Below are 72,089 nucleotides of genomic sequence, written 5' to 3' on the forward strand. Positions count from 1 at the left end.
GAGTAATCGGAACAAGCATAACCTAAACAGGCTATCATATCGCTGACTAATCAGTACTAGCATGCAAGTCTACAAGCTCATACAGTAGGCATATAAAGGCATCTCTCCCAGCATTCTATCATGCAAATCCTGAGTAGATCCTTAGCCCTAATCTAGCATGCAATTCACAGATTCACAAATCAAAGCATATCATAAAATATGTATGGGTATTTTGGGAAAACTTACTTGAGCTCGGTCGATTACATGCAACACACTCCTTTCTTTTATTAAAAAACTTTTTTTATAAAACATTTCCTTTTGAAAAATCTACCAAATCCTCAGTTTGATTTTAGACACACCTGAGAGTATGCATGAGCCTGAATCCCTCAAACCAAGGCTCTGATACCAACTTGTAATGTCCCAAAATTAAAGACCAAAAATTTCATTTTTATAATAATAAAACCATCATCTAAAATGTTTCATAAAAACCATAATGAAATCATAGTATATCAATAATCATCCAATTACATCAGAGTCAAATAAAATGCGGAACAATGTGGTTTGAGCAATGCGATCATCCCGAGCTCTTCCCCCTTCGATCCGGAAGTACCTGAAACATAAACTGAAAATCGTAAGCACGAAGCTTAGTGAGTTCCTCATAATACCTCATATCATACATATCAAACATACAATGGGCCATGCCTAACAACCATCGAGCCCCGCTTGCAACAGATTCGTCAATAATATGAGATGGGCCTGCCTCCTCACATTCATCAGGCCCCACCCAGTATACATATAGACACATAAACACATGCAATACTCACTAAGACAAATAGCATACAATACACTCATCAGGCCCCGCCCAGTATACATTTCACATTCAGCGCATGCAAGAGTCACACATACAACTAGCATCCTAACCATAATAAATCATGGGTCGCCATTGGTTCCTTCGACCCACCAAGCATAGTGAATAAACTCACTTCAAGCTATTGAATGTCTCAGATAAAAGCTTGGACTGTTGATCCGGAAAAATCCTCGTGCTAACCAATCAAGTAAACCCAATTAATAAATTGGTTCATAAACCAAATTATGAATCTCATTCAATTGTCCAACTCCCAGGGTAAAAGACCATTTTACCATTTCCTCACTTGGCCCAATAACCAAAGCCCAACCTAATAGCTCCAAAAGCCCAATATAGCCCAAAATTCTAAATGGCACCCAAAGCCCATTATGGGCCCAATCCAAGATGGCCTAATGCCAAAAAATACCCCAAAGGTCAAAAGACTATTGGCCCAACAAGTCCCAAACCCTAAAATTCCAAATTTGGCCCAAAACGCGAAAGTCAACAAAAGTGAAGCTGCTGAGTACGCCCAATGTACTCAGACTTACGCCCAGCATACTCCCTCCGGGGCCAATACGTGTAGCGTACGAGATGGGTACGCCCGATGTACTCAGACTTACGCCCAGCGTACTCCCTCTGGGGCCAATACGCGTAGCGTACGAGATGGGTACTCCACAAGCAACCAGCCCCTTCCATTAAGCACTTAATCGATTAAGCCTCTAAGTGAAACTCTAAAATCTGATCCTAAATGGTGTCTTAATACATAAAGTTGGCAACTTTACACTCTTTCATGACTTAATAGGGCCCAAAACTCAAAAAGAACCATAAGAGTAACTCTAACTCATGCATGGGCCAAGATGACTCATCAAGATTGCATTTTTATGAACAAGGGACCTCAAAAATGCCAAGATCTACCATCCTTAGCTTCTGGAGTAGCTCATACTCTCAATCATGGCTTAAAGGACCATAAAAAGCATAAAGACAAGCCCTAAGCTAGATCTGTCATAAGGAACCATCAAGTTAGGATCTTTATACCTCAAATAACTTACAAAGTTGATGAAGAATTATGGATCTTCAAGCTCCAAGTCCACCAAAGCTTCACTTCCTTCAAAGGATCCAAAAACACCTCAAAATCACAATAAAGGCTCACAACACTCAAATAAGGGCTAGGGTTTTGTTCTTAGGGTTTTGAGAGATGGAAGTTGGTCATTAGAAACCCCAAAGGTAACTTAAGGTGTTTAAATAGGGCACAAACCCTAAAAATTAGGGTTTGTCCCTACCAAGTGTACGCCCCGTGTACTCGGCGCCTCCGCGACCTTTTTAAGAGCCAGTACACCCAGCATACTCATAGAGTACGTCCAGCATACTCGGATAGGGACCAATTTTGCAAGGATTTTTATATAATAATGGTTTAAAGGGAAAACCTGGAAATGCAATGTTAAAGTTGTAGGTGATGGTTGTACTTTTTAGTTTTTACAAAGGCTAATATTTTCAAATAAAATGTAATAACGATTTTTTTCTACATAAATTCATGTTGTATATGGGCTCAGTGCAAATAGAGGGGCATTATTAAGTTTATTCAACTGGGACATGAAAAATCTATGGACTAGCTCTGCACATCGACTTAAACAAAAGGGCTCGGTTAAGCCAACAAGCTACTTACCCCAAACCTTACACACCACTTATGCGCCAAATTTCTTTAACTAATCCAAGTCAACTTGTTTTCTTCTAAATCACCCCCACAGAGAATTTGTTATGCAAAGATTCAAGCTTATCTAAAACTCACATTGGAGCCTTATATAAGGACATAAAATAGGTGGGTAAGGAACCCAAAATTGACTTTAACAAGGTCAATCTACCTCCAACTAAAAAAGTTTTGACTTTCCAATTAGAAAGTTTCACCACCAATTTATGAACAACCTAACGCTAATACTCCAACCTAGACATATTACCTCCAACAATAAGGGCCGAAATAAGAAAAGTGTGTCTTCATTGTCACACAACCTATATTTTTTGCCATATTCTCAATCTCCGGATAAGGAACCCCAATATTTAAAAGTTTACTTTTATGTAGGTTTACTTTTAGACCAAAAGACAAATAAAATTGTGTAGCACCCTAACAATATTAGTAATATTCATATCCTTTCGCTCTCCGATAAAGATTGCATCGTCAGCATAAAACAAATATGAAATAAGAAGAGTAGTATCAAGGCCAATATAAATACCAGAAAAAAAATATTTCAATCAATTATCTTTTGAAAATCTACATGCAAGCTTCCATAACCAAGATAAATAAGAAAAAAAATCAAGATATGATCACCCTAACGGAGACCCTTGGAAAACTAGAATTCTTTAGTAGGCAAGTCGTGAATCAAAATCGAGCCCTTAGACGATTGCATACACCCTAGAATCCACCTCTCCACTTGTCACCAAAGCCCACCATACCAACAATATCATCAAGGAAATCCTAATGAACATAATCATTAGCCTTACACCGTGACAACACTTCATTCATTATCATACGGGTCATCTAAGATTTTTCTCCCATTAATAAAGTTAATTGCTTAAAACTCATCAACATGTCCACCATTGAAGCAATTTGATTAGCTAATATTTTATCAACCATTTTGTATTGACACCCTATAGACTAATCAGAAAAAGTCTTTGACACTCTTGGTGTAACCCCCTATTTCCATTCCGGTACGTAATTCTCTTATTGTTTAATAATAATAATAATAATAATGAGTTAATTAAATAAATAAATTATTTTGAATGAATTTTATATATATATATATATATATATATATATATATATATATATATATAAGTCTAGGGTGTAGATTGCAATTTCAGAAACTATTGTTATTAGAAAAAACATTTTTGGGGGAGCTATCGTTTATATGCAGAACCAGAGGGACCAATATTGTCAAAACGTGAAAATTCCTATCTGGGAGCAGCGACACAGCAAGCGAAACTGAGTTCTTTGTCTATTTTGGACCAGATGGAAATGGAATATTGGAAGTTCTTTAAGGCCCCGTTTGATACGCATCTTTCCAGATCCAAACAGATATTTCTGGCTGAATGGACCGGAAAGACTGTTTGATTTGCACAAAAGAAGGGGTCTTTCCCGGTAAGATATGTCTTTCCCAGAAAGCCCCAAAATCATATCTTTCTGGCTGAATTGGCTTATACACCAAACCCCGCCTCTTTCTTTCTTTATTGGATTATTAATTTTTTTTAAATAACTTTTTTTAAATTTATTTTTATTGAATTATTACTTTTTATCATCATTCAGCACAGTCAATCAGATGTACAATCAAACAGCATGGTTTCTTTCTCAGTCAGAAAACTTTCCCAGACAGCACTTTACCAGACAGCACTTTCCCAGACAGAAACTATCAAACGGGACCTAACCCTTATCATTTGAATTTTGAATCGTCCCTCCTCCCTTCCTAGCTTGGAAACCCGAGACAAAAACTTGAAAACGATTTGAGTGTTGGCTAGGATTTTGTGAGGAAGAATGTAGTTAGAGTTGGATTCAAGCCACACCCCAAGGTATGTTTGAGCTCCATTCACCCTTGACTGTTCTCCGACGCTGTGGAGGTCGGAGCTGCCGTTGAGTTCGTTCAATGTCACCAAAAGCCTCGATCCGATCAATGTCACCAAAAGCCTTTAACAAGGAAGCGTTGGCTACCATGTCATTAGAAGTACTAACCCCACAATCCAACTGATTATCCAAATCCCCTAAACCTCGGAGAATGTCGATTTTAAAAGACAATTGAGCCTCCCTTGTTGTATTATTCCACATTCTCAGGTTTTGCTTAAGAACTTGCAGTTTCTTCTTGAGGGACACCAACCTATTTGACTCTATAATCCCATCATTTTTCTAAGAGTCCTCCACAACTTTCTCAAAGCCATCTACAAGAAACCATGTGTCAAATGATATAAAAAGAGATGAACCATAATCAAACATGCACCCCCTCTTTTAACAGAAATGGACGATGATCAGAAAAAATGATGATCTAATATAACACCCAACAAATGAGGAAACAACTCCAAAAGCCCTACCAACAGAAGGAAACTATCAAGCTTACTCATTTTTCCAACAGCTTTGTTAGTCCATGTAAACCAGTATCCCCCAACCCAATAGGTAAATCAAACAACCCAGCATTAGCAATAAAAGTATCAAACATACTTGTAGAATGTGGATGAAAAAATAGCCTCGTATCTTTCACTTTTCACAATGAACCTCATTGACCTCGCCCTACCACCGCACAATGATACCACATAATTGGTCCCACAATCTTTATTCAGTAACTTCCTAAGGAGCATGTATGCACAACCACAACAAATTGATGGAACTCGAATTCCCTCATTTATAAGAAAATGATCAAAATGAACACTATTCTTGCAAAATGAGTTTGTATCCCAAACACACACACACACACACACTCACACAAAAAAAATATGCTACATGCATTTTCGAAAGCAAGATTTCCTCATAATGGTTTATTAGGTATTGTATTTTTAAAAAATCCTACCCTATTGACTCTTCACATTTTAAAAAATAAATAAATAAAATGGTCCACTTGTGTCTTGTATTTGTTTTGTAAATTGGATGATGGTTATAGTTTATAATTTATTGTTTGACATCTCTGTATATATGTCATATAATTTATTTTGTCTTTTTAAGTTTATCGAAACTGTTGTGTTCACAAACCTAATAAGGAAGGTGTAGATTAAAGGATTGTAACTAGTTTTATTATCATGTAATGTATGTATGAAACGGTTGTTGGGGTTGGGGGTCAGGATAATGATAATAAAACTTAAGTCCTTAACACTTGTGACTTGAAATCAATTTTGTTGGCACTCTGGTGAAGTTAGAGCTTACCAACTTGTTGTTGTATAATGTATTAGCCAATCCGCCTCCCAATGCAGTTTCTTAAATCTAAACTTTGACATCACATCACATTGTCACGTATGCTAACGCAATGAAATTTATAAATGGACCGGAAATAGCCGAAAATTAATCACACATAAACGGAAATTAATCTTAGGTGGAGATATCAAATATCTTTCTTTTTTTTTTTTTTCCTATAATTATGATATTTGTCATATTTAATAGTATTAATAAACTTTTATTACATTTATCATCATCTAAAAGTGATAGTGATAGGAGGATATTTAATTTCTATTTGAACAAATATCTAAAAAGAGTTGGACGAGTACAATAGGTAATATTCAGAAATATGTAGTGTGAACCAGAAAGAATACGTCTGGACATAGTAAGGATCACCCATTTCTGAAAAATTGGAGGAAGAAAGAGGATTCTAATAATGAAGAAACAAGATGATGTCTGTATTTGAGAAAAATAATACACTAATGTGTTTTTTTTCAACATGTAAAATAGAGTTGTAATTGGGAGAAAAGGATGAAGAAGACAGAGTGATGATGCATGCATATAATTCAGAATGAAATCTGATTTGGCAATTGGCAGTGGCACAACATGAAGATGAGATCACAGCAAAATATGAATAAGTTGAACTAGGCAGCAGTAGCAGGAAGCGGTTGGAGGGCTTTGAGAGGATTCATAATGACACCGTCTATGAGCCCATATTCTTTAGCTTCTTTGGCACTCATGAAATAATCACGGTCTGTGTCTTGGTTGATTCGGTCAAGACTCTGACCAGTGTGGTACGCCAGATACCCGTTCAAATTCGCCTTGTGGTGCAGCATTTCATTAGCCTAAAAAATGCAACAACACAATTAATTATTCATAACCACAAAACAAAACATATACTGTGTATTATGGAACCAAAATAAAAGAGTAAAACAGCCACCTGGATATCTAAATCGGTCTGTCCACCTTGTGCCCCACCAAGAGGTTGATGTATCATTATCCTTGAATTCGGAAGGCTGTATCTTTTTCCTACAAAACAAACAATCATATCATTCATACCATATACTTACTACTTTAGGCTTATTATTAGCAAAGATTCAAATTTCAAAAGTGGATTATACCTTTGGTCCCAGCACCAAGCAGGAAAGCCCCCATACTGTCATGTCATTGGAATTGGAATTGGAATTGGTCAACAAAAGTCAAACAAATGAACATGAAATTCTATAACTTACCTAGCAGCAAGCCCGACACATACAGTTGAGACATCAGGGCGGATATGCTTCATGGTGTCAAAGATGGCCATACCAGCAGTCACTGATCCTCCAGGAGAGTTCACATACATCACAATATCCTGTCAACATCAACTTCAATGCATCATGTATGTATAATGTATAATGTATTCGCTACAACATTTAATTGGGAAACACATGGATCTCGTCAAACCTTGTTAGGATCAACAGCATCAAGGTACAGAAGCTGAGCAACAATGATGTTTGCCATGTCATCATCAACAGCTCCACCACAACGGATAATTCTCTATAAACACCACAACATACAGGTATATTATGTAAAGAAAGTGAAGTAAGAAGTCACAGGTGTAAGTAAGGCTGCTAAAGATAAAGATGAAGCAACTCACATATTGAAAAAGCTGACTGATAACACTCTGGAACCGTTCTTGCATCATTGGGGGTGGCCCTTGACCTTGTGCATATGCCGGGAAGTAGGGTGATGATGGAACTTGTACATCCTCCCTGTGAATTCAATATTTTTATCATTACTATTTACCAAAACAGACTGAAAAAAAAAAAACCATAATAATCCTATTCCTACCTAATGGACCATACTCCCTGCCTCAAATTCTTGTTCACTGATGATGAATAATCACCAGAATAAACAGCTTTCACTGAAGAAGAAGAACAAGTCCCAACACTTTTCTGATTACTTCTCAATTTACTTGCTTTCCTGCAATGCAATCAGTAAACCTCATCATCACATTTTCTCCATCCCCAAAATTAACCTACCACTTATGAATCTGTTATTATTTTATATAACAAATGCAGATTTTTATTCATTCTATTTCTCACATGTTCAGTTTAACCCAAAAAACCAACCCTGTGTTTTCCTGTGAAATTAGTGTTTTCCAATCAAGATATATCATCTACTTCCAAGAAATCCATTAATAGTCAATATCAACATTTTATAGAATGAATTTAAACCCTTGGAGTAGAAGATTTTTGTTTATTTGGGCATGGTCAGTATCAAACTCCTTGAATTTTAAGGACCGAGAAATTGACTTACTTTGGTGTAGAAGGATATAAAAAGTTAGTCTTTAGTTAAGTGTCAACAGAAAGAAACGATAGGCAAGGAAGGATTTTCTTCGTTTCTATAATTCTATTTTAACGAGCAAGCGCACTTCAGGTTATTAATCATCAAGTTCTTAGCTTCAATAGAGCCCAGCAACCCCAAGTAATAAATCTTCACAATGAGTAATTTATCCAATTGAAAATCACTGAAGAATTTTAACAAGAAACACTCACACGCACAGAGACACTTTTTTATATAAAGAGTAAAATTTGATACCTGGAAGGAAGGGGGTGGAAGTTCTGTTCAGATATGGAACTAGGGCTTTTTGTAGAAGAGAATGCGAGAGAGTTAAATCTGAGAGAGGGGATGCAGGATTGTGCCATTTTTGTTTATCGATATGAGAGGTCGCTGTGTTTTTGTGGAGGAAGAGATGGTTGCTTATCCGTTAAACGACGACGACGATGCGACGGAGTGAGGCAGGCAGTTGGTGAGGTGAGGGGATGAGCCAACGAAGGAAGAAGATAAACAAGATTTTTATTTGGGTTACGTTGTTGCGTGTGGGAATGTAAAACCCAAAATTGAAACAAATCTCATGGCGCTCGGGTTGGGCCTGGGTTTGCTGTATCATTTCCTACCAATCGATTAGGATTTAAGAAGGCCAAAACTAGAATCAATCATGAATATTCATGGTTATCATTTGTTACTAGATTTTACTTATAATAAAAATTTGTCACATCAACATAGATATACATCAGCAACTATAACATCCAAATAATAATAATATTAATTATACATCAGCAATTATAACATCCAAATAATAATAATAATTTGTTGAATAGGGAAAATACTAGAAATGGGTTAAAAAAATATTTAAAAAAAGAAAATCTTAAGAAAGACGTAGAAGGTATGTTTATCAACAACCTAGAAGACATGTCTCTAAAATCAATATATATGATTTTGGGTAGAGCGTAAATTGGTATAAAACGAATTTGTGAGTTTTACATTAATTTTTTTAGCGTAAATCATTTTCTCACATTAATCCATATCCTCCGACTAATCTTTGAAATCTTCTAAGGTATAATGAGAAAAGTGGAAAGTTCCAACGTTGGCTGTGATTTTTGCTTTTTTTTTTGTTTAGATTTGGGTGAACTTGTAATTTCCAATTTCCATAAATTAAACCTATCATAATTTTAACAAGTCTAGTACATGGGTCAATTTTAATTTATTTATTTTTCGCATGTTGATTTTTTTCATAATTTTCACTTATTTTAAATTTTCAAATTCAAATAAACTTTCTATTTAATTGTTTTTATTTAATATTTTGTTTTAATCAACCTGTATAACATACGAGTCTCACAACTAGAATGTAATTATATGCATTAAAACTTTTTTAGTTATATATATTTTAATTCAGTTTAATACCATACTTTCCATAAATAAACTATCTTATGCAATTTAGCGTTTGATAAGACTACAAAAGTAGCTTATTGTAGCTTATAAAATAACTTATAAGCTAGATGTTTTATAAACTATTTTTTAAATAGCTTATGATAAGTTAGCAGCCTAAAACAGAAAACCTAGATCGTGAAATTGGGTGCATCCGTGCATGGTTGATGGAAATATACTATTTAGGCTATGTTTGGAATGTCAAAATAATCTTATTTTCGAGTTTCTTTTAGGATATTATGTTTTGCAATTCAAACTGTAACTTATAAATTATAAATTAGGTTAAAAAAATACTTATAAAACTCACTTTTGGTTGCTAACTAGATAAGATAACTAAATATATTATAATAATATATTCGTATAAAATTAACTACTGAATAAATAAAGACTTACAATACGATTACCACTTTATCGTAGTTTCTTATTTTTTAGTTAAATCCTAAACCTTAAACCCTAAACCTTAAACCCGCCAAAACATAAGACTCAAATAGTTAAATTGATGTGATAATTATGGCATTTACACTTTATAACTATATTTAAAGGATATGCGATACAAAAAAAAAATTGATAAATAAATAAACATATATTATAGTAACTGTTATTTTGTATTTACTCTAATTTTATGAAAAGTATTACATATTTTTCTTATAATATTAAATTAATCTTCTGTATGTTTTTTTATGTCATTTTACATATCTCATACAGATTTTACCACATAAGTTATAGCTATCAGTTTTTTAGCTATCATCCAACTTTTCATCTAATTTGTAAATGTAACCTTAATAAAAGTAATTCCTAAAAATTAAGATATCCACTCATAAACAAATATTTTTCCCTCTAAAAAGTTTATTTTTAAATCTATCGTTTTTTAGATTGATATTATAAAATATAGTTAATTAGACAAAAGACGTTATATTTTATATTGGTTTATGTTTAAAGTTATTTTTATATTTCAAAAACGCCCTTTTTGTTTTTTCATTTCTTCTGACTTGGTTATTTTATCAAGTTTATCGGTAATCTTCCGGTTTTACACAATTATTTTTTTTAAACCCTTAATTTTTATTTTTCAAAAACATCCATCAATTTTTTTTTGTCAAAAACCCCCTCACATTTAACAAATTTTTTCGTTTGAACCAACTTTTTCATTCTGACTCATTACTCCCTTGTTTTTCTAGTTGTAGTTTATGGTGTTCTTGACAATTTTCAATTTTAAAATAGGAAACAATTCTCTAAACAATACAAAATATGACATGCCTATATATTGTTGGCAAATTGCATTTCAACATTTAATTGTATGATACTCAAAGATTATAATACGTGAAGGAAAAAGGTCTAGTCTAATTTGATATCTTAAACTGGTTAATCAAACATAATGAGAACTTCTAAACTCTAATTTATGTCTAGAATATATTTTTTTAGCTTTCATATTTTTCCAGTTATAAACATTTTTCAATATCAAAATTTAGATTCCTTTCAAACTCTAGTTTTTCCAATCTTTCCAATCGGTAGTCATATTCATAATACTATGGTCGACAAATTCCTTAAACATTGCAATATTATTCAATTTAACAAAGCCTTCAATTAGCAAACGTAGAACCTTCATTTTCCAAATTAGTAGATAGTTTGTTTATGCATACAATAGAGACTAAAGGTTATATATATTCTAACCGGAGATTCTACATCATCTAATTTGAATTTGAACAATAAATAATGGCCAAGGAATTTGTTACCCTACTACTATTGATATGACTACTTATCCGAAAACTAGTGTCTCAAATGAATCTAATGAGTTTACTATTAATCAAATCGTTTTTGATATCAAAAATATTTTTAAGAGGAAAACATGAAAGTTGAAAGTATATTCTAAACATAGATTAGTGTCTCGAAGCAAGTTGTCATTATTTTTTTATTCATAAAACAATCTAAGATATCATGACAGATTAGATCGTTGATATTCACATGCTACAATCTTTGAACATTCTGCGAAAAAAAATACATTTTGCTAACAACAAATAGACACGTCATCTTTTGTATTTGTTTTGAAAAAAAAAATGATTCTTTCAACTTTTAATTTTGAAAACTATTAAAAATACCATAAGTAACAGCAATAAAAATACGAGAATTGTGAACCAAAATGAAAAAGTTGGTTCAAGAAATTTTTTTATCAAATGTGAGTTTTTTCGGGAAAGAATTAAATGTTTTTCAAAAGAAGAAAAACAAGTGTAGGTTTAACTTGAAAGAAAAAAATATATAAAAATACTACCAGTCCACCTACACGGACCAAATTGGAAAATGGAAAAATGTAAGGTTTTTTTAATTAAAGAAAAAATTTAGGTTTAAACTGAAAAATCATAAATTGTAAAACGTAAGATTTTTTATACAATTAACCCTTATAAATAATACAAAAAGTAAATATTTAAATCGATAGAATTGACTTGGCTTGTGATTTATACTACCAATCCGTATACGTTGCATTCGCTTTACCAAAGAATAAATATGAAACCATTGATATGATACTAGTCGATGGCATGTTCGTTTTTGTAAGTTGGTAAAGTTTCTTCCTGCCAAAAAGTATATACATACAATACAACATACTCTACAATCATAATGAACTTCACCTCTAACTAATGTAAACCATGAAACAGAAGAAAAAAAAAGGAGTCAAACGACAGCATAATCCATAACCGTTAAGCACTCACGAGCAGCCTTGGTGGTGGCCTCCTCTAATGCCTTGAAAGGAGAATCCTCACCAACTTTGTCTTTGAAGCATGCCTGGCAACTTAAGATATCCGTCTCCACCGCACCAAAATCATCCGCTAGCAATGTCACGTCCCGGACTCCAAGATCCTTTATAGCCCTGTTCAATTCATTCAGACTCGCTGCATACTTATCCACACATTTGCTCAGACACTTGCCCGTTTCTGAAGAAGCAATATTCGGATCCTCCTTCAGAAGCTTCTTAGCCTCTTCCATGGCTACTTGAGAATCACTCTGGCTTTGTTTGATACGCGCTTCGATAGCCAAAGCAATGTCCTGATCAATGAATCCTGATGGACCAGGACCTTGGGCTATTGCAGGGGTCATCGCCTCTATTTCTGATAGGGTGGAAGAACCCGGTGCAGGTGAGGAGGAGGAGGACGGCGATGCATCTCCGTATGAGGCTACTGCAGCAGGGGCCATGGCCTCTGGGCTTAATGATATTTCTGATTCGGGTAATAGGGAGGAAGAAGCAGGGGCTGATACGGTTTTGCCTATGAAAATCAAGGAATCAGGGGATGAAATTGGTGTCTCTTTGGCTTCGTCTAAACCTAATAAAAATGGTGGAGGTGCCGCCTGGTTGGGCAAACCTTGATCTTTTGGTTCATCAAATTTAAATTTAGAATTCGGTTGGACTATGGATGGTATTGGCAGGATACTCAAACCTTCAACAGATAGATATAATAAAATGAGAGAAGAGATGGAGATTATTACAAGTATACGAGCTTTTAGCTCCATATTTATCTCCTCTCCTCTCCTCACTTGCACATGGAAATGGTAGAATCAGCCAATTTAAATCTGAAGCAAATATATACTCCATTATATATTATATATATGTATCATGTATGGTTCATCATTCAATCAGGATTCCCTTCCCTATATTCTAGCCTAACCTTTCAGATTCATTTTCACATTTTCTTACCAATGTATAGCATTTTCAAAAAATATTTACAAAACCATAGTATCTTGAAAAGTAATTGCCTAAACTATAAATTTGGTTGATTTTATTATTTATTTTTAAAATCATAATTATTGTTTTAACTCTTATGATCCGCACCATCACTATTGTTTCCAGCCAGAACCCTTCTGGCCACCGTTCTTTTTTCTGGCTAAAAATACATATTTAGATGAACCCCAAATAAAATTCAGAACTCTTAAATAAAAACCAAACCAAAAGAAAATTTAACCATAGGTCATTTTTATGTATGAATTCAAAACTCAAAAATTGCAACATACGATTAAATGATTTATTGGATCTGAAACTGAAATGCAAATTCCCGATCTCTCAAATCTCACCTTTATGAAATTAGTTTTTCTATGGGTAAATACATTTTATATGTACTATATTTCAGTAAAAAAAAAAAGTCCATTTTCTTTTGCCTTCTTTTCTTTTCAAGTCATATGATACAAAAATAAATACAAGCAAACACCCAAAATTCCCCCTAATAAGGATGAAAATAATGTCACTCGCTATAAAAATGCTTGCTGTTGCTACTGGGGGCAAACTTTTTTAAGCATGTGCTGGAGCTCTGTGGTTACCAAAATGCCATCTTCTTGAATCCTGTGGAGCATATCCGGATCCATTTTATCAGCAGCTATATAAGTCTGCAGCAACAAACCATACACCTTATCATCAACACATTTCAGTCTCTTTAAAATCTCCATTAGCTTCTCAGCACTCTCTACATCTCTCTCTTTCTCAAAATACTTCATCAACACATGAATACTGTCAATGTGGGGAAACCAGTTACTGTTTTCACTTTGTGTTGCAGCTGTTTCAATACATTTTAAAGCCAGATCCATTTGCTGAATCCCAATGTAATGCTTCATGAACAATGCCAAAGTCTGAACAAAAGGCCCTTTTGATTTCTTCACGGATCCATGGAAGACTAGTTCAGCTTCTTCAACCATGCCATGTCTTAAATAACCACTTATAACAGCATTAGCCACACGCGTATCATAATATGAGTAATTCGATTCCCATTCTACAAAACATTTCTTCAATCCATCCAGATCATCCACTTTAGAAAGAGCCTGAAGCATAATCCGGTAACTCATGTTACTGATTGTTTCGAATGACGATTTTAGAACATTCCATATGCGATGAACTTCCTCTTGATTATTAAGCGCAGCATAAAACGTTATAAGAAAATGGTAAGCCTCACGTGAAGGCTGGCCCAGGCCCAGGCCCATCTCATTTTCAAGCATTTTAAGAGCAGACAAGGCTTTCTCATGATTACCTACTTTGACATAAGCTGCAGCAATGTTACTGTAAGTTGTCCAGTTACAAGTCTCTTTTTTTTCCTTTGTTATTTCCTCAAAAACCCTCTCTACCCCCTCAATATCTCCTAAAAGCGAACAGCTATGCATCCAGATGTTATAAGTAAAGTTGCTTAAATTGATTTTCCTTTTCTTCATCTCTTCCACTAAAGGAGAGACTTTTTCAGGCTGGTCCACTCCCATATACAGTGTCATTAGATTGTTGAAAGCTAAAGTGGTGGTGAAGTTCTTGGCTTCAATTTCCTTAAAAAGAGCCAATGCTTTATCTGTCATTTTTAACTTACAGTAACAGTTGAGGAGAGCTCCGTAAGTATTTCTGTTTTGCAAATGTGGAGAAAGGTCATGAAAGTAACCTTCAGCTGCACCCACACCATGGACCTTCGATATAAGATCCAAACGCACTGCAAAGTCGGTGTTGGAAAAGTTGATATCCCTCTTATCCATCCATTCCATTACCTGCATAATCAATCATATTCCTTGTAAATTGCAACAAGGGCCATTTTTGTTTTTACCGGTTGCAGAAACAAATCCAATCCAAACACAGTGGAAGAATAGAATAGAAATAGAATATACATCAACCCTAATTTAAACTGTTATAAAATAATTATACTATAGCAGTTTAAACTAGTAAAATCAACACGATAACATCTGGATTGATCGGTAAGCAACTAGAACAAACACATACCTCAAGAGCGTGGTGGTACTTGCCATACCTGCGGAGTTCCCTGATACATCTCTCTAACTCAATCTTTTTAACGAAATTACCCTCTCTAATGTATTGATTTAATGTTTGTGCTACTGTCCCACCCGTGGCTCCCAACGCCGACAGCCTTCTGTATAACCGCTTTTCATTTGCGGATTCTATACGTGGTGGCGACACAAGGTCAACCGCAGCAGCATTTGATTCTTCCACCACCGTGCAAAGCATTCTCAGCAGCGTCGACGTTTCGCCGAATAATATCCGGCTCCGGCATCCGATAATCATCATCCTCTATCTTGCCTTCCGCCGGCGTATTGGTCAGTTTGATATAACCCAGGGTTCTACGCTTCTAAATCAAGGGTTTAAGGAGCTGATTTTTCCACGGGATATTTTTATATCTCCACTGAGAAAATTGCAAATATAATCAAATCTCTTAATTACTTTGTGCATAATAGCCCCAAAAAAAAAAAAAAAAAAAAAAAAAAAAAAAAAAAAAACTCAAATTATAAATATAGCCATGAAAATCGTAGATGGATTAAGCCCATATGTGATTTTAGCATTCCATTTGCCACAATCGTGCTTTACCGACTTGTACGTTTGTAGGTGGTTTTTTTTTATATTTTTTCTGTATAAATACCCCAATTTTTTAGTTCATCTGCGATTTCCTCTCATCCCACCTACGATTTTGCGTTTTTTTTTAAATTTTAACTAAAAAATTAATATGGTTTAACTATGAAACAACATTATTATATATAAAATTTTGCAAAAAATTATCAATTTAGTTCTTATTTCTTTGGAATATTTATTTAAAACATCTCTAATAAAATGAGTTCTCCAACAAAAACTTTGAAACATTTTAAAAAATGAAATCGTCCATAGTATCTCTAGAGAGAGAGTTCTTCAAAAAAAATTGAAAAATGAAAGAAGAAAAAAAATTACGTTTTAATACCCCTGAAAAAGGGGAAATCACAGATCGACAAGTAAAATCGGAGATGGACAAGTCCGTCTGCGATTTTGATGACTATTTTCGTAATTTGAGCTTTTTTTTTTTTTTTGCCTATTTTCTAACAAAGTAATTAAGGAATTTGGTTATATTTATAATTTTCTCTATTTTAATTTAGAGATATTGAAGACATAGAAATACCCCCAAGGATTTGTTTCCAAAGGACCCGACGCACACGACGCTTGCCTTCTGCTGGCAATCTGCTGCTTCTTCAGCCCATTCTTAAACAGTAAGGTGTTTGTTTTTCCTTTGAATAACTTTTTGACTTTTAACTTTTCCAAAAAGTTAGAAAAGTCTAAAAATTGTTTGGCAAATAAAAAATGACTTTTAAAACCAACTTTTCCCAAAGCATAAAAACTAGCAATTGCAAAAGTCACACATCCGTGACTTTTTGTAACTTTTTGAACTTTGAAGGCTCGAAAAGTAAAAGAAATCTCAAACACTTTTTAAACATTTTTTGGAAAAAAAAATCTTTTACAAAAAGTCATTTTATAAAAATGATTTTTCCCCTTGAAAAGGAATCCCAAACACCTCCTAAGTGATTTTTGATTCTCTTATTATGTTGAAAAACCATGTGTGATATCGGATTCTCTGTGTATGTCAGGGATTGATAGCAAATAGTATTAAATTAATAAGCATAAATGTTTCACTTTCAAGAATCATAGTAGTTTTGAATTTTGAAACTCAATAAATGAGTTCAATTATGATTGTCATGGTCTGTTATTCCATCTTATTTATTTATTAAGTAGTCACACAACATAACTCTAACTAGAATTTTCTTAAATTTAATATATCTTATATTTTTTTCTTTTATCGTTAAAAAAATGAGAAATTTATGTATTTTTTGTTTTCGCAAGGTGTGGTTGCTCGACTACATAAATATAATCAACTGCTAAGAATTGATTAGTGACTAAGTGCTTCTAAAGTAGTGTGCCCTTGTTAATGACCATTTTGCCATAATAATGTTGAAGTACTTAGAGATCTTACTTGGTGTAGAAATTGTGGTTAACATGCTTACCCGATGCTGCTAATCGATGTTGGCTGAGAAAAAATATGTCCTCTCAAAGTTGGTTGTTATAAAAGGTGTGACTTGAGAAACAAATCTGGTTGACATGATTTTACTATTGTTGCTATTTGGTATTGGTTGTTGGTTGTTATAAAAGGTGTTCCCCAAAGATGGATGTTATACTAGGTGCTCTATCAAAGTTGGTTGCTACAAAAGATGTTATCTCAAAGTTGGTTAATTCACCTTGGTTTTTAGTGTTTCATCTTTTTTCTTTATTTTTGCTTTCATTTCTCTCCAACCCTTATTTTTTAGTTAATTTATTTAGAAATGAATAATATTACTAGAAATATAAACTTATACTATTTTTTTAAATAAAGCAGAAGTTTGATTTGTCCATATTACTTTCTTTTATTATTATTATTATTATTATTATTATTATTATTATTATATATATATAGTTTATTTTTATCTATTAATTATACTAGGTTACAAACTCGTATATACACGGTGATATATATATATATATATACACACACACACACACATACTAGCCGTTTACCCGCGCCAAACGACGGGTGTAAATAGTTTTTCAAAAAATAGTTTCTACACCCGTTTACCTTACACATGTAATCTATGCAGTTTAATCTGTCGAAGCTATTAGTTTTATTTAGGCGAATATTTTCGTTTCAGTGATTACAGTTTGCGTGGAGGATTATGTGAACAATTTATATGCAATATTGTGATACCCATGCAATACAATGACAAGACAAATGATTAACAGAATTGCAACATACGTAATGGCGGTGCTTAAAACGTACGAATCCGAAAAACATATGAATGTACTCATGTGTTGGCTACCAAACCATTTTCTTGTTTCCTTTGGGATTGAAGAACCGAACCGAGGCAATCTTTTATGTATGTATTTTTAATTATTGATTTTTTGTTAATCAATTTGATGAAAATAAAAATTGTAGATGTTTGGAGAAGAAATCAACAAAATAATGAATGAAGATATAATCATGTGGGAATGAAAAACGGAAACTTCATTTAAGTGATTTTCCGAAAAATTCTAAGGTCAAATCCATAAAAACCACTATGACTTAGTTTAACTATTGAAACCACTACGCCCTCTTCGTTGAAGACACCGACTATTTTTTTCCGTCAAAAAATCATTTTAAGTGTTTCCTAGTATTAAATTGGAAAAGTGGTAACTTTTGTTGTCAAACTAGTAATTTTTGTTGTCCATCTAGTAATTTTTTTTTTGTCAAATTAGTCTAAAAGTGGTCCAGTTAAATATTCAATTGTCGTCAAATTAGTAAGAAAGTGATCAAGTTATATGTTCAATTCTATGTCAAAATAATTATTCTGTGTTATCAAAAAACTAAATGTTTTTTTATAGTGGTATTATAAAACAAATGAAACTTTATGCCATAAAATGTTAGCAAATATAACACAGACTGTCCAAACCTTGTTATAATATGAGTGTCCAAGGTTATTTCAAGAATGTGCCCTTGTTGAGCTAGAAGTGTACATTCAAACCATTTTTTTAATCAACAAAAAAAATCCAAAACGGATTTTGAGAACAGGTTTTTCCAAAACATGTTAGTTTATACCAAACCATGGTTAGTAATAGGTTTGAATATATATATATATATATATATATATATATATATATATATATATATATATATATATATATATAGAGAGAGAGAGAGAGCTAGGTTCATTTGTTTAAACTAATTATTGTGTTATTGTATATATAAATGTGGGCCAATCATTTCAAAAACTTAAATAAGGATATATAATCTTACCTATTAATTAATTTTGTTAATTAAATAAAAATTTAATTAATCCCTAAAATATTAGATTGGTTTCCATTAAATCCCTTGAAACCGTTACTGCTTCTTTATCACCGATCCATCCCTACTTTTTCAACCTAACCGATGCCGATGATTGAAGAAGATAAGTGGCTGGAGCTTGCCCGTTCGCTGACCAACACCATCAGCCATCATCGCCACCGAACTCACCAGAATCGATTTCGAACAGAAATCGATTCTATCATCCTTCAGCGATTTTGAATATTACTAACTTGGGATTGAATGTTGCAACTAAAATCATTCAGAAGCAAAAATCGGTATTATCGTTCACTGTTCGAGCATCAGAGGATAGAAATTTGGTTTGTGTATTGCAAGCTTCATTGGAAGTGGAAATCATATCTTCAAAATCCGGATCAATCACGATCGGAATTGAATTTAGAACATACATCGGGTTTAATGGATGTCAATCATAATTCATGATAAATGTGAAGTGGTTCAATTTTGACTTTTCCTAAGTCAAATGGGGTATTCTTGTGTTCCAACTTCAAGGTTGGGATTCCAGTGCTTTTGGAAGATGGTATTCAGATGCTTGTTTATGCTAGGGAATATGATTTTATTTGCAATTGGTTAGGTAAGATACGAATTCCAATTCTATTGGAATGAAATCACGAATTCCAATTCTGTTGGAATCACAAAAGTTGATGCTTAAAGAACGGACCACATTATTCTTTTAGAATGTATTACTTGTTACATTTTGATGTTTTCTTTTAGAATGGAAACATGAATTCCAATTTTGTTTTCTCCAAGAAGTTTTTAAGGTTATTTTTAAACTGATAGTTCAAAACTATTGTTTGTCTTCAAAATATTCATTCATTCAAAACATTTATTTTGTCGGAATAGATAATCTGACATTCTCATAGAATATCATTTTAACAAAATTATCTTAGAATTATAATCTAATTAATTAAAAAAAATGAAAATTCAAAGTTAAGAAAATCAAATATATTTGAAAATTCGAAAATTTTTATTAATTAAACTTGTGTTTCCTAATTAGTAACTTTTTGGTAAATTAAGAAAGTGAATGTTACCTGTTTATGCATACAATAACACAATATTTTGTTTGAATAGAATAACCTAGGCATATATATATATATATATATATATATATATATATATATATATATATATATATATATATATATATATATAAACAGTTTTATACTATAACCAAACTGAAGCATTTTTTATCGAAAAAACCGGTTTTTAAATCAGTTTCACTTCAAAAAAAAACCAAAAACCAAAACCAATCTAGAAAAAAAATGTTAGAAAATCGAATCGGTTTTAAAAAAGAAAAAGCAAAACCAATAAATGTGCATCTCTAGTTGCAGCAAGGATCATTTCAGTAAATAAGGGTTGAATTACTATTCTATATGACCAGGTATCATTACAGCTTATATTTGGTAGAAAAAAACACATAAAGGACATACAAGTAATTAAGTCATATTTGATAGTTTTATGTATAATATTATTAACCAGATAAAAGAGTAATACACTATGATGCACATAGTCTAAGCCAACTTGTGTCAACTATGACGTGACTCATCCGTAGGAGCGGGGCGAGGTCCTCAGTTCGATGCCAACTTGTGTCAGCTACGACGTGACTCATCCGAGGCCGAGAAAAACGAACGTGGGGCATTCCCTTTCTGAACGCGAGGCGTTCCCACTTCGGATAAGCTTCGAATATTTATTTATTTTTATTTAAAAACTTCAAAAATTCATATCTTTTGCATACGAGCTCCGTTTTTGACATTCTTTATATCCACGCGTAGGTGAGACTATGCTCTACAACTTTCGTTTAGAATCCGTCGGATATTTTTGACTTTATTTTTATTTTATTATTTTTAGTAGGCAGGGACAAGAAAAGTCCGTTATAAATTCATAACTTCTTCATCTGACGTCCGTTTTCGTCTGTCATTTTACCGTTGCACTATTAATAACGAGATTTTCGATTCTCGTTTAGATTGTCTCGGCTAGAAATCACTCGATCTCATATTCGAACTTTGGGCTGCATACTAATAAGTTGAAACTTCGAAAAATCATAACTTCCTCATACGAAGTCAGATTTAGACGTTCTTTTCATGCATGCTCTCGGTTTAACATATTCTACGGCTTTCCTTTAGATCACTAAGGCTAAAAACCGCTCTATAATAAATTCACTATTTACGTCACGCAGTGTCATACCGGTTCTGTCGCGAAACTTCGACAAGTCATAACTTCTTCGTTATAATTCGGATTTCAACATTCTTTATATATCCGGAATCCTTATCACGACCACTACCTCTTTATGTATAGATATTGGGCTTATCTAATATTTTATTTTAACGCTCAAATTTATTCTTAATTCATTTAAGTCACACAATTAAGCATAAAACACATAATACTCAAATAATACATTTTTATTATTTCAAAACGGTTTACAAATGTTAACCTAGACTATTACATCATCATTAATGTCTAGCCAAGAAACACGGGCGTTACATAATATAATTTTCATTTTGTACACATTTAGTCCTCAATATTTTTGTACACATTTAGCCCTTAATATTTTTTTGTTTCAAAATAAGTCATTTTTGTTTTTGTATTTTTGTACAAATTTAGTACACATTTAGTACTTATGAATGATTTCATTAGTTTTTTTACGACATCTTACGTGTGACAATCATTGATGATGTGTTTGGGGTTGTTGATGCTTATGTCCATCGTGATCCCGACAACTTGGTTATGTATGTCTTATGGTTTGGCTTAGGTCTTTAGTTCTGAACGACCTAACTTTTTTCATACGATATCATATTATAACGATTTTTATATCTATGTGTTCGTTTTTTGAGTCTACTATAACTTTCGTTAAGATTATTCCTGTTAAAATGTAATATATTTTTATTTACGATTTTATAAAAAAACATCCATACATGTATTCCTAAAAAAACGTATGAATATAAAGATCGTAAGTAAAAATATATTATTTTTAACGGGAGTAATCTAAACGAAAGTTGTAGTAGATTAAAATACGAACGTATGGATATAAAGATCATTAAAACCCGAGATCGTATGAAGAAGTTATGACGTTCAGAACACATAACCTAAGCAACCAACTAGTCGAAATCGCGAAGGACATAAGCATCAAAATCCCCAAAACATCTCATTAATGATTGTCCCACGTAAGATGTCGTGATAAAAACATACAAAAACCATTTATAAATACTGAATGGGTATAAAAACAAAAATGACTTATTTTTACAACAAAAAAATATTAAGGACTAATATGTACAAAAATATTAAGGACTAAACGTGTACGAAATGAGAAATATATTACCCTATTAAGTCATTTTTACCGGCTAACCTGGAGTAGCCGGTCATAAGGACTGAATGTGTACAGTTTAACAAGTTGAAAGGGTAAATATAAACGAAAAAAAAACTCAGTGACTAAATATATATACAAATCAAAAATTATATTAACAGTTATTATCCCAAAAATAAATCTAATACTTTTAATAGGCGAGACCCATCATTTTTAAAGATGACATTTACATGTCCGTTACCAAAATCACAAAACGATCTTATTTTGCCGATGCTTTGTGTGAAAATGGTGACTATTTGTAAATAGTAATCTCTAATTTTTTATTTAGTGATTATTTTGAAAACATAGATTTAATGTTTGTTATTTTTTTTTGTTTTTGTAATGATTAATTGAGTGGGGATGAGATTGAGGATCACATCTGGGCATTATCCAACTGCCCGTCTTCTTAATTCTTACAACTATTGAATGATGATGTCAATTTACACTTGGACGGTGACGAGATTGACGGTGATGGCTTTTAACCGTTATATAGTGGTCTACTTTTCCGTTAATGGCGCACGTTAGACGAAGGCATATATACCCAAAAACACCTTGCACGAGAAAAAAGAGACCAAATTTATTTTGTAGTAATTCGAAAGCTTCTTTTCTCAGTTTTGATGGCTGGGTGAAGCCAACGATATCTCCGTATTTCTTGCCAAAAGATTCACAATTCTATATTTCGCTTAGCTGTTTTATGTTTTCTTCATTCCATTCCACCCATGTGTTGAGTTCTCTTCGTTACAATTCACCTGTCGGAGAAGGTGAAGGTGCTTTAAATCTGAAAGTCCCAATTTTTTCTTTAGCTCCGATTCAGCTGGTATCTACGCCAATCCTGCTCATTCAGTGGCTTATGGGCATTGCCCGTGTTCTTAGCAAGTGATCTAGCTGACCCTTTGACTGAATCTTGTAGATCTGAACCCTTCATGTCCGTCGGCGCCGGTGATGTCTGAAGCTATAAAGTCGATTGCTGTTTCTAACTGCACTGGTGCGCTTCTACTTATTTCTCAATTCGTTTCCTGTGTTAATTTTAGTTTCGGTCCTTTGGGGTTTTCTAATCCACTTATGATTTGAAGATTAGGTTTTTATCTATAATGTGCAATCCCAATCCACACCTGGTGTTGATGTAACTTGTTGATTCCAGTTGATTAAGTTAGGGCATAAACCTTATTTTCAAGGGAAACATTCGAATCAAGGACCCCTAGGTTAACCCCCAACCAATTAATTGTACACAGATATTTGCTAATCTTGTATAAATAATACTTTAAACAAACATTCATTCAAGAATTATGATTTAAATTTGTATGATTGCTTCTTTTAACCAACACAATTTCTTTCCGTTATCTAAATTGCGTTGCAGGATCAGTAAAGAAAAAGCATTCGCATTGGCCCTTGGTGAAACAGTTGCTTATTCCATTTATCATCATCATATGCACTGCCAACGCTGATTTCACTGACAACCAAACCCAAACGGGGGCACAAATTTTATCTCCACCCACTAATGAAATCCCTGATCTACCCCTGCCAGTCAGTCTTCCATTGTTCCAGAAACAACATCAACACAGGAGACGTCTTTCGCCCCTTGGTGCACCAAAGCTTGTGCTATCACCAGCTCAGCCACCTAACTATGGAGCATTCATAGCTTCAACTCAGCCTCCTTCAACTTCAATCTCAAAACCTTCAATCAGGAAAAGTGAAACACTACCTCCTGCCACCATGCTTACACCTCCACGCTTAGCAGATATTGCTCCTGCTCAGTCTCAATCTGGTGCTGGTACATTACCTACTGGCTTAACCCAGCCACCATTGTCTCCTCATTCCTCCAGTAAGATACCTTTTTTTTTTTTTTTTTTTTTACTCCTTTAAATAAGATATGTTTTTCTTTTTTTTTTTTTCTTTTTTAAAGAATTGATACATATGGACTGTGTTTGTGTTTGGCAGATTGTTGTGGACCTGAAACTGTGCTGAAACGGGACATGGAGGGATGCCACTGTGTGTATCCGATAAAACTTGACATTCTCCTGTTGAATGTGTCATCTAACCCGAATTGGAATCTATTTCTTCAGCAGTTTGCTACTCAACTTGGGCTCAGGGTTTCTCAGATCGAGCTAATCAACTTTTATTTGCTGAGCTTATCAAGACTTAACATTTCAATGGACATAACTCCACATACTGGAATCAGTTTTAATTCCACAGAAGCTTCTGAAATAAACTCTTCACTTTCTACACACAAGGTTCATCTAGACCCCAAGCTTGTGGGTGGTTACCAGCTGCTCAACTTAACCTATTTCAAGCCTCTTGCTCCTGCTCCAGGTGACTTGTTTTTCTCAGAATTTATTCATGTTATTATGAACTTATGATGATGATATATGCATGTATAATATACTCCATATACATGCAGCACCTCACATTGCTACATCACCCACAAAGTCGCCTCCTTCATTGCCTTCCACTCCAACATCAGCCAATAATTCTTCTTCTGGTCGTGGAAAGCACCTGAGCTTGATGCTTCTTGTTGGCATTGCTGCTGGAATCCTTTCTGTTGCTGTAATATCTGTGCTTATACTTTGTTCATGTGCTTCACGTAGACGAAAACCAGAAGCATCACCAAAAGAAACTGGTATGATGATGATTTATGTGTTATGAATGAATGAATGAATATATTTATGATTGATTTGTTGTTAACAGCAGCAGCAGCAGCTAATAAGCCAAGGGAAGGAGGATCTTTCCCGCATCCTACGAGTACAAGATTTCTTGCATATGAAGAACTAAAAGAAGCGACTAATAACTTTGAAGATTCAAGTATACTTGGTGAGGGTGGTTTTGGAAGAGTTTTTAAAGGCGTGTTAAGTGATGGGACACAGGTGGCAATAAAGAGGCTTTCTAGTGGAGGGCAACAAGGGGATAAGGAATTTTTGGTAGAAGTTGAGATGCTCAGTAGGCTGCATCATCGTAACCTTGTCAAACTTGTTGGTTACCACAGCAACCGTGATTCTTCTGAAAATCTTCTTTGCTATGAACTTGTTCCAAATGGAAGTTTGGAGGCTTGGCTCCATGGTAACTTACTTATTGATTATAAATTATAAATTATAAATTATAAATTATAAATTATAAATTGGTTGGTTTTACAGGCCCACTAGGGTTGAACTGTCCCTTGGATTGGGATACTCGGATGAAGATTGCACTTGATGCTGCAAGGGGACTGGCATATCTTCATGAGGATTCACAGCCTTGTGTGATCCACAGAGATTTCAAGGCTTCTAATATTTTACTGGAGAACAACTTCCATGCTAAAGTTGCAGACTTTGGGCTAGCTAAACAGGCCCCAGAGGGCAGAGCAACTTATTTGTCTACTCGTGTTATGGGCACATTTGGGTTCGTGTTTAATCTTTGTTTTCAGCTTTCACCTTACAAGATTATGTTATGGTCATTGATTTACATTACAGGTATGTGGCTCCTGAATATGCCATGACTGGACATCTGCTGGTCAAGAGTGACGTGTACAGCTATGGGGTGGTCCTGCTTGAGTTGTTAACAGGAAGGAAGCCTGTGGAGATGAGCCAACCATCCGGACAGGAGAACCTGGTCTCTTGGGTAAGTTTTAATTTTTTTTTTTTTTTTTTTTTTTTTTTTTTAAATAATAAAAAAAATAAATAAACAATGTAGGCTCGGCCAATTCTAAGAGATAAGGAGCGATTGGAAGAAGTTGCAGATCCGAAGCTTGGGGGAAAGTACCCGATTGAAGATCTGGCTAGGGTTTGTACGATTGCAGCAGCATGTGTGGCCCCGGAAGCAAACCAACGCCCCACCATGGGGGAAGTTGTACAGTCGCTGAAAATGGTGCAGCGTGTCACGGAGTATCAGGACGTGGGACCCGCGGCCACTGCCACTGCCACTCAGAAGCAATCATCCACTACATTTGAATCAGACGGGACGTCTTCTATATTCTCCTCCGGTCCTTACTCTGGTCTAAGTGCCTTTGATCATGATAACATATCCAGAACAGCCCTCTTTTCGGAAGACCTTCATGAAGGAAGATGATTTTCGTCAATTTGGCTTAATTGCTTGCTGAAGCTTTCTCCTTGCCTCCTGAGAAAGATTTGTTTCTGTATAATGGAAACAGGGAACAGGCTCACAGCCAGGTATTAGACTACTTAGTAGTGTATTTGGTTTCACTGTACAGTAGTAGTAGTAACACTATGTTTTTACATACGTAATTGTAATTGTTAGGAGAGTTTTTTTTTTTTTGCTAAGAATTATTTACTCCGTCTCTTCTTCTGTATTTTAACAATCATGAGTGAGTTGTCAATGATCATGAGAAAAACCAAAAATTCATGTTATTACTTCTTCCATTTTATCAGTTGCTGCATTTAATTAAGATTGAATCTAACCTTACTTTGTGTTTAATTTTGGTTCAGTTAGCAAGCAGAAGCTCTCAATACAAATATTCATTGATGTGTGTAATGTTTGAACCAACAGAAAAGAATAAAAACAAATAGTCACTGCGAGCTTCAAAACTTTCGCACAGAAATAAGGGTGTTTAAGCATTCTTATTAATTTTAAGGAATTTGGTATTGTTCTTTGTATATCATATGCAATAAGGGTGTTTAAGCATTCTCAATCTCAACTTTGGCACTCATTTTGCCCATGTTCATCAAGGTGGATGTTGGGTTTCTTAAAGAAAGACTTGTCTGGGAGATGTAATTGTAATTTATTTTAGCCTTTGATTTGGTCGGTTTTGCCCTTGAGTGTACATCAATGATTTTTATTTGTTTTTTAACCTTAATGTCAACGATTGTGCCTTTGTTGATGCAGCCCCTGGTCATCAAGCTGAATAGTATCCGTTCAGTTTTGAACAAATGTATTGTGGACTCTGGTTTTATATAAGTTCAAAGTTTTACATTACTTGGATGATTTTGCCCTTCTGAAGTTGATTCCTTGGTAATTGCTTGAAGAAAAGCTTTGTTGCTAATATTGGACTCTACAAACTTTGACGATTTTGCCCTCGGTCTACAAATTTTATTGTTATTAACTATTAAGTATTAACTGTCTACATTATTAAAGCCCATAATGTCATAGTTGAAGACTTGGAAGGAACTTAAAATATTGTCTTAGATCATTAAGCACGTAACAGGTTGTATGATTTGCGGTTTTTTTTTTCCTTCTGTTTTCTATGTTGTCCAGAGCCCCGTTTGTTTTTGGTTCCGTAATAAATTTTCTATTGTTGTTCAGAAAAAAAAAAAAAAAAAAAAAACCACATCGGGCTTTACGTGAATGGACAACTCTTTTTTTGTTTTAACTCGGACCAACATATTTTTTTTTTGTTTCAATTTTGGAACCTGTTAAAGGCGAAAAAGACTATTAGACTATTTTGTCCTTCTGTAACTTTTTTTTTTCTCATTACCATTATTTATTTATTTATTAAAATACCTAGTAGGAGAAGAACAAAGTGGTGGGTGTTGGGGTTAGAGAAGGTGGGATGAGCCTATTTTACTTATATAATTAAAAATAATAAACAAATTAAAAAAGAAATTGATAGGGACGATACAGTCATCTCATGTATAGCAGTGATCAAAACCACAACAAAAATATACTGTCAGATTTAAAAAAAATAGTTAAACACCAAACATACAAACTACTCCAAACATATGTTAATGGGTGAATTTATGCAAAGGGAGGACGACCCCATAAATTTATAAATTGTATTAGAAATTATACAAAAAATTCATTAAAAATTGAAAGAAACAAAAGTATTTATTATAAACAATAGAAGACATAATATATATAGTGGTACTGAGGAGTCTCAACATCGACTCTGAAAAGAAAATGATGAGAGGTTTTTCATGATAAATAGTTGTTGTCTCTTTCTTATATTCATACCGTGAAACTTGTTTAGACTTAGATATGATCGATTCTATTCAATTTTACATTTGTTTTAGTAAAAAGAAAAAAAAATAGTAAAGACCAGGTTAAAGTAGTTCATTTCACAACTAATTTTTATACATGTTGGCCTATTTATTATTCTTATTAGACCAATCTTGTTGAACTTTGTTGATACGGTTGAACCTCTTTAGGAACCATATGGTTTCTATTTTAGATTCTTCACTGTCACATATCATTCATATAACTTACTTTTTGTTGTTTACAATATTGTTATGTTTAACCCTTTTTACCAATATTGTTATATGCATGCCATTGTCAACAGTTTCATGAAATACAAATCCTTTTTGGGTTGGATGTGTGATTTGACTTTCCTCACAAACAAAGGCGAAACTTTTTAGAGTAAATTACACGAATGGTCCCTATGGTTTGGGGTAATTTGCACGCCTGATCCCTAACTTATTTTTTTAACTCGGAAGGTCCCTACTGTTTGTGTTTGTTACACGCTTGGTCCCTAGAGTTTGTTTTTGTTACACGTTTGGTCCCTATCTTACCTAAAAAGACTATTATTTAAATAGGAAAAAATGGTGAGGTAGATAAGGTAATGTGAGGTGGGTAGGGTTGAAGTGTGTTTATTTAAAAAAAAATTAAAAAATCAAAGGCAAAATAGTCTTTTTAGGTAACACAGGGATCAAGTGCATAATAAAAACAAACAGTAGGGACCTTCCGAGTTAAAAAATAAAGTTATGGATCAAACGTGCAAATTACCCTAAACGATAGGGACCATCAGTGTAATTTACTCAACTTTTTAAGATTACAACAATATTTCAAAAATAAAAAGCACACTATAATCTATAATACTTCATATTGATTTTACAATAAACTCCGCCAAAAATACTTGTTGTGTTAAGGTGGATACCGGATATCACGTAAGTTTTACGCCCTGAATCTTTCGAGATCGATCCAAAGAAATGTTAGTAATTCTCATTTACATTCCCAATTCTTGGGTTAAGGTTTCCCCATGGGCAAGTGCGAACGCCGATCTTACAAAATCAACTTGTTTCTCTCCTCGATTATTATTACTATCACCGCCCTTTTGGATTTATAATCTGTGAAAAGATGGCAGCATCATCCTCGGGGTCGTCGTAGTCGTCATCATCATCGTTATCAAGGTTCAGAGTGTTAAGATGCATAGCAATCATGTCAGTGTTATCAATCGGCACTTCCACCATCCCAATTGAAGACGACGGTGATTTGGGACTATTTCTTGTTTCTTCTGCCTTAGTTTCAATCCGATGCACAGACTCCAGAGTCCACAACACATCTCCCATCGATGGTCGTTCCAGCCCGTGGTCCGACAAACACTTTAACGAGCAATCAGTAAACTTCTTGAACGCCTCCGGCTTAATCTTCCCTTTCAATTGGGGATCCACCATCTCCTCCAACGTCCCTTTCCTCGCCGATTGCAACGCGTAATCCGCTAGACTCACCTGTTCTTTTGGAAGACTAGGGTTCAGGGCAGGTCGCGCACACAACACCTCAAAAAGAACAACACCGAACGAATACACATCTGATTTCTCCGTCAACTGTTGCCGTCGAAAATATTCTGGATCCAAATACCCAAAACTGCCCTTCACAACGGTGCTAACATGGTTCTGAGTCATGTTTGGACCCGTCTTCGATAGCCCGAAATCCGACACTTTCGCCACCCACTTATCATCACACAGAATATTTGTCGTCTTGACGTCTCTATGAATGATTGTGTACTTTGCTCCCGTGTGAAGATAATGAAGTCCTTTTGCAGCCCCGATCAAAATATCCAATCTTTGTTTCCATGAAAGCGTAATTTTGTTGCCCTTGTAAAGATGTTCTCGTAACGTTCCTTTACCCATGTAATCATAAACCAACACCATTTCGTTCCCTTCTTCGCAGAATCCAATTAAGGAAACCAAATGCCGGTGTCTCAACTTGGATAGCATCTCAATCTCAGTCACAAATTCGTTAACTCCTTGTTCCGAAGATGGGTTTGATCTTTTCACAGCCACCATTATGTTGCCGTCGACCACACCTTTGTAAACCTTCCCGAAACCCCCTACTCCGACCACCTTACTCTCGTCGAAATTATTAGTCGCCCGTTTGATCTCCATCAATGAGAAATATCGGCAATTACAGACGGCATCTGTTGACAAACTACTACTTCCATGGCTCTTCCCGGAGGTAGTCGATTTGCTAGCTGAGTTACCGTATACCGGAAGCCAACTAGTGGCACCTGGATCCGATCCCGACACTCTTCTTCTTCTCTTGCGAATCATGAATAACACCGCAGCTGCAACCCCGACTGTTGCGGCTCCACCAACAGCACCACCAACTATCACTTGCTTTCTAGATTTTCTATTCGGGTCATGAGCTGCTCGATTCTCGATCAACTGTTTCTGCATCATTTTAGATGGAACAGGATTCCGTCCGGCGAGGTTTGATTGTGAGTCACTCAGTTTAAAAACCTCCAACCCGTTTAAAAGAATATCATAAAATTCAGGCTTCAAATCAATGTTAGTATGCATAGTTACCCACAATTCAGCGTCGATTCCAGGCTTATTGCCAATATAAACCGCATAATCTTTTCTCGTTGGAATCCCTTTTCCTCCAGTCCACGCAATAATATCGGCGGTGTTAAACGCGGTTTCATTGTTCAACTTTATCTCGAAAACCCTCTGGTTAATTTTATCAAGATGGTATTCACAAAAATGGAACCTAACAAGATAAGTAAAATTGGCATCAACCTGAAACACCCATGTCACATTGCTTTGTTTATTGATATTGGGATCTGGTCCTTGAGATCTTGCCGTCCGATAAACGTCTGCCGGAGCTGTGGCCTCCGGAAGGTCTTTGTAATCAATTGTAATGTTTCCTACGTGACTGATGGTACCGGCACCAAACATATAAGGTGTATCATCATACCAACTCCTCATCAGACCACCAGAATCATTCGTTGGAGGAATGAATTGTCCGCCAACATTCAACCTGAACATGTTCTGCATATTTGAGGATACACCGTCGATGGTGCCAGCAGTATCTGCTACCCCGACTAACCCGGCCTGATCGTCGAACAGTTCCGGCTCTGTTATGAGTTCAATTCCGTTAACAAACGCAAAAGACTTATCGACGCCGGGTTTGAAGGTGAGGGTGATTGAATCAGAATTAAAAGCCGCTAGCGAGTATTCCCTGATTAGGTAGGCTTGTGAAAGAGCTTCCGCTGTTATGAAGGCACTAAAATTTCTCAATAACGTGATTGCACCTATGGTGACGACAAAATAGGAATTGGAAATGTTGTAATCAGGGTAGTTGGAAGGATAAAAATGGAGTCGAATGATGTATCGACTGGTGGAATTAACGTTGAATTTGTATGAGGTTTCTCCATTAAAGATCCTGGCGGTCATGTACGGTACGTCTGAGGAAAGCGACGCCTCCTGTGTTAAGGCGGTTGATGAAACCGATTTATCGGCAGCCACTAGATATTTAGCATCTGATTCCCATTTGCGATTATTAGCATCACTGCCACCGTCTTTTGAGCCGCAGTTTAAAGCTAATGGAGGCGGGCCAACGAAGGCCGGCTGAGCCACGGTGTCGACGAGGGAATTTGAAAAAAAATATAGATATACAATTAGGGGAATCAAACCAAGGTTCATGATAATGATAAAGATAACCAAAGTTCGTTACATTAACGGCGTGGAAGGAAACATAACGAAGCGATATATAAGAATAGGATGATGAAGATTTTTGAATCTATTGAAGGATTAGAAAAACCACCGGTTGTCAGCCATGCATGGGGTTTAAAGATCAAATATTTCCCTAATGCGACTAGACTAAGTTTGTACAATTGGTATGCCAAATCCATGTGTTTTGGATGTTAGAATCAAAGAATGAACAAGAGTGAAAATAGCTGATATGATATACATCCTATCTTATCTTATGTATATATATAGAAGCCTTACGTTTTAGATTTTGAGAAAAGTGGGTGGTGGGAAACTTGTGGAATTATGTTAATTTTTCTGGAATTTTGAGGACTTTTTAGGGATTTTTGTGGGATTTTCTAGGCTTCCAGTACGACATAAAGGCAATTGTGAGTTTTAAGTTTTGGATCTCGATAGTCCAGAATTGTTTTTTATTTTTGGGCTATGATGTATGCTCGGACTCCTTTAAACTTATCTATTAGGCTAAATCTCGTGATTATAAGAATTGATTGGGCATAATTTTTAGGCTGCAGAGAAACTAACCTCACCATTATGTCCATTTAGTTGGAGTATGTGCCACCTTTATACAGGTATACGATCACTTATTCCCAAATTTTAATCGGCAGGTGTAGGGATGTGTATTTGGACCGAGTACCCGAACCGAAACTCGGAACGGACCGACCCGAATTAGGACCAAATAAGTTATTTGGATCGGTTCTCGGGTATCTATTTTAGCCCAATTCGGTTCTCAGGTTATTATGTCTGTGTTGCTCGAATAAAGGTTTAATCGGGTCAAAAGAACCGACCTGGAAATTGAATAGTCACTTGATCGATCCCTCTTGTCTCTTGTGTATTGCGTATTGATGTATCGATTGTGGACAACATTAAAGAAGTTTTGAAAGATGATGATGTCGCGAAAGAGTTGCGAAATGCGATAAACAATGGAGGTGGAAAGCGAAAGCAACCAATTAATATTCTCGTATAATTAATTTGTATTTGGTAATTTTTATTTTGGAAAAAAACAAAAAAAAAAAAAAACTTAAGATTCATATTCTAATTTGGATGTTTAATGTTTAATGTTTAAATATGAATTATGGATTTTTGGAAAATGAATTATCAATCTTTAATATTTTTTTTTTCCTGAACTAGATATAGAATATTCTTATTTGTGTTACTCGGGTCATATCGGTTCAAAAGCATAGTGTACATGTTATTTCGGTCCTTTCGAGTTAATAATTGAATCAAAACTCGTATCACCCGAACCAAACCAAACCAAACCGGTCTCGTATTATTTTGGACCGCCTCACCAGGCTTACAACCCGTCTGGACAGCTTACAGAACTTTCAGCATGTCTGGACCGCCTCACCAGGCCTTCAGCTTGTCTGGACCGTTCTCCGGGCCTTCGGCCTGACTGGTCCGCCTCACAGGCATTCAGTCTATCTGGGCCACCCTGGGCTTGTTGGCATTCAACACAAAGTAGGTCTGCCTCAACCCAACCACACACACAAACCATGTCGACATATACATAGCAAATAAGCATACATATAATGTATCGATATAAACATTATCTAAGCTCCATGCTCGTCTCCGTAGCTCCTTGCTCCTTATACTCATAATGTCTACAAAATAATTCAATAATGGTGAAGTAACATACATTCTGAATAAAACATGCAAGTTTCCTAACTATTAACTAAATGCATGCAAGAATTAAGAACTAAAATGTAATGAAAAGACATAATTAAGCATACGAAATAGGTGCCTGAAATGTACCTATCAATGGGGACAGGATAAATACGATATGTGAAGATGACAAATAGACTGAGGGATCTAGAATCAATTTTTCATAGATTTACAAAATTATGTGAACAGGATGAGGAAAAAAGTATCTGAAATCAATTTCAAGGACTGTGGGTTTGGCGGTGTCACCGAAGGATCGAAGATCACTATGTCTCTATTGCTTCTCATTCTCTCATGATCTCCCAAACACACACACACACAAAGGTACGATGATATCATGACTTAAAGCAACAATAGAGAAAAACTCAAAGTTATTTTATTACTGAAATTTAAGATGCTTGTAAATGCTTACAAAGGGTCCCTTTATAAAGGGCAAGACTAAATTTGACATGTACGCTCAAATTTGAAAAACTTTAATCACCAATAAATTCTACTAAATAACCTCCTAAATAAGAGATGGAATTTTAGAAAATAAAGAAAACTGATATCATTATTTGAACAAAATAAAATAAAATGAATATTATTAAAAAAATTCGGGAAAACTAGGATTTAGGGCCTAAGCAGTGGAATTTGAGGGTCAAATGTAGGTTCAGGTTGACTTTGTCTACTTATCAAGATGTCCCACCCATCGATACCTTACTATTGATATATCGCACGCCTCCAAAATCCTTACAAATCAAAAGTTATGTGTGTTTCAAGTTGGGTCTCATTTGTCACCATTTGTCTTTTTTCCACTTGTCTATAAAAGCTTCTGCCATATCATTTATGTACTCCACATCATATCCCTTATCGATCCACCTTGTCTTGGTGCTAATATATTCAAGTCGAGCACACTGATTTCAGACACACATGCACATTGTTTATTCTTTCTCTTTATTTTTGATCGAAAAAACTAGAGGGTGAACGGGATTGAGAGAAATCGAGCATATCAATAGCCGCGATGACTTCAAGATGAAAGGAGAGGAGGAGACGGTAAATAGAAAAGGACGGGGTGGGCGTTTTAATTTTTTTTTAATTTAAGTTTAGTTAAAAAAATACAAAATAAAATAAAAAGAATATAAAAGTATTTTTAGATAGGATCATGACTAAGTCATTAGAATCTTCATAAGATCGACAATAATTAACATTTCTAGAAACCACAAATACCTTTTAGGTTGTTTGGTGTCCTTTTTTTTTTTTGAACTAAGGGACACATAAGTTGATAAACACAAATTTGATTTTTGCAATCGGTAAACTTCTATCACTAACACGTCACAACTGATAAAACAAAACAAAAGAAATATGGCAATGTCCCCCCCCCCCCCCCCCCCCCCCCCCCCCCCCCCGCGCAAAAAAAAAAAGAACTACACCTCATAGTCTTATAAAATTTAGTGAAGAAACATATTTCAAAAGTTAAAATTCAAAATGTTTTTTAAATAAAAATAATTGAAAAAGACGAAAGAATGGCGTAGCCCGGTAAACGAATGGTTGGTTAAGGTGTTTTGACTTATTAAACTCAAGTGGTTGTGTGGGTGGATATTCCAATGTAAAGACTAAAGACCACTCCAGCTCAGCTGCAAGCCACTGCGTCTCTCTCTCCTTTTCGTTTTTTTTTTGGTTTTTTTTTATCTACAATCTCTCAAACCCTACTCCCCCTCCTTATCTTGGTGATGGCGTCTTCCACACCACCAACCTTGACCACCACGAAACCATATCAGAACCACCATATACAAGGCCTACAGAACCATCACCGCCGTACACACAATGGCCACAACCCACATCATCCATCCCCCAAGGTTTCTCTTCACCCTCCAACACCCACAAACAAACCCCCCGTCCCCGTTCCTGCCACCGTCACAGCCGGTGGCTCGTCTTCTCTCCAGCACCGTAACTCTACTTTTGCCCCTCTTTCCTCCTCAAAATCCGAACTTGCGGCCGATTTTTCTGGTCGGAGGTCAACCCGGTTTGTTTCCAAGATGCATTTTGGCCGGCCGAAAGCTGGAGGCTCCAGTAGGCATTCTGTGTTAGCCGAAGACGCCCTCCAACAACTTATTCGATGCAGCGGTGATGATCGATTGGTCGAAAGTGTGTTGCTCAATTTCCAATCAAAACTATGTGGGTCCGATGATTATAATTTCTTGTTGAGAGAATTGGGCAATAGAAATGAGTGGTCAATGGCGATCCAGTGCTTTGAGTTCGCAGTGAGTCGCGAAAGGAGACGAACGGAACAAGGTAAGCTAGCTAGTTCAGTGATCAGCGTTCTTGGTAGATTAGGGAAAATCGATTTAGCGAAAAAAGTTTTCGAAACAGCTGTTAGTCAAGGGTACGGAAACACTGTGTACGCTTATTCGGCTTTGATCAGTGCATATGCGAAGAGTGGGTTATGCGATGACGCCATAAATGTGTTCGACACTATGAAACTCTCTGGGCTGAAACCAAATCTTGTTACTTACAATGCGTTAATTGACGCTTGTGGCAAAGGAGGTGCTGATTTCAAGAGAGCCTCCGAGATCTTTGATGATATGTTGAACAACGGGTTTCAACCTGATCGAATCACATACAATTCTCTACTTGCTGTTTGTAGTGGTGGGGGGTTATGGGAGACTGCCATGAATTTGTTTAACGAAATGAGTTACAGAGGAATCGAGCCAGACATATACACTTACAACACCCTTTTAGATGTTGCTTCCAGCGGTGGACACATGGACTCTGCGTTTCAAATAATGACAGAAATGGCAACGAAGAACATCATGCCGAATGAAGTCACTTACAGTACAGTGATTCGTGGGTGTGCCAAGTCTGGGAGGTTAGACCAGGCGCTAGGTTTAGTGGGTGAAATGAAATACGCAGGCATTCGTCTGGATAGGGTTTCTTACAACAATCTGCTTGCTATTTATGCTAGTTTAGGTAGGTTTGAGGAGGCTCTTAATGTGGTCAAGGAGATGGAAAACACCGGGTTCAGAAAGGATGTTGTAACCTACAATGCACTTTTAGATGGGTTTGGAAAACAAGGGAGATATGATAAGGTGAAAGAGCTGTTCAAGAGGATGAAAACGGAGAGGGTTCCTGCTAATCTGCTGACCTACTCAACACTGATCAGTGTGTATCTGAAAGGCGGTATGTATAAAGATGCTACAGAGATGTACAAGGAGTTCAAACATGAAGGTTTGAAAGCCGATGTTGTTTTCTATAGTGAAATTATCGATTCATTATGTAAAAAAGGGTTGGTAGAGTCTTCTGCTTTGTTGCTGGATGAGATGACAAGGAAAGGGATCCAACCAAATGTTGTCACCTACAATTCAATCATTAATGCCTTTGGTCAGTCACCGAATACTGGTTTTTCGAATGACCCCAAACAGGATGCGGATGCTGTTGCTGATGAAGATAGAATCATCAAGGTTTTTGAGCAGTTAGCTTCTGGAAATTTGAGTGTTGTAGAAAAGGGAAGAAAGGAGATAATATGCGTGTTGGGAGTTTTCCGGAAGATGCATGAGCTGGAAATCAAACCAAACGTGGTCACATTTTCGGCTATTCTTAATGCTTGCAGGTTTGCGGTTGGTTGGTTGGTTTCAGTATTTATTAAGTAGTAGATAAACATGAATTTTATTTTAATATAATGTATAATATTTGTTTGTGTTGCAGCCGTTGCAGTACATTTGAAGAAGCTTCATTGCTGTTGGATGAGCTGCGTCTGTTTGATAATCAAGTGTACGGAGTTGCACATGGGCTTCTGATGGGGTACAGAGAAAGCGTATGGGTTCATGCTCTGTCTCTTTTTGATGAAGTCAAACGCATGGACGCATCAACTGCATCTGCCTTCTATAATGCATTGACTGACATGCTATGGCATTTTGGACAGGTAGCTACTTAAATACTACTGCCATCTCATCTATTATTATTTATTAATAAGAGAGATTTAGTGAGTGTTAAATAATTATTGATTTGTTCAGAAAAGAGGAGCCCAGCTGGTTGTGCTTGAAGGGAAGCGCAGACAAGTATGGGAGAACACATGGTCTGATTCTTGCTTGGATTTACATTTGATGTCCTCTGGTGCTGCACGTGCCTGTGTTCATGCCTGGTTGCTAAATATATGTTCAATCGTTTACCAAGGCCATGAGTTGCCAGCTTTATTGAGGTATAAATAAAACCCAAAACCTTTTGCTCTAGTTTCTAGTATTATATAATAGTGATTTGGTGACATATATGTTTTTCTTGATTCACAGCATTCTAACAGGTTGGGGTAAACACAGCAAAGTAGTAGGGGATTGTGCTCTTAAAAGAGCGATTGAAGCTCTTCTTGGAGGGATGGGGTCCCCATTTAGGGTTGCCACATCTAATATTGGCAGGTTCATATCACCTGGACCTGTTGTGGCTGCCTGGATCAGAGAATCAAACACCCCAAATTTGCTTCTTCTCCAAGACGACAGAAGAGCCTCGGCTTCTCCTCAAACATCAACCTTCAAATTGCACCCACTTCCGCTTCCATTCTAGTTTTTCTGCTCATCAACCTTCAAATGGTAGTTTTGTTGTGTTAGATATTATTTATAGTATAAAAAGAAACAAGGGGAATGGAATGGAATGGAATGGAGGGTGTTATCCCTGTAAATTTAACCTAAAACAGTAAATAGGCTCTCTCTCTCATTTTCCTCATTTACCATTTGAAAGCGGTATTTCAAGCTCATACTTTTGTAACATCTTTGAGCTAATTTAAATACAAGCAGATGTGATGATGTTTTTTTTTAACTTGTGAAATTGTAATACAAAGTTCTTGTTGTAAATCTCGCTAGCTTATTGACTCATATATATTGAATGAAATGATATGCTATTGTGCTCGAGTATGTACAAAACATGCTTTTCCCTAAATGGTAAACACTAAAAGGAGGATAAGAAATAAATGAGATTTTAGGCTCAAACGTGGTCATTTCAAAATGATAACAATCAAAAGTTTTTTACATTATTTATTCACGACACAAATTACAAGTTCGGATTGTCTGTCTTAACAAATTTGGAAGCTCTGATTCTGAGCGGTCATAGATACAGCTCTAAACCCTATTTTATCCTTCCCATTATTTACCATTTCTTCGTCTGTTTTGCTACCTAGTAACTAGCTCTCCATTTATTTAATATTTATGTGCCATTTTTAGCAATTTGTAACTGTATAAATAATATAAATATCGTTAAAATATGACTACGTCAAAAACAGGGTATGGGCATCACCGTCACGTCACCTACCCTCATACATAGTCGTCGTTTACCGTTCCTTCCGATTGCAGACATCGCTCAAAATTTGTATATCCTTCATTTAAACCAGGTAATCAAATCCAGATGTTAAATTTCCATATATATATATATATATATATATATATATATATATATATATATATATATATATATATATATATATATATATATATATATATATATATATATATATATATATATATATATATATATATATATATATCCAAAACTGCATCTCAATCATAGACACAAACAAAATCAAGTATTTCTATTTCATTTCTACGCACTGAGAATTGAAAAGGAATAAACCATTAACCATACCACATGTTAGAATTCACAGATCTAAATCGTGTTTAAACACAAACCAAAATTAAAGAATCCGACTGCCGATGATTTGTTAATTGTTTGCAAGTGAAAAGACGTATTACGAGTTTGTGCGTGAATCTAACGAACATATCCTCCGGCATCAGTTTAATTCATAGATCAGCATCGATTCAACCACCTGGTTACATCGTTAGCTTCACGCACAAACACAAAATAAGCCTCTTCTCAAAATCTCCGAAACACGAAAGACGCTTTCCCTGTCCCTGTGCGGACGATGTGAGAGACTCCTCAGATCTTCTCTTCCCTCGCCCTTGTCGCTCCGCTATGTATTTGTGTGCTGCGAGTTGGGCCCAAAATCGCAAATTAGCCCAGAGGTCCAATATTGTTGCATCATGCAAATACTATGTTTCAAGGACTTGAGATGGGCATCCACTCACTCCAGTAACTAAAGAATGCCCTTAAGGCCGGACACTTGCATTGGGATGATTACGATATACGAGCAGATAGGAAGAAACTTTGTGTGGGTTGTGGAACCCGCTCCAACAGTCATATTTTCAAGTTTTTTATTCTTTTTCTAGCTCAACGGGTATCAATCAAGTGTTGTTATCATTTTTTGGATCTTGGGATCAAGTCCTGTCTGAACATATGTCATAAACATAGAGTAATTTAGAAAGTAATTTAGATTTGCTTTTCAGAAAAAAAAAAAAAAATACTAGTATAACATTATAAATATCCATCTTCATACAATTTCAAAATCACATTTCTTCTTACATTCAATTTCATTTCATTTTACATTTTAAATTTTATTCACTTTCAATCAATTTAAAAAAAAATGTTATTCTTAGGCCAGTTGTACGCGTAGAATGGTCCGAAATTGAAGAAATGACGTTAGCCGGCCAGATCATAATATGACACTTTGACAAATAGCCAAGTTACTCAAAATAGATCGTTATATTTATGACAAATAGTTTTTATCATTTTAAGCATCAACTTAGATTTTATATATATATATATATATATATATATATATATATATATATATATATATATATATATATATATATATATATATATATATATATATATATATATGGCTTAGGGAATATGTGGCTGTCATGTACCTAAACTTATATATAGAACTCTCCAAACAATGTAGTTTTGATCAATTTATATCCAAACTAATCATGATATATTTTTTACTATTATCAATCATGTGACTTACTAAATCGATCAAATTTATGTTGTTTTTTTTTTCATTATGTCTAAGAACTTAAAATATTAAAAATTGTGATCATTTAGTCAACCCTACTAAATTCTAAATAAAAACTAATAGAATAAAAGATAAAAGAACATGTCATAACTAAATCAAGTTTTTCACAAAATCATTGGATATAGTTTTTCAATTGAAAGACAAAATGCTTGAGATATATTCGTCAAAAAATATTGGTTTTTTATTTTCTTTATAAACTTCAATAATTATTTGCAATAAAAATATATATAATTGATCTTTTTCATTCTATAATTGAACTTAATTCAATGATATTCTATTAAAACAAACTAAGAGAAAATGAAATTGGATTTGTTATGTTTAAAACTACATCATTTAAAAGGTTTTATACATAAGCTTAGGTACATAACAATCACATATTCACTTTTCCCATATATATATAAGACTTATATTTAATGTTGAAAGCATTTAGTTAAGTTTAAATTTTATATTCCAATCGAGTGAGGTACTATCAAATTCTAGAGCATGAGTAAATACATTTTATATGATACTCACTCATAATTCTTGCTGTTTTAATTAGAGGTGAGCAGATCAGTTGGACTGGGCCAAATCAATATTGGTTTGCATTCATCATGTCAGTTGGTTCTCGTTAGTTCACATTTATGAAATTCTGGTGGTACTGGATGATCCATGTGGTTTCAATTTCTTGTCATGGGTCCCTTAACCATATAAATGTAAGAGATGGGGTATCAAAATAACAATTAACACTTGGATAATTTCTAGGATCGTGTTTCAAAACTTTCTGAAATCTGTATTCTGTCGTTATTGCGTGGGGTATGTGAATTCAAAAGTGGGATAACCCAAGAACAAAATCAATTCAAATTACAAGCTTAATTCGAATTAAGAAATCATATGACAAGCATTATGTGGTCGTCGTTGTTGTCCCTTCCTCCCTTGACAACAAATCCCCCTACATTGTTGTTGGTTCTATGTCTTCTTCCATCTAATCAAAATTTGTTCTGCAACCCTTTACTTATACTATTAAAGAATTCAAAATTGTTCGATTTTTTGATTAAATTGTGTCGCCCTAGAAGTTTTAGAGAAAATGTTAATTTAACATTCGAGTTGATCTGGTTTGTTTTTCTACTATCTTATATTAGCTCTTGTTCTTTTGGGTGTTTGGATGTTTTATGTTCTAATTTTAGGTTGGTTTCTTGAAATAAAGGTCTTGTGATGTGGGATGTAAGTTCCATTCATGACATAAAAGGGGACATGTTGATGTTCCAATTAGTTTCATGCACACATGTGAAACATTTGGTGTTTTTAGGTCAATGTAATCAACTAAAAACTTTGTTGACAATGCATGCTGCCATGTCACGACCAGTAAGTTAGCATAATTTTGGATAACCCATTATATGATCTGATTACAAAGACATGAGCATCAAACTTTGTATAAGGTTTTTCTTGTTTTTCTACATTTTTGGACTGTGTTTTATAAGTCCATGTAAGTGGTTTTTAATATTGTTTCAAAATTAATAGGTTAATAAGAATAGTCCGTATGAGACAATAACAATGTTGAGGAGCTGACGTGGCAAGCCCTCAACACCGTTGAGGAGTTTGAAACATCGCCCCTGATTCTTGTTATTATAGCATACCTCGTTATGCTTCATTTTTTGAAATATTAGAATGAAAGAATAGCTATTAGATAAATTTAAAATGGTAGTTTCTATAATTTTCTCAAACATAGGTATAATACTTGTTAAAATGGTATGGAGGTATATTAATCATTTCCTATCTAAATGGTGTGGTGTTAAGAATGATATTTTATGTGAAATGACATTTTTTTTTGATTTTATAATATAGACAATACCCACCAACCTAACACATGGTTAAATTTAAAATTTAAAGTTTGTAGATATAGATATGGGTCTTATGCTTGTTTCATTTTTTGTAATTCTAATTTGAAACTTAAAATTTTATCTTCATCTTCAAACTTTGTTCTTGTTATATCCAGGTCTGTAAAGAATCGCAGACACTTTGAAAGCAGGGAGAAATCACCTGTAAAAATCCATTGGCATTTATGATAATTTTCTTTTTTTAATTGAAAATAAAAAACCATACATGAAACTTTTTATAAAATATTAAGGTTTTAAATAACGTTAGACGTGACTTGGCGAGAATGTCATGCCGCAAGCTTTTACGAGTCATGACAAACCATATCGTTTATAAAACGTGATTTAATGCGACAATTTTGTTTATAATTAATAACTGTAAATATATTTCTACTATTGTTCTTTCTTACATGCATATAAGACTTAAGACGGCATTTTATTTAAACGTGATGTCAAGTACAAACCATGAAAGCATAAAACGTCATAATGAAAGTATAAAAATATAGATATCATTTATTTAACTTATTTTGTAAAATATACTTGAAATACTTGACAGGGAGGTTAGGCCTAGGGGAGAGTTATATGGGCCGTGAGGGCCACAAGCCATATATGACAATTGACAGCGGATGAGTTTGTATTACCCGCTACGTGGTAGCCCAGTGAACACATTTCATTATTTTTGTTTAATAAAATAAAAACAAAATATTTAATTTTAATTGTTTTGGTTCGTACTCAATATACATATATGATAGAACAAGTAGGCCAATCCCTACTACTAGTCTTGTTGCTCTCTTGTCTCTTTTGATGCATAACAAGATAATTGGATCGTGCGTATTTATGCATATAGAAGCTAAACTAGATAACCAGATACATCCATCATACACGTTCGAAAAAAAACAAAAGCACACCAACTCATGCCGACAAAGACTTTAGAACTCCTAATCAGTCGGTTCAAAAAGACATGAATGATTCTAAATAATCAAAACATCTTTGTGAAGGTAGATAACAAGTCTTCATTGCATTCCCATATTTAAATATTGTTTAATAAAATGTTTCAAAATGATGTAATATTATACTATCTTATTTTTAGGTTGCTAGTCATGAAAATATGAAAATAAATTGTGCTTTTGTTAATTAACAATCATTATAATACATTATTATTATGAGTAATTATGGTTCAACTTTATTTTTTGAAAAATTAGGGTACCTGTTTGATTATTAGATAAAGCTCCAGTGAGAAATTGTAATAGTATTGTTTTAGTTTGGTAAACCAAAAGGAGATAATCAGAAAGAGTACTGCACTTTGACAGCTCAAGCCTACATGTACCCATGTTCTTGAAGGTCGCTCGACCAAAAGCAATAGAGGGCCATTGAGTACGTATGAGTCGAGTTAAATATTCTTTGCTGCATGCCTAATCAACCTCTCATCTATGATGCATCATGCTATAGCCTACAAGTTTGGTGTCAAATATAGCGTCCTACATCAAAGACTATTGTCAAGGCTTTAAGATATATATATATATATATATATATATATATATATATATATATATATATAGACGTAGGTTATTCTATTATAACTAATTATTATATGGATGTAAGAATAATTATGGACCAATCATTTTAGCTATTTAAAAAAAATTATTTATCCATATTATTAAATTAAAAATAAATAGAATAATACCATTTATATAAAAGAAGGGTAAAACTGTATATTTACATTAAATTAGGAAACACAAATTTAAAACTGAAATTTTCTGAATTGTTTTTATTATTTTTATTTTAAATTCTGATTTTTTTAATTAATTCAATTAGAATTTGTCAATATTTTATTTTGTTATAACGATGTTCTATGAAATTGTTTTGTCAGAATGTTATTCTATTAGAATATTATTGAATAATAGCAATATTCTTGAACCTGCAGTTGAATAATAAAAACATTCTTGAAAAAATAACATTCTTAAATATAAAATTCTTGATATATTTTAGTATAATTAAACATATTCTAACAGAATGTCATCAAAATGCATAAAATTCTTAAAAAATATCATTCTCAAATATACAATTCTTGAACAAATTCTTAAAAAATATCTTTCTCAAAATGCATATTCTAACAGAATGTCATCAAAATGCATAAAATTCTTAAAAAAATATCATTATCAAATATACAATTAGTTAGACTACAATGCTTGTGGACATGATGATGCACATGTTTCAATGCTTCCTGGTGCCGCCAAAATCTTGAAACAACTAGAAAATGAATTACGGGTAGGTAAATGATGGGTTTTAGCCATAAAAACATCCTATGTGCTCATGCAAACCCTAATGCTTGGATCTAGGTTTCTCTATTGTACATGCAATGTATCCAAGACTTACAATCTTAGATCTAACATATTATAAACTGAAATTAGGGTTTAGAGAATTACCTTTGATTGTTATGTAGCAATAACAATCTCAAATCCACATTGTAATGACTTTAGAAAGCTTAGAGTCACAATTGTCACTCCTCTAATGGTTCACAAACACCAAGAGCAAAAGGATGAAGAATAAGGAGAGAGGAGGCTGCCCAAAAATGTCCAAAACCCTAGAGGATCTGTTAGCCACGTTTTTGGGGCTTAAGGGTGCTATATATACATGTAGGCTATTAGGGTTTTCAACTAGGAAACCCTAATCTGACTGCTTAAGCCCTAAGCAGCCCATGGATTGCTTTAGCATATCCCTTGGACGATTTCCAATGGGCTTCCCCATAGAATTCGTCCAACTTATATATTATTAAGTAATCCATAGCCCAATTGCAATTATCTTATAATTACAGTTCTAGTCCCTTAAGTTCAATTAATCTCTTTTAGCCACAAAATTAATTATCAATTAATTCTTGACTAATATTAATTAAACAATATGATTTCTCCTTTAATATATTATTCTCATAATATATTAATAAATCATAATTAATCATTTCTCTCCGTAATTCATCCTATCAAGTTGCTTTGGTGAAGGCAACCCAAAAGGACCATGCACCATCAGGTCAAGTACATACCAAAATAGTTATGGACTTAGACACTAATCCAACAGTCTCCCACTTGGATAAGTCTAATAACTATTCTGCGTATGACTTCAGATCCTGATATGCAATCATAGCTTTCCAAAGCCGCTGTCAACTCTGATCTTATCAGATACGCGTGTCCTTTAGATAAGGGATCATATATTCCTCCATTCTAGATATCGTATAGATATGAGACATGAACTTAATCATTCCCTCTATACTATTTCCCGACTTCTGATTTATGACGACTGACAACAGACTACAATTGAACCATCAATTTAGTCCCGGCTCGGCCAAGCGCTTAGGTGCCATCACTAAATCATCGAAGGGACCAAAGATATCGCTTTTATCCTACTTTGGATAAAAGGAACCGATAAACTTTGACTCAATGCTTGCTTGCACTCACTTACCGAATTACACACAACAATATGTTTTATAACACCAAGTTACTGGTGCGTTTACATATTATCAATGTGCAACCGACTCGCAAGATACAACTCACACATCTCGGTTTCAAGAATATAAGATGTTATCGTCTCACCAATCACTCGTGATACAATTCATGAAGTGATCCAAGTGAGCATGGATTTAATCCAATGCTCAAGTCATATACATAAGCACTCATGAACGTTGTAGCAAACAATTGCTTATGTCTAATACACTTTAGACAATCCACACACCAATTCACGACAATCTTCATTCATACCTACTTCCAACATATGAACGACTGTGGTCCGTTCGAATAATTTGACTGTTCTGAACCAATTAAATTATTCAGGAAGTCAAAACATGCAAAGTGAAACACAAGAATAATACTAATCTCATATGGCCCCAAACTTTTGAGTATAAATAAAACACCTTTTATCTATCACCATATTGATTACTCATTATTTGTTGTTTCGGGTAATCAACTTCTTACTTGAATTATCACTACACTTGTCCCATGCTCTCGGCATGCACACAATGTTTACCTACGGTCCTTGCTTTGTGAAATATATCAAATGAACACATTTCCAATCATACTCATTTCATAACTCCCAATCCTTATCATAAGTATAAGAATATCAAATTCTTATTACTTATGCTAGATTCTAACATTTTATGCAATGATTCTTTCGTAAAGTCATAGCACAAAATCACAATGACTATTGCCAATGAAATTACAAAGTCCTCTATTTGAGATTGTTACAATACAACTCCATACACGTGATGTCTCTCACTCAAAGTACATTCCTTTGAACATCCTTTTGCATAAAATTTTCTAATCTAGACATAGACTCTCAATATCCAACTCCTAATATGGAAACATTTCCATATTTGCCATATGACAACTTATTCTTAATAGAATCTCATCTATTCATAATAATGTCGATATGGTCCATCCAATATCATACTTCCAACTACTCACAAGCGACCAATCCTCAGCGAGCTTTGGATCGTCCTTTGATAATTGTTTAATTATCTTAGTCAAAACCGATTCTTGTCCTTTTTCCCTCTAAATGTGCTATACATTTGGAAAATTTTAGAATGGTTAATTATTATAACCCTTGAAATCGATCCTATACCCGAAGCGTATGAGACACGATGCATAATGTCTTACATAAAGATATGATACTTTATCAATCTTTTGCCATAATATTTAATGTGTCACGTTCTCATAATTCGAACTATGAAGAGGGATGCCATTATCATAATCGAAATTTAAGAACGCACTATGTATCCTTGACTAAATTTATTAACATTCCACAACCTAAGCCTTTAGATTTGAAATGAAGCATAATATTCTCTCCCTTAATTATAGCAAAACAACTTTTCAATCCTTACGACTTTGCAAGGTATAACTCTTGTTTTCTATAATTAATATTGCTAACTTGTAATACTTACCTTAATAATCATACAAGCACAACATTTATGCTCCCACTATCATGATGATTATTGTCATATAAGCATAACACTTATGCTCCCACTAGCTTTGACATGTATTCAGAAAATAGCTTACATGTGTGTCTAAACAATTCAGACTAATTGGCAAATCTCACAATTCGAATCATGGAAAGGGATACTGTAACCATAATCGAATTCGAGAATACAATTTTCATAATCACTATCTTCTTAAAATCTCTCTTAGTGAAAGCATTTCCTCACAGTCATTTTCATGAAGGAGGGAATCTTATTACACTTAGATTTTAATGGTGTATGTGTTCCTATCCATGTGAATTTGTCAAAACCAAAGTTTACGACAAATTCAAACTCATATGGACCGAACCTTCTCAATCTTTATTTCTTGCCTTATGGTAACACGAGTGCTCACCATGTCTTCCAAGTAGTTAAGTAGCTCACCCTTTCTTATCAATGTACTTTTCATTGATCAAGGTGCTTGCCTTTTATGCGTTCAAATGAGAACTCATAGAACTTACATGCATAATTACCTCAACTGGAACGGCACATAAACAAGATAGTGTCAACACAATAGGTTGTAAACCTCAAGTCGTGTGCTAGTAATGTTCGATAAGGTTTATTTTGATTTGTTTTTGAACCCTTTCAAGACCATTAAGACTCCCACTGACTCCTTGACATATAAGATTCTCTTGTCAATAAACATTTCTTGACAAACAAATATTCAAGAGTTACTGTAGCTTTTATCAAGACAGAACACTTCATAAAATTGGTCCTAGTTGGTCTTTGTCTTATCCAAGACATCACAATTTTCCACATTTGATGATTGTTATAATCCTTCTTAAGACTTGTCACTCAATGTCACAATCTTAACTCTAAGATTTGTTTTTGGAACGAAGTATATTGACTTCTTGATTTAACCATTTCTTCAATTCTTGATTCCTCTTCTCAGACATACAATTGCACTAAAACTCATTTAGAGGATCAATTGAGATATGATTCTTAATCATTAAGACCTATCATAAAACATAATAAAAGGTACTCTCCCTTCTTCTTAGAATAGAGAAACTTTTATCTTTCAGCCTATTTGATTCTTCTTATTCGTTCTGCTATTGATTTAAACTCTTTCAAATCAACTCGGAATTACACTTAATCTTATAAGTATAATCATATCCACTAAACCTTTAGTAAATCATGACGAATATCTTTGTCACTCTTGTGGTGGACTTGATCAACACACAACCTTGTGTACTTGATCTCTTAGTCCTTCACTTGACACTTTGTCAACGAATTAGTCTAATTTCCAAATATAAAACTTCTCATTCATCATGCAATACTTGTTGTATGATTCCAAGTTTCTATCCAATTGAAACTTGGGCGATGAGAAACTTTCCTTATTTGGTAAAATCTTGACCTTTCCCCGAATAACATAATTAAGAATCAAATCCATTATTGCTAATAATAGAAATCTTCAAACATCAATTTTTCATGCATGCCATTGTAAGGATAAATAAATAATATAAAAACAAAATTTTATTTTATTGCGGAAAAATTTGTCCTTACAATGCAATTCATCGAAAAACTATGTTAATACATATTTCTTAGCAATCTTTTCTAACTCTAAGTAGTAGCTCAAGAATCCAATCTTCAAGCCATGCGATCGAAATCCATTTCTTCACGATTAGATTCCGCTCACTTCTTCCCTTAAGCTTCATCTCCTTTTCTTTGATCCTATAAAACATCAATTGTAATCTTATCACATCATGTATTAAGAATCTAGAATAGGAACTTAAAAGAGTTAGTTAATAGATTTTACCTAAACTAGAAGCATACGTTTTGACTCTCCCATCTCTTAGATCTCTTAGGTAAATAGGGTAGCTTCGTCTCCAATGCCCCTTCTCTTGGCAATAAAAGCAAATTGACTCTTTTGGAACAGCACATGGAACTACTTCAGACTTTGCCTTTCTCTTATGATCAAACTTTTTGATCATGGCATGCCTTTCGTTGCCATTGCCTATATCCATAGAGGTCTCGAAGGTAGATTCACCAATCAATTTTGCTTTTCCAGTGCGCCAAACCATCGCTGATTCAGCAGCAATAAGCATGTAGGTGAGATCTATAAGGGTCACATCATGGTTCATCATATAGTACTCTCTTAGGAACTTACTATACGAGTTAGGAAGTGACTGGAGAACCCAGTCAACAGCCGGCTCCTCATAGACAACGGATCCCAACATTCTTAACCTATTAATGTGTGACTTCATCTCTAGGATGTGTGCACACATGGACTTTCCTTCTTCATGTTTACTTGCCAAAAGGGCTTGAGTGAGCTTGAACTTTTCAAGCCTTCGAACTTGTGGGTTAGGGAGAATAATTGGAGGAGGTGGAGGAAGTGAAGCATGATCTCTTGTTCCTCGATCGAATCGTGGAATATCATCTTCATGTGGAAAGCTTGTTCTACGGGATTTAGGAATACCATAGTTGTCATACTTTGACATCTACAAAACGGGAGAAAACAAATTCAAGTTAGTTGATTAGAATCCTCGATGTGACACCCAAATGAAACATCGAGGCTAGGATCCAACACAATACACCACAACCTAGAAAAGGGATGCCGTAATCTAGTTGCAGAATATTTGAAGGTAGGTAAATGACGATTTACCAATTTCCACCATGAAAAACGCAAAAGAAATTTAAGTTTTAAATATATTGAAAATTCCTAGATCTTTTGAGATTCATTAAACATTTCAATGGCATGTTTAAATCTCGATATGCCCCTCTAGTTTGTGACTGGGATACCGAGGATCACAAAGCGGGTGTGAATAACCATGAAAACTTACATGGAGCCCCCACATGTTACAGCCGCCTATTCGATGTGCCGGTTAACCACACACGCTCCACCGAACTATGACAAACATTGAGTCACCCTTTGCTACCTTTGCTTAGAACCATTTAGTGTGCCGGTTAACCACACACGCTCCACTAACGTCTTCGCAAGGGTACAAAATGTAATTTCATGGAATTGCATCAATTCACTTTTGCCCAAAGTAACTAAGATTGGGAATTTTGTAAAAGCATTTAGTTACTTTTGTACTTCATTATACTTATAATGGAAGGTTTCTGTTCTATCCTACCCGTTCGGCTAACGACCCTCCACTAGTCAAGAGTGCGGTGGGTAAAAGTGGATACCAATTCAATCGCCATTTTATAGGCAATTTCTTTAAACATCCCTTATAGACCAGCTTCGTGAATGAGGCCTACTAACGGTAAGACTGACTTTTACTCATACATATATATAATGTTAGACTTTTAATGTTATATATAGTATAGGGTGTATTTTACACTTTTAAAATATTAGGTGGTCAAATTTAATAATTATACTTTTAATTCAATTAAATTGTGAACTAAAACTTTATGGATTTATTAAACCTCTTTTAATTACACACTTTAATTAATTAATAAAACCATAAGGGTGTGATTTGAACTTTTCAAAAACTATACTAGGGTTTTAGAATTTAACATTTCTAAATTAACTTTTAATCAACTTTTAAATTCAAAAACTTGAGGGCAAGTTTTGAAACATTTCAAAACATTAGGGTTTTAACTATTTAAATTTCAAAACAAAACCTTTAAGTTCAAATTTAAACCATAAAACTTAGATGGGCACAATTTAAACTTTTTCACAACACAAGGATCAAATAACAAATAATAGAAATCAAACAATTAATTTTGTCATTATCTATATTTGACCTAATCCCATAAGATAATTACCAAATAATTTAAATAATCCATATTTATCATATAAGGAAACTATTATTCAAAAGATTTGAAATTATCTTTTGTTTTATGAAGGATAATCATCCAAATATAATAAAAATCGGATTTTATCATAAAAATACATTTTTGGTATTAATACTTCAGCAAAACAGCAAGAAATCCCGATATTCCCTCTGTCTGACCCTTGGACTCGCCGAGTCAGGGACTGGACTCGCCGAGTCAGACAAACTCGCCGAGTCAGACAGACTCGCCGAGTTCATCCACTGACACGCCGAGTCAGGTCGGGCAGATGCCAAAAAAATCGTTTTCAGTAAATAATTCAACATAGCATCACATACAATAGAAACCAATCAAGTCTCTGATACCACTGATGGGTTTTAGCAATAAGAACATCCTATGTGCTCATGCAAACCTTAATGCTTGGATCTAGGTTTCTTTATTGTACATGCAATATATCCAAGACTTACAATCTTAGATCTAACATATTATAAATTGAAATTAGGGTTTAGAGAATTAGCTTTGATAGTTATGTAGCAATAACAATCTCAAATCCACCTTGTAATGACTTTAGAAAGCTTAGAGTCACAATTGTCACTCCTCTAATGGTTCACAAACACCAAGAGCAAGAGGATGAAGAATAAGGAGAGAGGAGGCTGCCCAAAAACGTCCAAAACCCTAGAGGAACTGTTAGCCACGTTTTTGGGGCTTAAGGGTGCTATATATACATGTAGGCTATTAGGGTTTTCAACTAGGAAACCCTAATCTGACTGCTTAAGCCCTAAGTAGCCCATGGATTGCTTTAGCATATCCCTTGGACGATTTCCAATGGGCTTCCCCATAGAATTCGTCCAACTTATATATTATTAAGTAATCCATAGCCCAATTGCAATTATCTTATAATTACAGTTCTAGTCCCTTAAGTTCAATTAATCTCTTTTAGCCACAAAATTAATTATCAATTAATTTTTGACTAATATTAATTAAACAATATGATTTCTCCTTTAATATATTATTCTCATAATATATTAATAAATCATAATTAATCATTTCTCTCCGTAATTCATCCTATCAAGTTGCTTTGGTGAAGGCAACCCAAAAGGACCATGCACCATCGGGTCAAGTACATACTAAAATATTATGGACTTAGACACTAATCCAACAGTAAACTGATCATAAATATCAATTGGGGTTCGATTGATCACCTCAAAAGTAATTAACTTTGGATTAATTAATTAATTAGGGCACTATGGTATTGATATTTCAACCGACTGAGGAACAAGGAGAAGGGGAAAACAAATGATCAAAGAAGGTGTTCTTGAAAACGTGGAGGCCATTTTCGGTCTACATTTAGTCCTCTCCTCGGATTCTGGTGTCGTTGCATCTAGATCTGGCGACTTCTTGGCGGGGTGTGACTTTTTCAGGGGGTGATCCATGCCAAAGGAGGTTATGCCGCCATTCCTCAAGATTCCGTAATTGATCCAATTTTGGTTGTTTCAGCTACAGTAATTAGCTTACAATATATTGTATCTCGAGAGGCTGATCCCTTAGATATGCCTGTAATAAACTGGATTTAAAACACAAACCCTGATCCATGATATATACCCTTAAACAGTTTTTATTGAAAGTTATTTTGCAGGTTGTTACTGTAACAATGTTGGATGTTGGAACTAGGCTTAATGCAATTCCAGATTCAGTCTCCATTGCTGGTACTTATAGATCTATTAGCAAAAAGAGCTTCTATGTACTTGCAGAAAGAACACAAGAGGTGATCAAACGTCAGGCGTCTGTATATCGTTGTTCAGCTACAATTTACTTTGAAGGTTCAAACATCCAATTTAAGAATCTTAGAAATTCAATTTTGTTCTTCTCAGCTTCAATCAAGAACAATAAAAAGAAAATAGAAGAAGAATAAGGAACGACCTGGGATATTCAAGAAAAACCACCGAGCCTCCTCCACTATTACGAATTGCTGCTACTGGTTCGTCCCTTTTGTTGCTTCGGTTCGTCGAACCCAAGGGACAGTCCCCTCCATTTTACGATCGATTAGCCACCACCGAGAATTGACACAACTTCTTGCTTCATTCTTCTTCTTCTTCCGTTCGGACTCATCAACTCCGAAGACCATCAGACTCCTCCTGCCGAGCACCAAGCAACACAAACACCACCAGATTTGCGACTTGTTTGGGTTTCTGGTAGAAATCGTATGTTCTCAGGTGAAGAAGGCTTGGAGCCAGATTTGGGGTTAATGCTATGAAATTGATTTTTATTTAAAGGGAAATTAATTGATTTAAATTTACCAAAATTAATTATTAGCTAAGATTACAATTTTACCGTTATTTAGGTATTTGAAATGATTGGCTCACATTCATCCTTACATCCATACAATATTTAGTTAGAATATCTGAACCTATATATATATATGCAAGATCAATGAAGAACTAAATTAAAGGAGACACCCAACAAAATTTTTATCTATAATGAATTAAGATATCAAATTTTATATATTTACATACATATATGTAAGACAAATGCAAAAAAAATTATATGCATGTACATATGCAAATTTTCTTGAAAATGTATACTTTCACCAAAAAAATATGAATATGCATTAAAAATGCATTTTTTTGATTTTTTTTAAATCTTAATTTCGAGATAGAAGGTATATCGTCACTTATTTAAAAAAAATTAATTTTTTTTTATAATTTTTTTTAAATCAGCAAAAATATACTTTACATTTCGAAACTACTATTTAAAAAAAAAGATATTTTCAAAAAAAATGCAATTTTAATGCATATTTATATATTTTTTTTTGTGTATATGCATATTTAAAAAAAAACATGTGCATATGCATATGTATGTTTTAAAAAAAACACTTATAATGCGCATATATATATATATATATATATATATATATATATATATATATATATATATATATATATATATATATATATATATATATATAGGAGTGAGCATATACATATACATATAAATATGAATCAATATATGCATATACATATAAATATTAATCAATATATGCATATACATATGAATCAATATATATATATATATATATATATATATATATATATATATATATATATATATATATATATATAACCATATACATATGCATAAGATGCAGGGGCGGATCCAAGGGGTATCCCGGGATACCCCTCAAAAAAATTTCGGTAGTGTAGATTTTTTAGAAAACAAAATCGTTTTATGCATATGCATATTCATATGTATATGTATATGACATGCATATATGATAGAATTATTTTATTTACTTCTTTTTATAGTTTATTTTACTATATTTCATTCATAATTTAGTTAATTTCCATGCATATTTTCATTTTTGTTATTTTATGACCATTTCAGGTGCTTTCTAGTTTCATGAGTATAATTGCAGATTTTAAGGAGACTAGCGAAGCGGGATCTTTGGGAAGCAATTGGACTTGCAGGACGACAAGGATTTTGGGCTTGATAGCTATGGAGATGATGCATGGAATGGGCATGTCAATTATTTGAAGGCTTGTAAGAGTTAAAATTTAAATTTGCAAGATGCGGTAAAATTTTCAAGTGTGCAGAGATTGATGATCGGGCGATTACGAAAGCTATGGATTGTTTAGAAAAGACAAATTGGGCTTAAAATGAAGGAAACTTGCAGAAAAATGGGTTAAGAAATGATTAGAATCGAACTGGGCCAAATGGGTTAAGCTGTGGAAGCCCAACAAATGAAGAAGACCCAAGCTCCGTCAGTTCACGCGACTCGCGTGGGATCCTTACGCGGCCCGCATGGATTCCGGCAGGGGCAAAATCATGATTTTACATTTGGATGCTATTCGAGGAAGTTTGGTTGGATTCTTTTGCAACTTTTTCACATCCGATTTTGGAGCTCTTTCTCTGGAGTTTTTGGAGACTTTGAAGGCTAAGAACCCTCAAGAAATTCATCATTTTGCTCTTGAATCTTGTAAAATGTTTGGTGCAATCTTGTCTTATTTTGTTTTCTTGAGTTTAGCCATGTGTGGCTAGAAAACTTGGTTGACTTTGGTGAAATTCTTTGACTTTTTTTGAATGTTGAAGACTCCATGAACTAGTTCTTGAATCTTTATGAGAATGTTTTGTGTTTTAACATCTTATTACTACTTGTATGTTTTTATTCATGAGTTTATATATGATTGTGGTGATTAGTTGGCTAATTTCTTGATTAAGTAAAGGATTGCCAAATTAGCAAGCAACAAATGATTTTTGTTTTAGTTTTGCTTCACACAATCATAATTTTTTTTCTCTAAGATGGTAGTGAAAGCATTTGACTCCTCTTGGATTTGGTGACTTTTTGGTTCTTAATGCTAGTTGACTTTCACTAATTACATGCTTAATGGAAATTGTGACTTTGACTAAGGAAATTGTTATGAGCTTCTCTAACCATTTTAAAAACTAAGAAAAGTCTAGGTAATCCCAAGCTTCTTGGATTACTATAGCCAAATTAAGGATTTAAAACAAGTATTGTACCATTGGATTCTAATGATATGTTCATCAAAAGTTAAAGTGAGGAAACCTTAAGTCAACCATCTTTCCCTTATTGATTTTACATCAAACTCTTATTTTTGTTGAATTGTCCATTTAAATATTAGTTTAATTCTAGTTTTATTTTATGTATTTTAAAAAGACCAAAACCCCCCATTTTTATTTTTATTGTTATTTTACAAGTATTTTTACAAAGAGATTTTTCATAAAGTTATAAAATTGAACCAAACTCTGCGGATTCGACCCCTTTACCACTATACACTATTTTAGTGTAAAAGATATAGGGTGATTAAATTTTGTTGGTCTCGACAACAACCAAATTTTGGTGTCGTTGCCGAGGATTGATTTATTTTTAATCAATTTGTTTCTCTATGCCCAGATCTCAACGTACAAGTGCTTTGATTTATAATCCGGAAATTGAATAAGAAGCAAGGCGTTTGGCGAAGGAAAAGAGAATAGAACGTGGTCAAATGTCAAATCCTCACAGGGACCCGGAGGTTGAAACTTCTTCCTCTAGTGACACCGAACCCGATTCTAGCCCCGATCCTCGCCAATAAATTTCCGAAACACCACCCCTAGAACAAAATCCACCAATCATAAACCTCATTGTTATGGGGGACGGAGGAGAAGTTCCCGAAAGAACCTTGAGGAAAATGATGGAAACTGATGTTACACAAACTCCAACCGGTATCAATTACCCCATTTTGGAAGGAGGTTCGGAATTAAAGTCAAGTTTAGTCCATCACCTTCCAACTTTTCATGGATTAGAAAATGAAGACCCTCATAAGCACTTGAAAATGTTCTACATTATTTGCACCATCATGAAGCCACAAGGGTCAACTGATGACCAAATCAAATTAAGGGCATTCCCCTTTTCATTGGCCAATAGAGCAAAGGATTGGTTAGTCTATCTTCCACCAGGGTCAATCAACTCATGGATTGACATGGCAAGAGCTTTTCTTGAAAATTTCTATCCCGCTTCAAGAGTCTCAAGTCTTAGAAATGAGATTTGTGGAATCCGCCAAGGTCAAAATGAGACTTTCCATGATTATTGGGAGAGGTTCAACAAGTTATGCTATAGTTGTCCACAACATCAAATTCCAGAACAACTTCTCATTCAACACTTCTGTGACGGGTTATTACCAATAGAGAGAAGACTAGTTGATGCCTCAAGTGGTGGGGATGTCTTTAGCAAAACTCCACAACAAACAAGACAAATCTTCAACACCATAGCCGAGAATTCCCAACACTTTTGACCCGCGCCAAGACATGAAGAGAGACACACAACACAAAGTTAATAAAGTTGGGACATCGAATCTAGAGTCTCAAATCAAAGATTTAGCATCCATTGTTGAAAAGCTAGCCATGGGACAAACTCCACAAGTGATGGTTTGTGGAATATGTGCAACAATGGGACATCCTACGGATATGTGTCCCATTCTCCAAGAAGATGCGGAACACGTGAATGCCATGGGAGAATTCCAAAATTACCACAACAAACCATCCAATTACCCAAATGCATATAATTCAAGTTGGAAGCCAAATCTCAATATGAGCTACAACCCAAGACCATTTCCTCAAAATGCATTGGTTAGACCTTCCTACCCACCACAACAACCTCACTACTAACACCCACAACCACATTATCAACCCAAACCACACCCTCCACATCATCACCAAAAACCTCCTCAATCCCAACCTAGTAGCTCCGGAATGTTTCTTGAAGACATTGTCAAATCCTTAGCCACTAGTACCCAACAATTCCAAAAAGAGACAAGGACTAGTATCTCCAATCTTGAAGCACAAATATGAGATATAGTTACACTTATAAGCAAGTTGGAGTCCGTGGCAAACTACCTTCTCAAACCGAAAAGAAGCCAAATGTCAATGTAGTGACTTTGAGAAGTGGTAAACAAACTGAAGAGAGTAGTTCCAAGAAGAAGTCAACAGATGATGAGGAAGAAATATAGATCAACCCCATCGTGGATCTTATTGTCGAGAATTATGCACAAGCCAGAGTTCCAAATAAGACTATTCCTCTAGTGACACCAATAGCCACTCAACCTCCATTCCCCTCCCAACTTGCAACCTCAAAGAAGAGCATGAAGGAGAAAGAGATTTTGGACACCTTCCGAAAGGTGGAAGTAAACATCCCATTACTTGATGCAATCAAACAAATTCCTAGATATGCAAAATTTTTGAAAGAGCTTTGTACTAACAAGAGAAAATTAAATGGAAATGAGAAAATTTCAATGAATGAAAACACATCCGCGGTTTTACAAAGGAAACTTCCACCCAAGTGCATAGATCCGGGAATGTTTATGGTTCCTTGCAAGATAGAGGATGTCACTTTTAGTAGCGATATGCTCGATCTCGGTGCTTCTATTAATGCCATGCCCTATTCGGTGTATGAATCATTGAATGTCAGACCTTTAAGTGAAACCGGTGTCATAATTTCACCAGCGGATAAATCAAGTGTCTTTCCTAGAGGTGTTTTAGAAGATGTATTGGTGCAAGTGAACCAATTGATCTTCCCTACAGATTTCTATGTGATTTATTTAGAAGAATAAGTGTCCTCCAATTCGGCTCTAATTTTACTTGGGAGACCATTTTTGAAGACGGATAGGACGAAAATCGATGTGTATGCGGGAAGTTTAACAATGGAGTTTGATGGTGAAACAATAAGCTTTAATATCTACGATGTTGTGAGATATCCTAGTGATATTTCATCATTGTATTTTGTTGATGTTGTTGAACCACTAACCCAAGAATTGTTCGAGTTGTCCAATGATGATATGTTGGAGATGATTCTAAGCAAGGGGTTTGATTGTGGGAAACTAGCCGAGAAATTGAAGCTTTATTCTTTAGACACGAAAGTTGAGAAGTAGGTAAATAATTTGGAGGTGAAGAAATCCATAAGATTTTATGTTAAGAAAATTGAATTGCCCCCAACTAATACAAAGCTGCCCTATCCCTTGTTCAACCACTGGAATTGGAATTGAAAGTCCTACTTGAACACTTGAAGTATGCCTACTTGGGAAAGAATGAAACTCTTCCGGTTATCATTTCAACTCACTTAATCGAATTTTAATAAGAGCAACTCCTCAAGACGTTGAAGGAACACAAAGAAGCCATGGTTTGGACGATTTCATATATAAAAGGATTGAGCTCCTATACTTATATGCTCAAGATTTTGATGGAGGATGAATGCAAGCCAAGTCGAGATGGGCAAAGAAGGTTGAATCCGCCTATGATGGAAGTTGTGAAGAAAGTGATATTGAAACTTCTTGATGCGGGGATGATTTATACAATCTTGGATAGCAAGTGGGTGAGCCCGGTGCAAGTGGCACCGAAGAAGACGGTAATCACGGTGGTCGAGAACAACAAAGATATGATGGTCCCCACTCGCGTGCAATACGGGTGGAGAGTATGTATTGACTACCGCAAAATCAATGCAAGCACAATAAAAGATCATTTTCCATTACCTTTCATTCTCATTATTATTGTCTAGACTAGTATTTCGTTTTTCACCAAATCCTGGTGGCACCGGAAGACTAAAAAAAGACATCCTTTACATGTCTATTTGGCACTTTTGCATACCGGAGAATGCCGTTTGGATTGTGTAATGCCCCAACCACTTTCTAACATTGTATGGTTAGTATCTTCTCGGAATATGTTGAGAACATAATTGAGGTTTTTATGGATGATTTTACGGTATATGGAAACTTGTTTCAAGAATGTTTGACCAATCTCACCAAAATTTTGAAAAGATGCATTGAAACGAATTTGGTTCTAGATTTTGAAAAATGCCATTTTATGGTGAGTCAAGGTCTTATTTTGGGTCACACTGTGTTACAGAAAGGAATCGAGGTAGATAAGTCTAAAATTGATGTTATTCAAACCTTACCTTACTCGAAGTGTGTTCGGGAAGTTCGTTCTTTTTTAGGTCATGTCGGATTCTACCGAAGGTTCATCAAGGACTTTTCAAAGATAACAAAACCAATGTGCCAACTCTTGCAAAAGGATGTTGATTTCGAGTTCAATGAGGCGTGAAAATAAGATTTCGACAAGCTCAAAGAGTTGCTTACATCCGCTCCTATCATGCATGCACCAAATTGGGATCTCCCCTTTGAGATCATGTATGATGCAAGCAATTATGCTATAGGCACCGTTTTGGGTCAAAAGAATGGAAGAGCCTCCCATGTGATCTACTATGCATCAAGGACACTAGAAAATGCCCAAAGAAACTACTCTACCACGAAGAATGAGCTATTGGCCATAGTTTTCGCTTTGGAGAAGTTTAGGCAATATCTACTAGGCAGCAAAGTTATTGTGTATCCGGATCTTGCGGCTCTCAAGTACTTGATGACAAAGAAAGATGCAAAGCCAAGACTCATCTGCTGGATCTTACTATTGCAAGAATTTGATTTGGAGATTTAGGACAAGAGTGGATGCGAGAATCTTATTGCCGATCATCTTGTTGGAATAGGTGTCTAAGCTCATAAATATAATTGGTATATACTTGACCCGATAGTAGCATGGTCCTTTTGGGTTGCCTTCACCGAAGCAATTTGATAGGATGGATATTTGAGAAAAAGGTTATTTGCGGTTTATTAATATATTATAAGAATAATATATTAATTGAGAAATCATATTATTTAATTGGTATTGGTCAAGAATTAATTTGGAATTAATTTAGTGATCAAAAGAGACTGATTAAATTAACAGGGGTTGATTAAGTAAATCAGTAATACATATAGTTTGAACTAACGATCCATGTTGATTAGGATGGACTAATTTTATGTGGGAGTCCATGAAGAGTTAGTCCAAAGGGCTTATCATGTGTATTATTACACTAAAGGCCCAAGGAAGTGAATTAGGGTTTACAAGTGAAACCTTCGGAATTCCACACTATAAATGTAACCCCTAGCATCACCAAAAAGGTCCCTAAGAGTTCCAAGAAGAACCTTATCCGTTTTTAGTGCCTCCTAGCCTCTCTCTCATTATCCTCCATTTGCTTATGTTGTTTGTGACTTATTAGAGGCATCACATTTGAGGTGCTAATCTATTGAAAGGCCAAGTTCTACAAGCTACAACAAAGAGGTAATCATCATACTTGTTTTTATGTTTCAATTATCAATGTTGTATGCTAGTTAGGCTTCATGCTTTGGAAAATGAAAATTAGATGTATAACTAGAGAAAACTTAGATCCAAAGCATTAGGGTTGTATGTGCACCATAGGGATGTTATAGTGCTCAAAACCCATCAGTGGTATCAGAGCCTAGGGTGTTTTCTGTTATATTGATGCATTGGTAACTGTTCAAAGCAAGGAAATCATTTTTTTGGAATCTGCCTGATGACCACGACGTGGTCATAGTTACCACGATGTGGTGACTATTCAATGGGAAAATTTTCAGTTTTTTGGCTAAGAATTGGATTTGGATTATTACCACAAACTGTTTTGACTGATAAAAATTGTTTTTTTGAAGAGGTGATGATTATGCTCATCCAATTGAAGGATAATTGTCATATTTTGAGATAATTAATTGTTTATGTGATAAATTGATTATTTGTGGAATTTGATGTGAATTACCTTGCTATATGAAAATAGATTAGGTAAATTTTGTGATATAGTTAATTATATGATTAATTTAATTGTTATCAAATTGATCCAAGGGAGTTTTAAAAGGTTTCAAAACTTGCCCTCAAGTTTTGGAATTTGATAAGTCTCATTTATGGAACTTTAAATTCTAAGTTATGGAATTCAAAAGGTTTTGAAGAATTTCAAAACTTGCCCTCAAGTTTTGGAACTTGAAAAGTCTCATTTATGAAACATTAAATTCCAAAATCCCTACTAATTTGAAAAGGTTCAAAAATTGCACCTCTTGGTTTTGTATTTAAAATTTAATTAAATGACCTTAATTTTGAAATCTTAAATTTAGAACCTTGATGTCTTGAATAGTTCAAATTACACCCTTATGGTTTTATTAAAATAATTAAGTGTTTAATTAAAAAAGAGAATTAATAAATCCATAATTACATGTTTTAAGTTTAATTAAATTAAAAGTATAATTTATTAATAGATTAAACCACCTAGTATTTTAAATGTTTAAAATACATCCTTATACTATATAAAAATAAAAGTCTAATATATTATATATGTATAAGTTAAAAGTCAGTCTTACCGTTAGTAGGCCTCATTCACGAAGCTGGTCTATAAGGGGTGTTTAAGGAAGCGACTTGTAAAATGACCGTCATTGGGTATCCACTCTTACCCACCGCACCCTTGACTAGTGGAGGGTCGTTAGCCGAATGGGTAAGAGAGGACACAAACTTCCATTATAAGTATAATGAAATACCAAGTAACTAAATGTTTTTATAAATTCTCAATCTTAGTTACTTGGAAAAATGTGAATTTGGTGCTAATCCATGAAATTGCACATTGCACCTTATTAGTCGTTAGTGGAGCGTGTGTGGTTAACCGACACACTAATATGAGACTAATGAAGGATGACAATGGGTAGCTCGTAAGTTATCATAGATCAATGGAGCGTGTATGGCTAACCAACACATTGATTAGGTGATAAATGACTTCGAGAGTACCAAACTAATTTGCATGGTTATTCACACCTTGTTTGTGATCCTCGGTATTCTAGTCACAAACTTGAAGGGAATAATCGAGATTAAACATGCCATTGAAAAAATTCAATGAACCTCAAAAGATGTAGGAGTTTCATTTAAAAACCTAATTCATTGAAAATTTTCATTTTCGTAGTGGAATTGGTAAATCATCATTATCCTACCGACAAATAGTTTGCAATTGGATTACGACATCCCTCTTCCGAATTGTAAATTATTGTGTTGGGTCCTAGCCTTAATATTTAATTTGGGTTTATATTAAGGATTGAATCAACTAACTTGAATTTCTCCCCTTGTAAATGTCTAGTTTTGACAACTACGGTCTACCTTATCCTTTTGGAAAAATCTTTCTACATGAAGATGATGTTCCACGTTTCGATCGAGGAACTAGACATCATTTTTCACTTCCTCAACCTCCTCAAATTATTCTCCCTGACCCACATGTTCATCGACTTGAAAAGTTCAAGATCACTCAAGCTCTATTGGCAAGCAAACACGAAGATGGAAAGTATGTATGTGTTTATGTCTTGGAGATGAAGTTGCATATTGACAGGCTGGGAATATTGGGTGTCGTTTTCCTGAGAAAGTTGGTTGTTGACTTGGTTCTTCAGTCACTTCCCGAGTCGTATAGTCAGTTTGTTAAAGACTACTATATGACAGATCACAACGTGACCCTTATCGACCTATATATTTGCTAATTGCTGCTGAATCAGCAATGATTTGGCGCACCAGTGAAGCAAATTTGACTGAAAGATCAATCTCCCAAAATTCCACGGACATTGATAATGGCAACATTTGAAGCACAAAAAGGTTTTCTCTTCACAGTGGAAAGGGATCGGCCAAGGTCACACCGTTTAACTGAATGGTAAAGAGAAATGACGAGTCTGAGATTGTCCCATGCATCATTCTGAAAGAGTCTGTTTGTTTCTATTTTCAAGAAAAGGGATATTGTAAGCGAAGCTGCCCTGACTACCTGAGTGATCCAAGAGATGGTAGAATCAAATTGTATGGTTCTACTTCAGGTAAGTTCACTATCTATCTCTATTAAGTTCCTATTTATAGATTCTTAAAACATGATGTGATAAGATTGCATTTTGATGTTTTGCAGAATCCAATAGAAAGAAGGAAGCTTAGAAGAAGAAGAAGTTAGCTGAGTTTGATCGTGAAGAGATGGATTTAATCGCATGGCTCAATGAGCAGATTCTTGAAGCTACTACTTAGGAGTTATGATAGATTGTTTTGGAATATTTAGAAGCATAATTTTCATGTTTATTTGCATTGTAAGAAAAAGTTTTCCGCATTTTATAAATAAATAAAGTTTTTATTTTATCTCATTTATGCTTCCTTGCAATGACAATTGTGAAAATTCTTGTTTGTATGTTTCTATAATAGCAATGTTGAAAATGGTTTGATTCTTAGTCATATCGATTGTAGTAGTGTCGTAATGTTCTAAGTAAGGAAAGATTCTCATCACCCAAGTTTCAATTGGAATGTAACATCCCAATTTTCAAGACCAAAAATTTTGTTTTAATTTATGTTACTTATAAATCCGTTTACTGAAAAACATCATCAATATCATATGAAACTAGGGGTGCAAACGAGCTGAGCCGAGCCCGAACTTGGCCAGGCTCGGCTCGGGTTCGACTCGTTTTTATCTGATGTGCCTAAATAAGCTTAAGCTCGGCTCGAGCTCGTTAAAAACCTCATTTAATAATACCCTAAATTCATAATTCCCCTAATATGTTTTTATTTTAATATATATAAATAATAATAATAAATTATAAGATATAAAGGCTCGTTTAGGCTCGTGAGCCTAATCGAGCTTAGTGACATAGGCTTGAGCTCGAGCTCGTTTAATAAACAAGCTTAATATTAAGCTCGAGCTCGGCTAAGGCTCGTTTAAAATCGGTTTCGAGTCGAGCTTTTAACGATCCGATCTTGAGTAGCTCGTGAGTAGCTTGGCTCGTTTGCACCCCTATATGAAACCATAAAACCATGTTTATACGTCTCAAAAATCATATCAACAATAGTAATAATATCAGAGTACAATCCCGTGGATCTCAAAATGTGGAAATCATGTGTGTGTGATGCGCTGTTACTGTGCCAACTCCTTCCCCTTCGACGAAGAGGCACCTGAAACCACAACAAAAAATTGTAAGTACAAAGCTTAGTGAGTTCCCCCCATCATACCACATACCATACAACAAACATATTTTCGGGCAATTCTAGGGTGTCGACCCAGGAAATTCTGGGGTGCCTGACCTACCCATGTCAAGCAATTCTGGGGTGCTTGACCTACCATGCCAGACAATTTTGGGGTGCCTAACCTACCCTTCGGTCCTTACGACCGTACTCGGGGACTATTCCCCTACTACCTCCTATCACATAACATCATATCATACTAACATATAAACATATCAGGTAGTAGGAAACCTAGATGGTTATCACAAAGACAATCATCTATCAAACAACTCTACTAGTGGGCTGGCCTTGGTGCCTTAGACCCACATCTACTGGAAGGTAACTCACCTGAATGTCGTGCAGTGACTGAATTGTCCTCGATTCCGGGATCAACTCCTACATATAACAACCTTCCTTAATTTACCATTACATACTCTTAACCCTTACAAGGTCCAGATTCTCATCGAGTTCCATGATTTCCAGGTCCAGATTCTCATCTATTTTGTTGAGTCCTCTTCTAGACTCAACTAGTTCGATCAAAGCAGAAAAGGGTTGGGGAACCATACCCCGACTCTTCGAGTCCCATGAACGACTCACTGAGTCCCCCAAAGTCCATGTCCATACAGATGGTTTCAGTCGGGCTTAACACATTCAAAACATAGATCTAGCCTCCTAGGGTCCATAATACACGTAAAGTTACAAACTTGATGTTCATTCATGGGGTATTTTGCTCAAATGGCCCTAAAATGGAGTCTACAAGATACATAGGGCTCTTATGGCAATAAAGTTTTCACCTTTATGCCATAGGAATCCTCAGTGGTTCTAGATCTGAAGTCATACCCCTTTTTAACCACAAAATCCCGAATATGGCACTTCTAAGGTTTAGGAAAGGTACAAATGAACCCTAACTAGAGATCTAAGAGATAGATGGTCAAGGTTTCAGCTTTATACCTCAAATGAGCTGGAAATGTGCAAAAAGCTCTGGATCTTCTTGCTTCCTCTTGATCTCTAAAGCTTCCTTCTTCTTCTCAAACTTCAAATACACACAAATGGCACCAAAAATCGTAAGAACACTCAATAATTGATTAGGGTTTCGAGTTAGGGCTTTTCAGGACTGGGAGGGACGATGGAGGCTGGGTTGGGACTAGATAAGGTGTTTAAAGATGGTGCAAACCCTAAATATTAGGGTTTCATCCAGACAGTCCTACTCGCCGAGTCGGGCTCTCCAAATCGTCGAGTAGGTTACTTAAAACACGCGTTCAAGAGGTCAGTGGGAGTCTAAATGATATTGAAAAGGTTCAAGAACTAATCAAGAGTAAACCCATTAGACACTAGCACAAGACTTGAGGTTTGTAACCTATCGTGTTGACATATTCTTTTTTCTGTGCCATTCCAATGAAGTTACTTATGCATATGGGTTCTACGAGCTCTCAATAGACTGCATAAAGGCAATCACCTTGTTCAATGAAAGTACATTGACTAGTATAGGTGAGCTGCTAAATAACTTGGGAGCAATGGTGGGACCCTTGATGGCAAGAAATTAAGAATGAACAAGTCTAGTCTATATGAGTTTGGATTTGTCTTAAACCTTGTCTTAAGATTATGTTTATGACAATTCACATGGATAGGAAGACATACACCATAAAATCTAAGTGATAAGGTTTCTCTCCATTTCATGAAAATGATTGTGAGGAAATGCTTTCACTAAAAAAGATTTTAAGGAGATAGCAATTGTGATATTTGAATTCTCAAATTCGATTATGATTACGGCATCCCTCTTCATAGTTCGAATTGTGAGAAATGGCAACAAGTCTGAAGATTCGGGACATACTGTTGTAGGTTCTAAAATAGTTTAGACACACATGTGAGCTGTCTAAGGAAAGGTGTATGAGTTTGAAAAAGCTTAGATAAAGGCTTATCGAAGCATATCGTATTAGAAATATGAACTTTGGAAGTCAATAAGTATTGATTTCTAGAAGTCCAATTGTTTTCTGAATACGTGTCAAAGCTAGTGGGAGCATAAATGTTATGTTGGTATGGATATAGTTATCATGTTAGTGCGAGCATGATTATTATTTTAAGTGTTGCAAGTTAGCAATATTAATTATAGAAAACAAAAGTTTCACTTTGAAAAGTTGCAGGGGTTGAAAAGTTGTTTTGCTATAATTAAGGGAGAGAATATTATATTTCATTTCAAATCTAAAAGCTTTGATCGAGAAATTTTAATTGAATTCAGTCAAAAGACATATATGAATGTTATGTTGAAAAGGTTTAACATATGGGCATTCTATATATGGCAGTATTATAACAAGAAATTGGTAAAGTATCACGTGTTTCATTATGAATCGTCTCCCATACGCTTCGGGTAAGGATGGATTGCATATGTTGTAATATTCGAACGTTCTAAATTTTCCAAATGCCTAGGGCATTAAGGAGGACAAAGGACTAGAACTAAATTTGACTAAATTAATTAAACAACTGTCAAGGACAATCTATGGTTCGCAAAGGATTGGTCACTTGTGGGCAGTTGGAAGTATAGTAACGAATGGACCATAATGACATTATTATGATTAGATATGATTCTATTAATAACGAGTTGTCGTATGGAAAATATGGAAATGTTTCCATATTGGGAGTTGGATATCGAGAATCTATGTCTAGATTAGAAACTTTTATGCAAGAAGAATGTTCAAAGGAATATACTTTGAATGTGAGACTTCATATCTATGAAATTGCCTTGTAGTAATCTCCAATAGAGCAATTTGTAATATCATTGGAAAAGTCTTGGTGGATTTGATGCTGTGACATTACGAAGGGATCGTTGCATAAAATGTTAGAATCTAACATATTCTAGTAGTGGCGAGAATCTTGTATTCTTACACTAACGATAAGGATTATGAGTTGTGAAATGAGCATCATTGGAAATGTTTTCAAGTGATATATTTCACAAAGTAAGGACCATAGGTAAACATAGTGTGCATGCTTGGAGCATGGGAAAACTGTTGTTATAATTCAAGTAATAAGTTGATTATCTGAAACATTAATACAATGAATAATGAGTAATCAATATGGTGATTAAATGAAGGTGTTTTATTTATACTAAAGAGTTTGGGGTCATATGGGATTCGATTATTCTTGTGTTTCACTTTGCATGTTTTGACTTCCCGAATAATAAGATTATTCAAACCATCCACAGTTGATAAATACTTTGAAAATAGGTATTGAGGTTAGACTGTCATGAATCTGACTGTAGATTGTCTGAAGCGTTTTAGACATAGAAAAAGTCTGCTACAGTTTTCATGAGTACTCCTGAAATAAAATTTGAGTATTGGATTAAACCCACGCTCACTTGAATCACTTCATGGATTTTATCACGGATGATTAGTGAGACGATAATATCTTATATTCTTGAAACAGAGACGTGTGAGTTGTAATTTACAAGTCGGTTTCACATTGATAATATGTAAACGCACTAGTAATTTGGTGTTATAAAACTTATTTTTGTATGTGATTTGATGAGTAGGTACAAGCGAGCATTTGAGTCAAATCATATCCGTTCCTTTTACCTAAAGTGGGATAAGAGCGATATCTGTGGGCCCCTCGATGATTTAGTGATGACACCCTAAGAGCTTGGCCAAGCCGGGACTAAGTTGATGGGTTCAATCGTAGTCTCTTGTCAGTCGTCATAAATCGGAAATCGGGAAACAACACATGAACAGAGAGTATGATTAAAATCCATGTCTCAGTTCGTACAATATCTAGAATGGAGGAATATATGATCCCTTATCTAAAGGACATGTTTTTGATAAGATCAGAGTTGACAGCGGCTTTTCAAAGCTACGATTGCTGATCAGGTTCTGAAGACATATGCAAAATAGTTATTAGACTTATCCAAGTGGGAGACTGTTGGATTAGGTGTCTAAGCCCATAACTATTTTGGTATGTACTTGACCCGATTATGAGCATGGTCCTTTTGGGTTGCCTTCACCATAGCAACTGATAGGATGAACTAAGGAGAAAGAGGATTAATTATGATAGTATATTATGTGAATAATATATTAAAAGAGAAATCATATTGTTTAATTAATATTAGTCAAGAATTAATTAAGAATTAATTTTGTGGCTAAAAGAGATTAATTACATAAAGGGGACCGATACTGTAATTATAAGATAGTTACAAAGATTGGGCTTAGGATCCATAAAGGAAGCATGAACGAATTCTATATGAGAGTCCATATAGAAATCGGCCAAGGGCCTTCTAGAAGGATCTTTGGGTTGCTTAAGGACTAAGCATCTGGATTAGGGTTTCCTAGTTGATAACCCTAGAAGCCTAAGTATAAAAGGAACCCTTAAGCCTCCAAAAATGTGGCTAACCTTCTAAGTGAAACCATAGACATTTTTGGTGCCTCCTCCTCCCTCTCCTAAGTCATCTTGTTGCTAGTGGTGTTTGTGACTCCATTAGAGGTGCAACATTTAAGGCATTAGGCTTTCAAAAGTCAAGATCAAGGAGGTTTGTGATTGTTATTGCTACATAACAATCAAGGTAATGATTCTAACCCTAATCATATGTTAATTTCGGATTTGTATTCTAGTCAATTAGGTTTTATTGCTTTGGCATTCAATGTTGTATGTTTACTTAGAAAAACCTAGATCAAAGCAATTAGGGTTGCATGAACACCATAGGAATGATGTTATGCTCATAACCCATCATGAAAAGCGGTGCTAAAGTGCAGACGAGTACCCAAATCGTCATGAAACTTCTTCCAGAATCTGGAAGTAAACCGCACGTCTCTATCTGAAATCATGGAGATTAGCACTCCGTGCCGAGCTACCACCTCTCGGATGTAGATATCGGCCAACTTCTTGGCCGAGATGCTCTCCTGTATTGGTATGAAATGGGCACTCTTGGTCAACCGATCCACGATGACCCAGATTGAATCCACTCACCGTGCGGTCCTGGGAAGCTTTGTGATGAAATCCATAGTAATATCTTCCCATTTCCATATAGGGATGTCCTACGGATGCGTCTTTTCATGAGGCCGCTGGTGCTCCGCCTTGACCTTCCTACTGGTCAAGCACTTCTCAACATACCAGGCTACATCTCGCTTCATGCAGTGCCACAAGTAATCAGGATGAAGAGCTCTGTACATCTTCGTCGCCCCAAGATGAATAGAAAACTTGGATTTGTGCGGCTCCTCCATCATCACCTAGCGCACACCTCCATGATACAGGACCCACACCCTATGGTGCAGTGTCAACAACCCACGACTATCATAGTTGGAGGAGGATACCTGACCCACAATATGCTTGCTCTTCCGATGTTCCTCCTTCATAGCCTCCCACTGGGCCTCTCGGATATGCTCCAACAGTGGAGTCACTACTATCATCCGCAAGCAAATGTCTCTGATCGGGGCTGCCTTGCGGCTAAGAGCATCGGCCATAACATTGGCCTTCCACGGGTGGTAGAGGATCTCACAATCGTAATCCTTCACCACATCTAGCCACTGACGCTGCCTCATGTTCAGATTCGGCTGATCCATGAGGTACCTCAAACTCTTGTGGTCTGTGTAAATGGTATATCAGACCCCATAGAGGTAGTGTCGCCAAATATTGAGGGCGAAAACAACTGCCCCTAACTCCAAGTCGTACGTCGGGTAGTTCACCTCGTGAGGCTTTAGCTGCCTTGAAGCGTAAGCGATAACGTACCCTCTCTGCATCAATATTGTGCCTAACCCTGAGATGGATGCATCATAGTATACCACAAAATCCTCCACGCCCTCTGGCAGGGCGAGGATCAGTGCCTCGCATAGCCTCTGTATCAAAGTCTTGAACGCTACCTGCTGCTCAGGCCCCCAACGAAATACAATGGCTTTCTTCGTCAGCCGGGTAAAGGGCACGACTATCTTGGAGAAGACCTAAATGAACCTCCGATAATAGCCTGCCAATACCAAGAAACTTCGAATCTCAGATGGAGATTTCGGAACCTCCCATCTCATCACAACCTCCACTTTGGTCGGGTCGACCAAAATATTGTTCTGGTTGACAAGGTGCCCAAGGAACTGCACCTCGCGCAACCAGAACTCACACTTAGAGAACTTAGCATACAAGCTCTGCCTCCTCAGGGTATCCAACGCCTCTCGCAAGTGCTCCTCGTGCTACTCCTGCGTCTTGGAGTAAACCAAGATGTCATCAGTGAAAACTATCACAGATCGATCCAACATTGGTCTGCATACGTGGTTCATGAGGTCCATGAACGCAGTAGGAGCGTTGGTGAGCCCGGGGGGCATCACCACAAACTCGTAGTGGCCATAGCGAGTCCGGAAAAAAAAGCAGTCTTCTATACGTACTCATCTCTGACCCTCATCTGATGGTAGCCTGACTGCAAATCAATCTTGGAAAACCAAGATGCCCCTATAGTTGGTCAAAGAGATCATCAATCCTTGAGAGTGGGTAACGGTTCTTCACCGTTACCTTGTTCAACTCCCGGTAGTCTATACACATCCGATGCGATCCATCCTTCTTTTCACGAATAGAATCAGGGCTCCCCAGGGTGAACTGCTCGGTCTGATGATCCCTTTGTCTAACACCTCCTGCAGCTGTGTAGACAACTCATGCATCTCGTGAGGATCCAACTGATACGGTATCTTGGCTATCGGAGCTGCACCAGGGACCAGGTCGATCCTAAACTCCACCTGCCTCTCTGGAGGTATTCCAGGAAAATCCTTTGGAAATACATCTAGGTACTCTTGCACCACCGACACATCACTTACGGTCGCCTTACGCTCCTCTCGGGTATCCATGACATAGGTGATATATCCGACACAACCCAACTGAAGGTAGCACCTCACCCTCACTGTTGAGCATAAGGCTGGCTCGCGCTGTGGCCTCTCGCCCTGAATAACCAGCTCTCCCTCACTTGGGGTCCTAACCCGAACCAACTGCTACGCACAGTCGTTCACTACCCCATTAGGGCTCAACCAGTCCATACCGATGATGACCTTGTTCCCACATAATGGTATTGGAATCAAGTCTACCAGGTTACGCTCCTCGAACAGCCTCAAAACACAATTTATGAAAACCTTTGATGCTCGAACTGATCGGTAATCAGCAATCTCGACCTCTAGAGGACAATCCAATATGCCCGAAGACTCAGGAAACCTCTTGCTAAGGGCAAGAGAGACAAATGATCGGGTAGCCCCCGAATCGAACAACACCTGAACTGGGATACCGTTCACATTGAACGATCCTAAACAACACATAAAACATATACATAAATATCATAAACGACATAAAATATGAGCTAGGGAGAAGAAATCATTCTCGTCACCATATCGGGTGTGGCGCGTGCCTCCTCGTTAGTCAACTGGAAGGCTTGGATCCTCACCACTCGAGCCTCTAACTTGCCCTGTCGGCCATCGGTAATCTGCAGGGTCGCTGGAGCTGGCGCCGCTACTGGCGCTGCTGCTGCTGCTGTCAACCTAGGGCAATTGGCCTTTTTATGGCCTCGCTGGTTACAGTGGAAACAAAACAACTCTGATGTCTGAACAGTGGGGGTAGGGGTGGTACAATCCCTATTGAAAT

General features: G+C 35.4%; 5 protein-coding genes and 2 long non-coding RNA genes across 11 annotated transcripts; 3 read left to right on the forward strand and 4 right to left on the reverse strand.

The window, feature by feature from the left end:
* Nucleotides 1–6,160: 6,160 nt before the first annotated feature.
* On the reverse strand, nucleotides 6,161–8,636 carry LOC111902064 (ATP-dependent Clp protease proteolytic subunit 5, chloroplastic). Its single transcript, XM_023897939.3, has 8 exons — nucleotides 8,304–8,636; nucleotides 7,554–7,685; nucleotides 7,360–7,474; nucleotides 7,167–7,259; nucleotides 6,956–7,074; nucleotides 6,845–6,879; nucleotides 6,664–6,752; nucleotides 6,161–6,568 (listed from the first exon to the last, which is right to left on the reverse strand). Exons 1-8 carry the CDS (start codon nucleotides 8,408–8,410, stop codon nucleotides 6,368–6,370), a joined length of 891 nt encoding a protein of 296 aa, XP_023753707.1. The 5' UTR covers nucleotides 8,411–8,636; the 3' UTR covers nucleotides 6,161–6,367.
* A 4,946-nt stretch (nucleotides 8,637–13,582) lies between these two features.
* LOC111902065 (pentatricopeptide repeat-containing protein At4g01990, mitochondrial) lies at nucleotides 13,583–15,688 on the reverse strand. Its single transcript, XM_023897940.3, has 2 exons — nucleotides 15,196–15,688; nucleotides 13,583–14,966 (listed from the first exon to the last, which is right to left on the reverse strand). Exons 1-2 carry the CDS (start codon nucleotides 15,496–15,498, stop codon nucleotides 13,722–13,724), a joined length of 1,548 nt encoding a protein of 515 aa, XP_023753708.1. The 5' UTR covers nucleotides 15,499–15,688; the 3' UTR covers nucleotides 13,583–13,721.
* A 7,296-nt stretch (nucleotides 15,689–22,984) lies between these two features.
* On the forward strand, nucleotides 22,985–27,335 carry LOC111902066 (probable serine/threonine-protein kinase PBL7). 5 transcript variants are annotated; one of them, XR_006187521.2, is made up of 9 exons: nucleotides 22,986–23,418; nucleotides 23,791–24,255; nucleotides 24,372–24,743; nucleotides 24,832–25,050; nucleotides 25,119–25,487; nucleotides 25,562–25,805; nucleotides 25,877–26,024; nucleotides 26,097–26,572; nucleotides 26,849–27,335. XR_006187521.2 is itself a non-coding variant. In XM_052767945.1 (9 exons), the coding sequence occupies exons 3-9, from the start codon at nucleotides 24,147–24,149 to the stop codon at nucleotides 26,469–26,471; spliced, it is 1,836 nt and encodes a 611-aa protein (XP_052623905.1). In that variant the 5' UTR covers nucleotides 22,986–23,418; nucleotides 23,512–23,635; nucleotides 23,791–24,146; the 3' UTR covers nucleotides 26,472–26,770. The 5 variants fall into 5 exon arrangements, 4 of the variants coding, with proteins under 4 accessions (XP_042754524.1, XP_052623905.1, XP_023753711.1 ...); XM_052767945.1 differs by lacking the exon at nucleotides 26,849–27,335 and adding an exon at nucleotides 23,512–23,635 and having other exon boundaries at nucleotides 26,097–26,770; XM_023897943.3 differs by lacking the exon at nucleotides 26,849–27,335 and having other exon boundaries at nucleotides 22,986–23,250; nucleotides 23,344–23,418; nucleotides 26,097–26,770.
* Nucleotides 27,336–29,096: 1,761 nt separating this feature from the next.
* On the reverse strand, nucleotides 29,097–31,762 carry LOC111902067 (receptor-like protein kinase ANXUR2). Its single transcript, XM_023897944.3, has one exon. It carries the CDS (start codon nucleotides 31,745–31,747, stop codon nucleotides 29,396–29,398), a length of 2,352 nt encoding a protein of 783 aa, XP_023753712.2. The 5' UTR covers nucleotides 31,748–31,762; the 3' UTR covers nucleotides 29,097–29,395.
* Nucleotides 31,763–35,291: 3,529 nt separating this feature from the next.
* On the forward strand, nucleotides 35,292–38,407 carry LOC111902069 (pentatricopeptide repeat-containing protein GUN1, chloroplastic). Its single transcript, XM_023897945.3, has 4 exons — nucleotides 35,292–37,304; nucleotides 37,400–37,616; nucleotides 37,708–37,892; nucleotides 37,981–38,407. The coding sequence occupies exons 1-4, from the start codon at nucleotides 35,428–35,430 to the stop codon at nucleotides 38,246–38,248; spliced, it is 2,547 nt and encodes an 848-aa protein (XP_023753713.1). The 5' UTR covers nucleotides 35,292–35,427; the 3' UTR covers nucleotides 38,249–38,407.
* LOC128128422 (uncharacterized) lies at nucleotides 38,116–39,454 on the reverse strand. Its single transcript, XR_008226342.1, has 2 exons — nucleotides 39,320–39,454; nucleotides 38,116–39,053 (listed from the first exon to the last, which is right to left on the reverse strand). It is a non-coding gene; the product is annotated as an uncharacterized LOC128128422 (long non-coding RNA).
* Nucleotides 38,975–40,080, forward strand: LOC111902078 (uncharacterized). Its single transcript, XR_006186778.2, has 2 exons — nucleotides 38,975–39,068; nucleotides 39,339–40,080. It is a non-coding gene; the product is annotated as an uncharacterized LOC111902078 (long non-coding RNA).
* The last annotated feature ends 32,009 nt before the right edge of the window (nucleotides 40,081–72,089 follow it).

The sequence above is a fragment of the Lactuca sativa genome, chromosome 9 (genome assembly GCF_002870075.4).
Source record: "Lactuca sativa cultivar Salinas chromosome 9, Lsat_Salinas_v11, whole genome shotgun sequence".
In the NCBI taxonomy this organism is placed as follows: domain Eukaryota; kingdom Viridiplantae; phylum Streptophyta; class Magnoliopsida; order Asterales; family Asteraceae; genus Lactuca; species Lactuca sativa.

What these genes read in the sequence shown, in the direction of transcription:
- LOC111902066 (XM_042898589.2), top strand. Translation starts at nt 23,376, where the DNA reads ATGTCTGAAGCTATAAAGTCGATTGCTGTTTCTAACTGCACTG. An exon ending in AGCATCACCAAAAGAAACTG is followed by an intron (nt 25,051 to 25,118) that starts GTATGATGATGA and finishes TGTTGTTAACAG; the next exon opens with CAGCAGCAGCAGCTAATAAG. An exon ending in CGTGTTATGGGCACATTTGG is followed by an intron (nt 25,806 to 25,876) that starts GTTCGTGTTTAA and finishes TTTACATTACAG; the next exon opens with GTATGTGGCTCCTGAATATG.
- LOC111902069 (XM_023897945.3), top strand. Translation starts at nt 35,428, where the DNA reads ATGGCGTCTTCCACACCACCAACCTTGACCACCACGAAACCATATCAG. An exon ending in TGCTATGGCATTTTGGACAG is followed by an intron (nt 37,617 to 37,707) that starts GTAGCTACTTAA and finishes TGATTTGTTCAG; the next exon opens with AAAAGAGGAGCCCAGCTGGT. An exon ending in GAGTTGCCAGCTTTATTGAG is followed by an intron (nt 37,893 to 37,980) that starts GTATAAATAAAA and finishes CTTGATTCACAG; the next exon opens with CATTCTAACAGGTTGGGGTA.
- LOC111902065 (XM_023897940.3), bottom strand. Translation starts at nt 15,498, where the DNA reads ATGATGATTATCGGATGCCGGAGCCGGATATTATTCGGCGAAACGTCG. An exon ending in AGTACCACCACGCTCTTGAG is followed by an intron (nt 14,967 to 15,195) that starts GTATGTGTTTGT and finishes TTGATTATGCAG; the next exon opens with GTAATGGAATGGATGGATAA.
- LOC111902064 (XM_023897939.3), bottom strand. Translation starts at nt 8,410, where the DNA reads ATGGCACAATCCTGCATCCCCTCTCTCAGATTTAACTCTCTCGCATTC. An exon ending in TCAGTCAGCTTTTTCAATAT is followed by an intron (nt 7,260 to 7,359) that starts GTGAGTTGCTTC and finishes TGGTGTTTATAG; the next exon opens with AGAATTATCCGTTGTGGTGG. An exon ending in TGTGTCGGGCTTGCTGCTAG is followed by an intron (nt 6,880 to 6,955) that starts GTAAGTTATAGA and finishes ATGACATGACAG; the next exon opens with TATGGGGGCTTTCCTGCTTG.
- LOC111902067 (XM_023897944.3), bottom strand. Translation starts at nt 31,747, where the DNA reads ATGACCGCCAGGATCTTTAATGGAGAAACCTCATACAAATTCAACGTT.